Raw genomic sequence first — 68,144 nt, forward strand, 5'->3', positions numbered from 1 at the left:
GGAAGTGGACTTCTCTCGGATCGTGTATTTGTGAATGGAGATGGGCCGTGCATAAAAATCTTTTCGTCGCCTTTGAAAGAAGAGCTCTCGCTCTCCCACCTGTTGCCAGGTGGCTTTAAAACCGCGGATATCTACTATGATATTAGGTTTGGAAATCATGGAGGATATTGTTATCGACGTGGTGGGGGAAGGACTCAAAGACAGCGCAGAGGAGCAGCTTTTACCTTTGGATGAGTCGCGAAGCGAGCACGAAGACGGCACGGAGACGTCCAGCAGCCAGAGTAAAGACAGGGAGACCTTCAGCCCTGCGCCGGCGTGTCTCCCTGCTCCTAAAACCAAAGGTCCCGCGTCGGTGAAGCCCCCATACTCATACATCGCTCTGATAACCATGGCCATCCTTCAGAGCCCAAAAAAGCGGCTCACCCTCAGCGAGATATGTGACTTTATCAGCCACCGCTTCGTTTATTACCGGGAGAAATTCCCCGCCTGGCAAAACTCTATCAGACACAATCTTTCGCTCAATGACTGTTTTGTAAAGATGCCAAGAGAGCCCGGGAACCCCGGGAAGGGCAACTACTGGACGCTGGATCCCAACTCCTCCGACATGTTTGAGAACGGGAGCTTCCTGCGGCGGAGGAAACGCTTCAAGCGGCAGCATTTTCGCTTCGACCCGCTCAAAGAACAGCACCTGGAGCCCAGCGCGCTCCACGGCTTTCCACACAGCGCCTACGGGCTCGGCACGGCGGCCCTGCAGCTGCCAAGTCTGGAGATTTACCCCTACCTCCATCACCACGCGCCTTCGCAGTGCGGCCCCGCCACCATCCCACCTGTGAGCAGTATCCTGCCGGCTCTCTCCAGCTTCTTCTCGCGCAGCGCCCTGTCAGCCAAAGCTTTCCTTCAGTCTCAGCCGGGCATCGACGCTTTCTCGCCGGCACAGTGCACAGCGTATTCCTCTCCTCTGACCTCCAGCGCCGCATACGTCTCCCCCGCGCTCTTCCACCCGGCGGCTTCTCCGCACTTCCTCAGTTTACACCAGGAGTACCAGAAACTACAGACTCAGCGTGGCATCGGCGACCTGGCCAAACACATCCACACCAACGATGAATAATCCCCCCCACTCCCCTCTCCTTAAAGCGGACTTTAATTTGTATTTTCTCAGGTAAACGGAGACATTTGGAGCAGATGCTTGCAGTGGAAATTGGATGGATCTGTTTTTGTTTTTTTACAAGAATGTTGCAGAAATGCTCAAAACTTTTCCTCGATCTCCCCAACTTCATGGCAAAAACAACAGACGCCCTTTAAAAAAAAAAACCTGATCATGAATTATCATCTTTTGTTTAAATATTTAAATGACGAGTTTCCTTTACGTCTTTTTTCTGTAAAGAAATAAAGCTGAGTATTTAAACCTTGCGTTAATTTGTATTTTGCACACATGCATGTCAGGAATCATGCTTTTTGAAATCATTTAAATGTGCGTGCACGGTTTTGTTTGCTAACAGCTGTTATACCTGTTATTATTTTTTATCTCTGGGTTTAAAGGGTTTTATATTCCTCGGTTTCATTTTTATCTAAATTCAAATTATTCATAGTAATGTTCAGAGGGGCAGAGAAAGTAAGCAGTCAAATTGACCTACATTAAATCAGTGCGCAGTCTTTTTTAGCCTTATGTCTTACACGCTCTCATTTTAAACACGTGACTCTCTTCTGCTTTAAATAACTGATCAAATACAAGCGAAGGTAACACTCGTAATTTTGGGATTTTTTTTTCTAATTATGGGTCTCCAAGATCTTTTATTATTTATTTAATAATCTGATGTAATATTTAAAAGGAACAGTGGCTTGTTAAATAAGAAATGTCATTATTTTTCAAAGTAATGGAGAAAAGCAACATGATGTTAAAATAAATAACAGGCGGGTCGAGGTCAAAGGCACTTTGGATGGCCTCGTTTTTAATGCGCTTTAATAGAGAAATAAGAAAGGTTCTAATCACACCAAGCTTTGTGTGTGTGTGTGTGTGTGTGTGTGTCGTTTTTATAGCCATAACGCTGAAAACATACATGCCAATAATAATTGGCTTATTTTGCAGGACCACACACAGAAAATGTGTGCAACACATTTTCATGTCAGATATTCATAAAGGCTTTCTGCTCATTTACTGACCAGAGTTTCCACACAGGAGGTTTTCCCAAACATTCCTCAATTCAGTTTATGTTTTTTCCTTTTTATAATCATGGTTTTGTCGTCTTACTTAGAAACATTAAAGAAAAAAAACTTTTAAAAATCCGATTTGAGTATTAGACAGTTTTAAAGAAGTAACTTTATTTAAATTCTGTTTTAAAAATAACAGAAATAAATAAATTCTGCCTGCGTTTTAAGCAATGCCCCTAAAAACAATCCTCCACCTCACAGGTTTCACAATAAGAAAATATATCAATCAGATATCACTCTATTTTTAATGTTGTGTTTTTTTCCAATTATTTCTTTTCCATTCCCAATTTATCTTCCAATCTTTAAATCTCAGGTAAACCCAGTCTGATTAAATCAACCCCAATCTGAGGCTAAAATAAATATATCAGTCTTTCTGCTTGAGCAGAAACGCTGTGATTCAATCTGCGCGTACACAGAATAAATCTAAAAATATGTATTTCTGCTCATTTTCTGCTATTTCAAATTATCTGATTTATTTTCCCCTTTCCTTTTCATTTAAGTGCACGCGGCACTGCCTCGTAGTGAGAATGACAGTAGTAAAATAATTCGGGGGTTGCAGAGCATGGAAGTATTTATTTAATTCTATTCTGACTCTGCTTTAGATGGATTACCACGCTGAAGCTCTTGGACGGGGCTGATGGATCGCACCACACACTTAGTCCTTTAGCAGGCTTTGGCACCCAGCGAGGGACTGAAACAAATAAAAAGATTGTTACCTGATGGCGAGCTGTTAAGCTGCCCACTCCTAAAGGAAGAGCACATGCTCGCGCTGCATGTCTTCCTCTTTCTCTGCACTCCATTCAGAAAATGTCTTACCATTTTGGGATGATCAGATTTAATTCAATCTGTACTGAGGTTTTGTTTTTAGCTTTTTCTTTCTGTCTTTTTTTCCTCTTATAACCAAATGTCTAATATTTCTGGTGCTAATCTTAAACAGTGTGGCAAGAGCTGTGGTTCAGCTAATCCGTCATAAGATTCCTATCATGCACCGGGGCCCTCTTTTGCTATTAGAACTTATCTGATTGGAAAGCTAAACGTGCAGCTGCACATATATACTTTTAGTCAGCATCTGTGCTTTGCTTCTAATAGTGCTGTGCTCTACTAGAGTGTGGTGACTCTTCAAAAGTGCTAACACAGGGTCTTTATTATGCACTTTTGTTTCGCACAGAAGGTACTGATGCAGCTTATAAACAGCCACACGCATGCTTAGTATGTTCACTGAACTCTATTGTTATATGACTACAAGGATAAGGGAACTAAAATGTAGTCTGAACCATAAGTAGATCCAGCATAATAATTGAATGCTTACACTGTTTTTGTAAAGGGAGCGCTTCATTCATAAAAGGATCTTCTTCAGGCTCCAGGGTGGATGTGCAAACCTTTTTACTCTTACTCTAGTTTTATTTATTTACTGCCCGAATGTGTGCGCACACTCATTCTTTTCCTGTAGGTATGACTAAGGCACAGAAACGCTAATAACCCCATGAAATCATTTTCTTATAACAAGCTTGTTCTGCTGGTGGGGAGCCAAACAGAAAAGTGAAGCAGACAAACGCTGTCACAGAGACTGATTGGCAGCCAGGAAGAAAGAGTCAGGGTCTTTTACTTTCTTTTTTCTTTTTTTTTTTTTGGAGGGAGAGCACCAGTGCACCTGATAAAATAAGCAATTCAGACACCCCGGGCTCATACTCATGTGCACACACATCGGTTTTCCATACTGAGGGAGGTAAAAGTTGCCAGTGCAGTGCTTAAAGTCTTTTTTACTCTCCTTTTTTCCCCTTTGTGCGTCATTAAGTGTGACATGTTTTATTAAGTCTTCACTCGTGCTACGAGTAATACCTCATTTTTTTCAATCATTAACAGCAAGATTTTCCCACTTTCAGCCAGACCTTTCTCTCTCTCTTTTCTGTCTTTTTATAAGGTCACCTCAGAGTTAAATACAATCTGCAAAGTCATTCTGAGTTATGAAACAAGGGGATTGAGTTTCGCACCCTAAACGGGACCACAGAGAACTTAAATCAGTGTCATATTAAGATGATTCATCACATAAGTGGATGTGCAGCTATGTGACAGCGTGTCAGCGGTTGCGTGCCTTGTCGCACCAGCTGCGGAGGAGTTTCCGCTCAGTTCCACGCCGATGACCAGTCGGGAGCTATCTCGGCTCGTATCTGATGCGGAGCTCGCTTCTCTGGGAAAAGTGAGTCGATTCGGTCAGAACTCCATTCATGCCTGACAGCATGGCCGTACCCTGCTTTCATTCTCCGCTCTCAAACGCCAAGCCAAACAGGCAAGATAAACTCATTGGCGGAGCACCCCGCCTCGCTGCCTTCGCTTCTTCTCCTTCCACACAGCGAAAGCGGGGTGAGCGGTGCATTCTGGGACAGCCCCTGCGAGTTCAGCCAGGACAGGAAAAACAATGCGACTGTGTTGTTTGAAATGCGTAATTTGAAATAAATTCCCCTTGAATATTTTTCTTGCCCTACACTGTGCTGTTTCTTTTAATAAGCGTCTTTATTAAGAGGCTGCCTACGAGTCGTGGGTTAAGAAAGTGTCCGAATTTGGGCTGCAGTGGGTTAATTTCACTATGGATGAACACGTTGAACCGACGTTAGTGTTATATTTCATATTTCTGTCAGATCGCCGGATCAAAACGTGCCCTTCATCTTGTGCGAGTTCTTTCCAAGGGTCGCTTGTTTTAGTGTAAATATGAGCTCAAATTGACCTAATTTGGGAAATGTTACCCCCGTAGCCATGTAAACTCTGCGTCGGGTAGATCCACTGTTGCAGATAAAGTGGTCAGTGATTTGTGTTATTTCACTGGGGTGTTTTGAGTTTTGTTTTTTTCTTTCGTGCAGATTCAGAGTGGGGTGAACAGAATGGCTACTAGGTGCTGTGGTTTTTCAGTTATCATTAGTAAATCTCACACCTTTCTGCTGAAGCGGATCACAGCTGAGGTTTTCTCTCCTCTCACTTTAATGGCTGACTTCCACGGGCCTTGCTCGCTCCTTGGCGTTTGCTTTTCCTGGCAGGGCCAATCCCCGCTGCCCTGCTTCAGGGAGTTATTCAATTATAAATCTTCCACCCTTCTTTTGCTGCCTTTTCTCTCTCTCTCTCTTTCACCGGTCTTTGTGTTACCCAGCCAAGCCCAGTAAAACGCACTGCTCCGCTGGTACACCCCTCTCCAGTCTCGTGCCCAAGAATTTATTATGCTCAGGGTGGTGAAGCGGAGTGCGGTGTGTTTTTGGAAAAGGGACCCCCCCTCGAGCCTCAGTGCCAACAGATGACAGTGACATATAGCAGGAAAGCCACCCAGAAGGAGAATGATCTCACACCTCAGCCACGCGCTCACAGGGAGTGGGAGAAAATAAAGAGTAAAAGATCTACAGCTGGGGGTGGGTGAGTCGAGGGGGGTGGCGGGACAATAAAAATCAGAATGAGAAGAGGAAAGGATGGAGAAACACAGAGGTAGAAAAACAAACAGCAAGTGAACGATCCCTTGAAGCACAGACTTATTCAAATACTTTAGGTTACTTGCTAAACTCGGACGCTGTAGTTTAATAACTTCCAAATAAACCAAAGTATGTTAAACCTCTGAGATATTCTCTTCCTACCCTCAGACCTCGGCTTGTCTCCGTCAGCCAAAATCTGGAGGAAATGCACTGCCCCATTAGGCATCTTGAGAAAATCCACAGTTGCGTTCAGGATTATACAGTACATAGATCGTTCTTTTTCTTTTTTACCACATCTGTTCTCAAAAAAACCAAAAAAATCTGCAAAGCACTCGATCTGTGCTTCACTGGGTGGCACTCGGTCTTGGCCTTGCTCCCTCCTGTGCTGCTCTCAACCTTCCTGGTGCCCTTCTGTTCCCCAGCTGGCGGCCTCATGCCCTTGCCCTGCCCATGCAGCTTGGCATTACCCTCTCCAATGTTTTTTTTTTTTGGTGTGTGTCTGAAGCAACACGTGCCGGCTTGGCGTCAGCGTGTGAGGTATGCGCTGCAGGTAGAAGTCAGCTTACCACGAGAAACGCTCACCCTTTACAGGCCTCAGATCAGTGTGATGTCACCCACAACAGCCCCTGAACCACTTACTGCACTAAATGAGAGCCATTAGCCGTACAAACAAAGACTTAAAGACTCGGTGTCATTTAATCAAAAAAAGGGAGCAGGAAGCACAATTAACATCAGGGCTAAGGTGTGTCAGAGAGGGGTCAGGTTATAACCGTGCAGGCTCATGTTACAGTCGCGCAGTCAGAGTCCCGGTGGTCGGTGTAAACCTAATGAGAGTCAGTAACCCCAACCTGGCTGCAGCCCGCCCGCTCCGTCTGATCTCCGTGGAAGACAAAGTGGCCTGCCTTCCACACCAGGCATCGCTATGAAGAGCAGGGTACGCTAGCCAGTTAATAGTTGGAAACCTCTCTTTCTCCCTCTCCGTCTGCTCTTTTTCTCTATACCGCTCTCCCCCATTACATTTGGTTTTTCCTCCCTTCAATAACGTCTGCAGTGGCATATTACAACTTGGAAATGGATTTTAAAAGGGAGTAGAAAAGGGTGCCAGAATGGGAAAAACATGGATTGGCTCAAGGGAAGCAGATTAAGTGGGCATGCCAAACCTCACGCTTTGTAAGAAACAAGAAAAAGACCCCCTTTTTACATTAATGCCCTGAGTTGAGGACCAACCGCATAGTGGAGGGAAATCAAAAATCCCACCCTCTTCGAAAGGGAGAATGAAAATTCCAGGCGGTGAATTGTCACCTCATATGGATCCTTTCCCCTTCGGTGTCGCTGGAGTGAATAAGGCTGTAAGGTGCCGTAAGGTGCTGTGAGGCTGTCAGTGTCATTGCTGCAGGTCTCTGTGTGCTCAGGGAACTGTAAAGCCAATTCACAGGCCTGCAAACATCCTGTAACAGCAACATAAATCCACTAATTCAGGCCTTTGTGTTTGGTAATGGATGTTGTGCCGTACTATGTAGATGTGATATGATAGGATTGATTGCTCTGAAGATCACTGAGGCTGCTTTCTAGCACCGCCCTGCCACCCAAACTGTCGGCCGACGAGCCGCTCATCCCATGTTGCCTCTGTTGGTGGTCCCTGGTGTAAGCTATATTTTCCCCTCACTTCTCTCTCTCTCCCTCGCTTTTTTATAGCTAACACAAAATTGTTCCTAATTCGCTGCTGCTAGAGGGGGGTAATTTGCGGCTTTTGGCTGAGTGTCGCAAGCCCCAAATTTGAAAAAGCTGCTGAGTTGAAGGCATTCTGTGAAACGCGGTAGGAGCAACAGTAGGGAGAGGAGACAGAGAGGGCCTAAATTCAATCAGCTAAAAAGGGAAAAACAGCAAAAACATGATAATCCTCAAAAGGCTGAAGGCTGCTATGCAATAATAACTGTAGGGTTATGTAAGCTGTAGCCACCAATAATTATGGCTCTTTTAATGAAATGACGACTTTAATGTCTCCTCTTTTATTCCAAGTTAATGCGATTTCCTTTTTGCTCATATTTTTTTGTCGTACTATCTTGGCTAAAAAACTGTAGCTCGTACTTCACTTGTGTTTATTTTGTCTTGTCTTAAATTCCTTTCGATTAAAAACAGCTACAGCTGATTCTCTGCTGCAAAAATGCTATCTATGAAAGCAGAAATGGTTGCTTCTTACTAATGGCAATTTAATGACGAGCCGTATTCTGGTTTAGCTCTGTATGATGGTCAGCAGGAAGCAGTTCAGTTTGGAGCACCTCAAGGACCTGTGATCAAGCCACTTTTATTTTCTCAGTAACAACAATTTTCTTCATTGCTATCCAAGCTCTCTGCAGCTGTGGCTCGTCTTACCAAGATGTACTTAATTAACTCAAAATCATTTTTAATATTTGGCAGTCTTAGGTTATTAAACTCTGACGAGCTTCCTCCAAGTTGACTTCTCTTCAGTCAGCCGAAGACAAGCCAACATAAATAGTTTCCTGTTATAATTAGACATTTAAATAGTTATTTGACTCAATAATTGTCTTTCTTTTATAAAATTTTGGCATGTTTGCTAGTATGTTTGTTAACATTTTTGTTCTTGGGTAAACGAAATGCACCATTCTCATTTGTCCAAGCTAAAGCTATCACCAGCAGCTAGCTAACTTAGCTTAAGGTAACGACTGCAAACAGTAAACTAAATCCCCAGTTTGTGTTTTAAATGTTTTTACATTCACTTAAGGAACACCATATGTAATATTTGGTGAGCTGACTTTTGTTACTATTGGATAAAGCAAACATATTTTCCCCTCTGTTTAAAATTGCTTTGCTAAGCTAATGTTGACATCTATTGTTTGTAAAAGCAACAGGGACTGTGATGATTTATTTGATTTGATTTGATTCCATCAGCACAGTACCAACACTTTTGGAATCCAGTTATTGCAAAGCACTGACATTTGTAACCAGTAAACTAATTAAGTGAATTAAGTGGCCGGCTTTATCAATATTTCATTTGGATCAATGGTACTTTTCAATATCAGAAGATGCTATAGTCGCATTTCTGCAAATGAGCAGCTTTGATAATTAAAAAAAAATAAATAGAAGTTATGATTTGAAAAAATTGTTTTGGTAAAGGTATTGATAAGCTAACAAAGATTTTGAGACAGCTAGCTAAAAATAATAACATAAAATAGCTTTTATCTCCAAGTTGTTCAATTTTAAAGCTGAAAGCAGATAAATGAAGAAAAAGCTAAAAGTAGTATATGGCTGAAAAAGATGCAAGTATTAAAATAAACAGCTGGGGGAAAAATATCCAGATTTGTCTAAACTGCTTAACAACTCTAAAAGAATAAATAAATAAAATATATTTTTTTATTCTGACCTACTGTCTACATGACGCTGGAAGGTCATGCAAACAGGAAGTACGAGTTTGGTTGGCCACTAGCTGTGTTGGTCACAGTGTCTGGATCTCTCTTTACACCCAGTGCTCTACTTTCCCAGAGCGAAGGGGGCTGAGAGCTCTTCCACGGCCTCGTCGACACAAGCGCCCTGAGAGGTGCTCATTCATTTTGATTAACAGGGCCTTCCTCGCTCTCATCCCGTCCTCGGTGGTTCGCGCTCTCCTTGGGGGAAAAAGCCCACATGGATGTTTTTCTTTTTTTATCCCACATGGTTTTTCACTTCCACAACAGCACGTCATTACCCGCGTGTTTAAACACTTAAGAACAGTTTAAAAAGGAAGGAGAGGAGGTGGCGGTAGAGGAGGAGGAGTGAAAAAACACTCACGAGCAATGAACAGTTCTACATTAACTCTGTATCACTCAAGGGAGCTGTAAAGGCTGCCCTGTAAGCGAAATGAAGTCAATAAATAAATGTGGCTGTTGTCAGATGTCTGGAACCGCTTGAGAGGGTTTCAGCAACAGGGCAGCCCACCATGTTGAAATGAAGGGTGATAAGTTTGGGCGGCCCCGCGGAATTAAACGCTACAACTTGCTGAGTGCCATTGACTAATGAGGGCGGGTTTGCCGCATGATAAATTCAAAACAAGAGGAATGTTTGATCTGCAAGAAACCACAGTTTGTTGAAAGTCACAATGCCTGCTCAGCTCCGGGTGGGAAGAGAACACCATCACAAGACAGAGGAGGTTTATTATTTTATGCAGATCCCACATGAGCAGCCTCTGATAATGAAACTACTCCCCCAGAGGCCTGCTTTCACTACAGTCAATCAAAGCACATGTGACAACAAACAGAAGAAAGAGACAGGAACTGTCAGTGGACCGCTCCAGTTCATGACTTCATTGGATTCAAATATCTGTCAAAACGCCAACTTGCTGTGATGCGACTGCAACTCTTACTTGGCAGGCCGGCCGCGTAAGAGAAAATATAAAAGATGTGGAAAAGCAGTAGCAGCTGGACGAGTGTTTTGCCAAGTTAAAGCAATTGATCGCGAGGGTCCAAGGAAGAATGGGTGGGTGAGTGGGTGGGAGCATGGTTCAGAGGAAGCGGCAGGTGTGGGGAAGAGAAAACACAATCACATCTCAAGTCAAACAAATCCGTCTCCACTGATGGAGATGGATAGAGGGTCAGCATTCCAATCCTTGCTGGAGATCCCCACCGCGTAGCCCCGGGTCCTCGCTCTCACTGCTGCTGCTGCTGCTGCTGCCACTGGGCCAAACATCTGGACGGATGGGGAGAAAGGAAGTAACAAAGAGGAGTGGAGGGGAGAACGTTTTCCAGAGATGAGTGAAAAAGGTGGGATGAACTGAGGTCAGGAGGAGAGGTGAAAGGTGTTAGAGGAACAGGCTTGTTTATCTTGGGTACTCCCCGTGGAGGAGGGAGCCCACAAAAGTGAGCTCGTGTTGGTGGGGGAAAGTTCACACCCTTCTTGTGGCTGCCTTTTATTTCTCTTCATCTTCATCTGGTTCGCTTTGTCTCTTTAGAGCATTTTTCTATCATCATCTGGCCAGCTGAAGGTCAGAGGCTGCGGTAAATGGGGGTAACATTGTGTTTAATCCTTCACCCAACACTTCAGCCTCTTCTATCAGTCATCCTTCACAGTGCAGAAGCCTCTAACTGCCTGCTAAAAACTTTGCTCTTTTATTTATTTATTTTTTCTTTGTGTATTCCCCAGGAGTCCTATAAAAGCCTGTGCAGCTCTTGTTTTCTCTGCAAGTCGAAGGATGAACTAGAGCTCATAAAGAGAAAACTCAGAGGGCACACTGAGGTCCTGGGCTCTGTAAAAGGCGGGGGCAGCAGCTCTGGTGCTGGTATAGTGGCAGTGGAGAGAAATGTAGAGTTATATAGACACACACACACTCCACACCTTGGGAGCATTTGATCCCCGTGAACACTGCACGGCCCGGAGAGGACACGCTCTGTAAATTTTCCTCGCTCCTGCGTGCTGTGTTCTCTGTAACAGCAGCCTGAGCTTGTAAAAATAAAAAATAAAAACCACACACATGACAGGTGCCAAAGTCAGGAATGTAAAAAAAAAAGTGAATGATGAAATATTATCATGGTGCTTGCTTGTTATTTTTCTTTATTTTTTCTTGGTGTCGTGTACTTTGAGAGAAAGCGTGTGCCAAAGTGTTAGCGTGTGTATTCCACGTGTATGCAGTGCTGGGATTTGTTACTTGTGACAGTTCTGGATAGAAAAATATATTTTTTATTTAGTATTATTAGCAAGAAATGGTTAAAATATCAACCTTATGATGAATTGTTATAAGTGATGGACACACTGTCCTATTGGATTATGAGTACTAATGCAGTATTTGGCATAATAATTGGTATGTTACTGTTTTATTTACCTCCGAGCTCATTTACCTATCCTGTTTTTCTTTCAGCTCTTTTATTAATTGTTCACATTTACACCAAAATCCAGTAATATTAGCTGTTTCAGTAGTTTATCTGTTACTTTTAGCCATTACCTTTTTATGTGCTAATGTCAGCTATTTAGCTATTGCTAATAGCTAACAGTTTTAACTTAGCTTAGCTGAACACTTTCAGCAGTTCCCCTGTTTACTTGATATCAGTCTCTTAAGTTTTATATTCTGAAGTTTTATTAATTTCATGCTTTTGCAATATGTAACATTTTCTCTCATCCTCTCTTAATTTTTAGCTAGCTATTACCGTTTATCCATTAGGCTACTCTTAGCTAACAGTGTATTCCCTGTTGACTTGCTGACCTGTTTTCTTGTGTTCTGCTGATCATATAAATCAGCATTATGCATATGTTTTAAACTATATAGTCCAAAAAATATTTTTGTGGGACTGAAAGGTTGTTCAGAATAAGTTTTACTAAACCTCTCAATTACACACTGTTGTGGACAAGTAGCCTAGCATAAAATCACATTTCCACTGTCCAAAGCCACCAAGCAAATATGTGAACAAATATATTAACCAAAATGTGCTTGTATGCCTGAGATTTCTTCTTCTAAATGTGCTTAGTTACATTCTGCTGCAGCTTGCATGTGTGTGTTTTTACTGCTGATGGCACAGTGGAGGATTTATTTGAACAGATGTGAACTCTCAGTACCAGAGTGACCTCAGGTCCTACTTGGCTACACTGCAGCTGATCTCTCTGCCCTGGAATAATAACACTCAGTTTAACAGACTGACCTGTGGAGGAAAAAGCTCGCAAACACACTGTCTAATAAGTCGAGGAATAAGTCTACATTTCCTCTCACAAGTTAACTGAATCTCTCTGTAACCTTATCAGAGCGTGCCTTGCTGCAATGTGGAGTGCATATGTCAGGGCATGTCCTTGTCTTCTGTGAAATATCTCAGTTACAGTAACCAGACAGTACAGTAAAACCAGAAGTTATATTCCTTTCAAAGTCAGATATATGGCTCGGGATTTATACTCTCATTGACTGAAAATGGAGGGTTTTATACCAAATGCACTGCACATTAACAGCGTTGAGCATGAGTTAGAGGAGTCCAGAGGTTGCCGACAAGAGCCATAAAGGAAGTGAATTTATGTCTCAGAGTGATACAGGCGGGAGGTCAGAGGCAGAGTTAAGTGTGTAGGGTCGACAAGGATGAAGAGACAGCAATGTTTGGATAGAGGACAGGGGAGAGTGATTCTAATTTATACCCCACTAATTGGAAACAGCAGAGTCCTGCACCTGAATCGCATTCTCGGCCCTGTGGCCAGCGCTAGGCCTGGGGGACGTGGGAGGGCGATGAGGGCTTTGGGGGGGTGGAGGGATGGACTGGAGGTTAGGGTCAGTGTCAAAGGCAGCATTGTTGTTTCTATCCCTGCAGCCAGGACAGAGGTTTTGTGGTGTGTGCGTGCATGTGTGCAGATTTGGAAACGCAAGATGCCCGTGTCTGAGCAGAATTAGTGTGTGTATGTTTGAAATGTTCTGGGGGTCATGTTGTTGTGACAGTCTTGAAAACACACCACACACACACACACTAACGAGGCCGGAGCCAGAGTGAGGACCACCCTGGTGCAACAGAGCGAGAGGAAGGAGGGGGGAAAATCAGCTTAATGTGTCATGGTTTCAATCTGACACGATCTAACATATGACATGGCTGGACTTCAGCAGTCTTAGCTTCCTAGTTAAATAAATATGACAGCCTCCTGAGGTAATTACCATGCTGTGACCAAGTTGAGTCATAGCATCCGTTAATTATGAGATGGGCCGTGTGATTACAATCCCTTTTTTTTTGTTAAATCCATGCTGCGAGTGAGTTTCTGATGTCTGTAATATTTCAGTGAGTGATGGTGTATTCAGATATTGGCTGTGACTGGGGTCTGGCATTGTGCTTAAAAGTGAAGTAATCTTGGAATTTAGATTGAAAAAACACTGACTTTGCTCGATGGGCTTCATATCGGCACGATCTGTTTGCACTGCTAAGCCACAAGTCAAATTTGGGCCTATGCCAGAGATTCCCACCCAAGGGCACTGGCGCTGTCCCACAAGAAGGTAGTTAAGTGAGGTCCATGAACTGTATATGAAAGGTGACGCCACCTGTGTGTTTGTGGACTCGAGATGAGCAGTTTGTCTGTGACTATCTTATTTCATTTCATTTTTTTTCAGGGGGTGGATCTGCCTGAGAAAAAGTAAAGAAACAATCCCTCATACTGAAGTGAGCTGTCAATCAAAAAGTAGCCAAAACTTAAAGAATCCTCTGTTTTATTATTTATTTTACTCTGAATGGAACCATAATTGATAAAATGAAATTCATAGTCACTGAAACTTGTAATTATTGCTTAAGACTACAAATTAATTTAGAAGGGCCATAAATAAGGTGAAAATTTAATTTTCTAATAGTTTTCTACACAATCTGCCACCAGAGGAGTCGCCCCCTACTGACCACTAGCAACAATGCAGGTTTAAGAGACTTCCACATTAGCTTCACTTTCATCTGTCTTTTCTACACATTCTGAGTATCTCAACTAATTTGGAAAAAATACAAAGTATGTAATAGATATTGATTAAAATATTCAGAGAGTCGATACATTTGAAACATTTGCTACATTTGAATTGCATGAAAATATGACTGAATTTGAATGAATTTGGCTTGTAGTGTAAAAACATTTTGAAAGCCCAAAAATAGCAGAAGAGCTCTACATAAATGCCAGTCTATTTAACAATATATATAACAGAGTGAAATGGGGCAAAATAAATTTGTCTAAATGAGCCCATTAGAGTAAGGTAGCTTGCGGTCGGAAAGGAGCACTCAGGTTTTTCTGCTGAAAAAAAAAGGGGGTAACACGGGCTCTGAACTAGAGATTTATGCCTGTTTTTCTAACACTGCTGTGTGTCTTTGTGCGTGCGTGCTTATGTGAAAGCAACGCATCAATTCAGTGCTAAGTGACGAGCTGTCAGCTTTCACAAAAGGACAGACAAAGACCCCCTTAATACGAACGATGCACAGTGCAGATAAACACACATAAACCCCGAAAACCAAATTTCTTGAAAAAAAGGGGGAAGAAATGGCGGCTGGATTTAGACATATGGGGAACATATTGGTGGCGGAGATCTGATCACACGAGTTTCCTCTGAGGAGAAGAGAATACAACAGGATTTAGATGTGGTGGGGGCTGTTTTGTTTCCCTTTAAGTGTGTGTCAGTCGTCTGCCCTCCTTGAGGATGTGAGAGAAAACGTTTCTCTCTGCTTCATCGCTCCTCTTGATCGACAACTTTCTAGCCTGCGCACATGACTGAGTGTGCGCAGGCCAGAAAGACACACGCGCACTCGTCCCACTGTAGTGGTTTGCAGAGAGACAGTTGTCCTATGATACTGCTTTTTTTTGTTCTTTCCACCTAGCATGTATTCTGTTGACTGAGCTCTGAGCGCACATCAAAGCCACCACAATCTGTCTGTTTCTCTCACGATTTGCCCCCCCACCACACCACGTCGATCTATGACTGAGCACAAACCATGCACAAACTAAAACACATTTGTATATGTGTATGGTACGGGAGGGACTCTGCATTTTCTTTGATCACTGTTCATCTGACATTGAATTAGTTCCTTTGTAGCGTTCAGAAACACGATCGATTTGTTATTTGACGTTGAAATCCTTGATTTTAAAATAGCCGCTTGTATTCTTTCCCTTTGACAGATCATGTTACTTTTTTGTGTTGAAAAGACACAGAACCAAAGTTAGTGCGTGCGGGGTATCCCCAGTTTTTTCCTCGCTGTCTTATCATTTCCACATTGATTCCACTGCCCTCTCTGGGCTGAAGTAAAGCCACTGCAGCTGCACATCTTAATCTTACTTTTCCCTTCATCCTGCCTGTCATGTTTACTCCCTGTTTCTCTCCCTCCTCTCTTCTGCAGGATGCATGGTTTCAAAGGGACCACAGAACAAATCAGAGGCCCATCCCTGCGCACCAATGGCCTGTCTCTCATTTCAGATGGAGATTGAAGGGCACGTCTGCTCCGGGGGCGCCCACCGCCCTGAGGGCCTCTGCGTCTCCCCTGCGTGAGAGCTGGACCGCTACACGCACCAAAAAACCCGTCGACCCCCGCAATCGGCTGTCTGGTGAGCTCAGTCGCTGGAAAAGCCCTAAAAAGCCTCGCCTACATCCCTTGTTAGCTCAAGGCCGTGTGTGAGTGGAGTGTGTTTTGGGTTTGGCGTCACTTTGAAAAGATATGACAATAAACGGGCCCTTGAGCAGGAGTTATTATGTGTTTGGCTGAGAAGCGGGAGCTCGTGTTGCCTCGACGGAAGCTGGATCTTTCCCAGCGTTGTTTTGAGGTGCTTTGGGTTTGTTAGTCATAGCTTACTGTAAAGTGCCTCCTGAGACGCTCCTATTTAGAGATTGTTTTGTGCGCCTCGACTCTGAAGTGGTATCACGGGCCAGCTCCCCTGGCTTTTTCCTGGCGGAGGATGTGTCAGGCTTGTATGCATCTGCAAAAAAAACCCAACAAAAAACCTACAAAAAAAACCAACCGAGGCCACAGAAGATCAAATCCAGGTTTGGACGACGCATTGTATCAATGCGAGCTGTGGCTCCAATCTCCCAGAGTATCTGTCTCCAGCTCTGGTCTTTCTAGGCCTCCATTAAGCTCCTCTAGCTTTCATATGACACGCCGATACCCATCATAAGCTGCATGACAGCATATGGACCTGAGTGACATTTGATGTACGTGGCAGGAGCGAGTGCAGCTCCTCTTTGCGTCTCCCATTCATGTGGTGGAGGGAGGATTAAGACTTGATCCAATAGAGCAGAAGTGGAGGAGAACGAGCCGGGGTCAGATCTGCCTTGAATTAAGTCAGTGTTGCAGCAGGAATAATACAGTCACCTCCCCCAGAACCCAATAATACTACTGAAGGATAATGTGTGTGTGTGTGTGTGTGTGTGTGTGTGTGTGTGTGTGTGTGTGTGTGTGTGTGTGTGTGTGTGTGTGTGTGTGTGTGTGTGTGTGCTTGGCCTGTGCCGAGGCTGCGACCAAACCACAGGCTGGTGTCCTTTACAGAGAATAGGGGTCTCTGTTGACGGTTCAAACACAGCCCACGGCCCCAGCTTCAAAAAGGCCCCCAATCATCACACCCACTTACAGCCAACGGCGCATGTCACTTAATGTGGACCACACTATCCATCAATTATGGTGACGCTCAGGGGCCATCTAACACCCGCACCGCAGCTCCGCGTAGTGAGTTGTCTTCTTCTCTGACTGAAGCCCCCCTCCAACCCCTCCTGCAATCCTCAAAGCCCATCTGCTGCAGGAGGTGCAGCGTGAGGCCGCTAACTCCTCAGAGCTGTCACACCAGCAGAGCTCAGGCTTTTCTGCTTCTTTCATCCCGCGATGTTTCGCTCCCTAAAGCTCATCCTCCTGCAAACGTGGCCTCCTGCAGTGCGCTTTAATAGCTCACTTCACCCCTTTTCTCATTCTGATTGTCATCCTTTTTGCACCATTCCCGTCATGCCATAGATTCCCTTTGAAGTGTCCCAACAGTAGGCTTATCCGCACGCCTGTAAGACACACGAGCCCGTGACCTTACCCTCCTACTAGCTGTTTATCTGTCCCTTGGCAAGCGAACTGAGTCAAACTGGAACTCATTTATCGTCATCCGATTCTGACATGTTGCCACGGGGTATTAGTTAAGCCCCAGTGCCTTTTTGGCATCCAAGTGTCAGAACGTATGTTAAGGTTGTACGAGTGAAAATAAATGACTCAAATGTGGCGACCATATTGGGAAGTTCTCTTTTAACAGACGGATGCCGGCGGGGCGTACAAACCTGAACCAGACCGCACATCCGAGTCTCAGCCCTTTTCCTCTTTCTCCCGTCTCCAGTCGCTGTCCGCACAGGACATCTTCCTCTGTCACATCTGGAGGGGGGTGTGGGCGAAGAGGCTCGGGTCAGGCCGGAGGGGACGAGGGGTGGCTCTCGTTCCGGCCGATTCGCCGAGCTGTCCTCCCGCTCGAGTCAGCTGCTCGTACACGTGCAGAAGCTTTGGTGTGCATTCATGCGTGTGTGTGTGTCCATCAGAGCCCTAACCTCAGCAGCTGTGTGTGATTTTGTATTCATGTCATCTGGGGGGCTTCTTTCTTGTTGTAGTTTTTTTTCCCTTTCCTTCTTCTTCTTCTTCTTCTTCCTGTCTGTGCTGACACCTTGTTCTGTGCGCTGGAGGCCCTTTATGGTCAGATCATGGATGGGAGCTGCTTCGTGTCAGCTGCACTGCCTCTATTTCTGAGTTTCCACTTCATCTGGGAAATAGTGCACAGACGCTTTTCTATTTTCAGCAGTGTTTCAAATTTAGGAGAAAGGACATCCATGCTCTTTTTTTAATAGCTCATCTTTGTCTTCCATGTTATTTCTGCCATTTTAATTTCTTCTTCTTTTTTGGTTTTCAAAGCAGTTTTGGTATGAAGTGTTACTAATTGACATTCATGAAGGTTCTCTCATATTTAAGTGCACAGCCTTAATTCATGCATTTCAAAAAATAATTGGTGGGAAAAATTATCCCGTAGCTATTGGATATAAAATTTCAACTAGTTTAAAAAAATGTTTATAAGCCATATTTGAGATTTTCAGTAATGCCTATATTCATGTACTGCAGTTAGTAGAGCAGTCTGTAATGGCAGAGAGAGACATGGTACTCAGAGAGTTTAAAACTTTGAGAAATCCTTTTTAAACCTTATTTTTGAGAGACAATGATCAACCACTTTAGGCACCTTTGACAGCTGATCACATGAAATGTTTTAAGTCTGCTCTGACCATTTAAATTTGAATTAATTTAGGTAATACTCCAAAATAGCTCCCCAAATATGTGCCCACAGGCAGGGCCGAGTGGGAAGACTTTGATAATAGATTGCATAGCTGATGAGTATAGTGTCAGACGGCTCACTGTAACTACCTACAAAATACTAAGTTTGTAAGAGTTAGTAAAAAGTAATAAATCACAGCTTAAATGGTTTAAATACAAATGTGACTAAATGATTTTTAAAAAAGAAGCGTTTGGAAAATATGTAAAATGTTAGAAATCAGTCAAAAAACATCTGGTGAATTTTAAAGCTAACATAAGAAAAATAAAAAGTCTGGACTCACTGTTTAAAATTTTACATTTCATATTTAAACACTTTAAAATTAATTTCTAACACTGCAGTAATTACATTTTAAAATGTAGAAATAATTAAATGAAGCATCACATAACTTTTTCTTCTTCTTCTTCTTCTTTGTTTAATGATTATTTCCTATCATAGTCTGGACCCGCTGTCGAATACTCCCCGCTGGACACACACAGACACAGACGCACAGTCGGACGGGGCGAGCACTGCTTGGTAAACAATCGCAGCCACACATGCTCACGCTAGGAAGGAACATGAAAACAGCACTAATGGGAAAAAGATGAGAGGGCTCACAGCGAGCACACCCAGAGAGGAGGAGGAGAGCGAGCCGGCAGTCGGACACCGCTCGCTGCCTCAGCCCTGCATGCCGGCACACAAAAACAGCCCTCAGATAGAAAGATAGTTCCTGAGGTCACACTGTTTAAAAAAAAAAAAAAAGGAAAAAGATTGGTGGGTTAAAAAGCACTCAGCTGATTTACAGCCTCTGTGAACTCGTGTGATTATTTTATCCGAACGTTATATTATTATAATTTTGCTGTACTACTTTATTTCTTTCCAGCTATTAGAGCTAAATTACCTTAAATTATTTTTGCTTTTTTGTCAAATATATTTAGAATGTTTTATTTACCCACAAATTCTTCCAGTTACAATCTGGCAAACAGTCATATTTATTTGTAAATAAAAAAAAACTAAATAAAATTTTAAACATGTTTAACCACTTGCCATAATGGTCGTGCGCTGTTCCTGTAAAAAAAGAAGAAGAAGAAGGACGGCCTTGTGCTGTGAGGGGAAAGAGTGTGTCATCTTGTTTATTTTCCTTTGGTTTGCTGTCTTTTTCCAGGCCATGGGGCGCGATGATAACAAAAAAATATTGCGGGCGTCCGTGTCTTCACAGCGGACTGCCCTCCCCCACCACCACCACCATTACCACCACCAGACTGGATCCGACGGGGGACCGCAGGGCCCTCGCAGCAACATTTTTGCCGTGAGGGAGAGGAGCAGAGAAGTTACCGCCTGTGAGTCAATGACGGCTCGCTGCTGATTCCCCTCACATGTTTTGCTTGTTTTTTGGGGGCTTTTTGCTTTTTTCATACAGGCACAAATCAGCTCCCCTCTCTGTCCCAGTGAGGTCTCATCCTCCAGAGTTAATACTGGCCGCCGTCACAAGCTACGGAACTGGTCTTGATTAGTGCTACTGAACTGAGATACTTATGTACGCCACATCCTTCTGGAAAAAAAAAAAAAAAAAAAAAAAAAAATTACACTCCCAAAAAATTCTCATTAATTTTTCTCCAGACTTCCAACTCCGTCTCCGCGCTCTCTGCCTTATCCGTGGTGTGTATCCACTAAGACTGAATAATATTTGGACAGGTGTTCTTTCATATACATTAACTTGAAGGAGTCTAGCGTGCAGTTTCATAAAGCAGGGGGGAAAAGAAGCATATCCTGGTGAGTGGGTTCTGAAGTTGGTGCTGTATGCTGTAGTCTGTACTGTATGTGTAATCCCTAACAATAAAAAACTGTTTAGCACTAATTTTCCTGTACTTTTAAAACCTTTTTTTCCTCCCCGTTTCAGACAAGAGGAGGCCACATCTGGAAGACAGATGTAGTCCCAGAGCTTGTTCTCTCCCTTTGACTCTTGCTCTCTCTCTCACTGCTTCTCACTCACTCTCTCTTTCTCCTGTCCTTCCCTCCCTCTCCTCTCTTTTTGGGAAACATGAGAGCCGGGCTAATTCTCTCTCTCTCTCTCTCTCTCTCTCTCTCCCTTTTTCTCCCTGCCTTGCTCTCTCCCTCCCACCCTGGCCGGACCACCCACATTCGGAAACGCCTAGCTGCTCCTGAGGCAGAGCCGCCGGCAGCTTAGAGAGACCAAGAGGCAACAGCGAACAAGAGAGATGTAAGGACGGGCCATGATGGACGGTTTAAGCAAGAGTGTCAATTACTGCCGTGTCAAAGCCATTGTGTGCTGCTGAGAGAGTCTGAGGGACTCATCTGCTCCAGCGTGAACCCTGGGCTTTTGTTCCTCGCACCACAGCTATCTATATCCATTCATTTTAATCTGCAGTATGGTAGAAGCCATTGTAGAAAAGCATCTCAAGAGAACACATACATACTACAAGTAACCACAGCTCATCTCTGTGAAGAACAATCACTTCAGATTAAAAAAAAAAATCACACTGGAGTGTACTTAAAACAGCAGCTTTTATTTGCTTGGTAGGCAGTAAATGATTATCTTTCAGTTCACCTCAGAAAACTTCAAACTTCTATATAAAGGTCAATGTCACCACCTTGTGGATTCTTCTTGGTATTGCCTCCTAACAAAAGTGTTTCAAGCCTTCCCTGTGCCCTCTCTAAAAAGCATAAAACAGGTTCAGGAGTTGTTACTTAATGATAAATAATTTCTTTAGAGATCAGTAATAGTCCACTCATAAGGACGAGCTGCTTGCAAGGTTATGAATAATCGATTTGGCTGTTGTATGATATCCTTTTTATAGGAAAGTTAAAAGGATATTCAAAATTTTCACAGTAATGGGTTTAGATGCAGTTAGTTTGACGAGCTAGTGTAGCGCTAGCTCTGCACTCTAGGTCAACTCTTTTAAGCTTGTTGATTTTTACGTTTTCGCTGACTTTTTTCATTGACAGAGGAAGGGAGGGAAAAGGGAGGGGAAAACACAAACAAACACAGCAAAGTCAGAAACTAGCTTGTGAACACAGCAGCTTAAAAGTTTGACATTTTCCTCAGAAGCTGATGGAGATCAAAAATAGAGCTAAAAGGAAAGGCAAGTTGGACAGAACCAGCCACCCCCAAATAAATTTTATTATGTGTCTTTTCACTGTGTCAAGAACCAACTATTTGCCAACGTGAAAAAAAAAGAACACTGCTAGCAAGCTTGGTTAGAAAGCTGCATTCATCAGGACATCTCAGATGCTCTGTTAGGTCCCAGTCACAGAGGCCTCCACAACCAGCTGATAACTAACGGTCTTTAGGAAAAAAATGTGCATTCCCTGATCAATTGGCAAGTGGCTGCAGAAGGTTGCGTGCTATCACTAGTTGAAATAAGGTGTGTCCAGTGCTCCACTGAAAACCTCTGATTACTTTGGTTACAGCAAACTGCTGCAGTCTCCCACAGTTTGCATGGAAGACAAGTTTTCGCTACCACTCAGTGGTTTGTTTACAGACGAGATGGCGTCTTCATGTACTTGAAGTACAGAAAGAGGCAAAGATCTGAGTCATGCCGACAATATTGAATACTAAGCTAGCAAAAAAGACAGCGGCAGTTACATTTGAGAACATACCAGCCGAAAGATTTTTCAAATCCAGCAAACCCGTAAATAATTGTCCTTATTTACGGGTTAAAACTGATCTATAAAGCATTATTTGTAATCAGGGAAACATGTTATTTTGTGTTAGTGGGTAAGCCCACAGCCCAGTAATACAGTGGTTTGTGGTGCAACTTAAACATGAGATTGCTTCTCATTTAGTTTTCTCTGTTTTTCTTCGCCCCACTTCAGTAGCCACAGACCCCACAGTGGCCCCAACCATACCTCCATACGTCCCTCCCACAAACAGGCCGACCAGTGACCCCAGCAGCGACTCCCTTCTCACCAGAGAGGACAGCCACCTAATCCACCCAGTCAGCTTTTCCCACAAGCCCCCGAGGAAAGACGGAGCAGAGGTGGAAGGTGAAACATCAGTAGAGGGAAAAATGCTATCTACATCCACATTCAGGTCACCTATGCTCCTCTCTGCTTCTTCGCGGACCTCTTCCAATTCTTCCTCATTCTCCAGTTGGGAGTCTGTGGGAGACACCTGGTCATTCAGCTCCTCTCTTCTTTGTCTCACTATCTCTGCCTGCCTCTCTCTCACCCTTTCCTCAGCCTCCTGGTACAGAGGGCAGCTAAAGTGTAAACCCCCACTCTTCATAACTGCCTGCTCGACTTTCTCCAGCAGCTCCTCCACCGATGTCCTTCCATCTTGTTCTCCACTGCGGGCTTCCAGGGTGTGGTAGCGCTCTCCACATCTCTCCACCAGCTCCATTAGGTCCTTTCGCCATGTGACGAGGTATTCTTCCAGCTGCTCGTCCTCATCCAGCACATCTGTGTGGGTGAAGAGTATGATGGTATTTCTGCTTACAGCAGAGGAACCAAAGAGCTTCTTCAGGACATCCAGTGCCTTGGCCTCTTCATCAGCCGGCTGGTTTGCTGGGACACAGAGCAGAAAGGCGTGTGGTCCAGGGCTGGATGAGGCAATGAAGGAAGAAATGTAATTTCTTCTTTCCTCTGAGTTACAACCTGAACCGTACCAGGCTGGACTAGAGACTATCACCACCTGCAGAGACGTGACAGAAGCATAAAGAAAAAGCAATTACAATTGATTACAATGCACCTGTTTAAAAAAATGTCTTATTTACAAAGATTTTTTTTTTTACTTTGGTATTCTTAAACTGAACTCACTACGTGAATGAAGTTCAGTCTGTGTGTGCATGGCAATTCCAAAATTTCTTCACAAATTTCATGGATATTTACACTTTTATAAGGATTAAAGTCAGTAAATTCAGAGATTTACTGAACACATTTTTCATGTTGGAAACAAAAGCACTGAAAAAATATGAAAAGACTGAACTACATTGGACTGCACTGTTGAGATACCTTTGCATCTTTATCTATAAGTGTGTTTAGGACTTACTCTTGTCTTAATAATGCACTAACTCTATAGCAAACCCTAATATTACAGCCTTACAGAATCCACTACATGTTAGCATCAGTGGTTCTGCTGATCCACTGAAAGTTACTACAACCTGCAGTTTGCTAGCTCCCTTTGACCTGTAAATTGTTCTTGGATGTCAGAATTTGAATTGCAGAAGCCAGTTTAACACAGATTTATGGATCAATCTGTTACCAGTGAAAGCTATGGAACCAAGGAACAAATCTCAGGGCTCAAACACAACTAATTCAAATTACTACTTGAGGCTGGCTCCAAAAGCGAGTCGATCCTCTGCTGTTAAAATACTCGACTCAGAAATGAAAATAACACATTTACAGCTAAAACAGTTTTGGTCTCAAACATTTATTCACATCCTTATAACAATTGTATGTTTGTATAATCCACCTATTTGAATTTTTTAAGGCTAGTCAGTTGAGTTCTTGCTTGTGGCCCTTTGGCCTGTTTTTAATAGCTTATCTGACAAATAACAAAGCTTTCTGTGTGGCACAGCCCGTCCGAGAAGTGTGCACTCCAGTTTTGGTTAGTAAAACTTGAGTATTTTATTAGTTTATTACAAGGCATTAGCCAGTATCTCTGTTCATACAGTTTACAGATGCAGGTTGGCAAGCAAGCTTGTTAGCATTAGCTTATGATACAGAAATTCACAATCTTGACCTAATACGGGCACTTCTGACTCGGAAAAAAACAAAAACAAAAAACATTGGTGGAAGCCAAACCCTAATGTTAAAAAATTAAGATTAAAAAATGTGGGTCACAACCACAGTGGCTACATCCATCTTTTATTTACAGCCTGTGTATATCTTAATCTCCCTCCCCTTCATCCTCCTGTCCTTGTCCATTGTCAGCAGTTCCTTCACACTAATAAATGTATCTTGCCTTGTTTGCTTATATTAGAATTACACTAGGCAAGCATTTCACAGCAGTATCATCCACTTTGCCTTCCTTGGAGGCTGTAAAACAAATTTAACTGCATTGACCACCCAGCAGATTCAGGTGTTTGTTTTTGCTTTGGTGTGAAGGCTAATGGTAGAATTACTGAGCCTATTAACCACATTTGTTTGTTTTTTATATATATAGTTGACCACATGAGAGCAACAGCTGCAAAGTGATGAATATATTTAGTATCAGTGTGCATCAAGATTTCACACCATAGAGTACATATAACAAGGCTATGATTTTACAACTAACGCGTTAAAACAAACCCAGGTCTGTTGGCTCAGTTTCTTTTGGCTGGTGCGAGCGCTGTAAACCAAAGCCTTGAGCAGATACGCCCCGAGAGTTTCACAGTTGCTTATTGGTTTTTTTTGCAAAATTTTGAAACCCAGTCATGCTTAATTTTGTGGGTTTTCTTAATCATTTAAATGTGCCTGGTTGGTTAAGCACACATTTCTTTTTTCCTGTGAGGTAAGAAACTCAAATGAATACTGCAAACTGGCTTTTAAATGCATTCGTGCTCATTGTTGCGTCTGAGTACATCAGATTGCATTTCAGATGAGAGGATTCAGTGATGTCGACATGCAAGAAGGTGTTTACAGGAAATGCCACTGGACAAAATTCAGACCGCATCTATCATCTGCACGATTAAGCAGCAGCACGTTAACAAGAAGAGAGAGAGAGAGAATTTATTAGGAGTTACATTTTCTTTCACACAAACATGTTTCTGTTATTAACCATTGTAACCACAGGTGTCGCCAAAACAACCAGAAATGGATCCTTAATATTTATCATGTTTATATGTTTTTAAACATATATGTTTAAAATATTAACACAAGCCCTTAAATCCTTCATGTAAATATGCCACACAGACTAATTTTCATCTGCAGTCAATGGCAGGTTTATGGCAAACATTAAGACAAACATGAATTTGATGGTCAGTTTGTCGTCTTCACCACTGTAGCTGACAGTTCTTCAGCAACCTGCTACTTGATTTTAGCATGTAGCTGTAAACCAATCAGGCATAACATTTTAACCACTGTCAGGTGAAGTGAGTAACACTGATTATCCCTTGATCGTGGCAGTTTTTAGTGGGTCCTGACTCCTGCCCACCACCAAAAGCTTCAACAATGAGCACATGAGCACCAGAACTGGACCATGGAGCAATGGACGAAGGTAGCCTGGTCTGATAAACCACATTTTCTTGTACATCACATGGATGGTTGGCTGCGTGCGCATCCCTTAACTTAGGAACATCTAGGCTCATGATGCACTGTGGGAAGAAGGTGAGCTGGCAGAGGCAGTGTGACGCCTTGGCCAATGTTTTACACGCAAACCTGGGATCCTGCGAACCATGTGGTTACTTTGACATACCTACCTAAGCATTGTTACAGAACATGAACACCCTTTCATGGAAACAGTATTAACTATGGCTGTGGCCTCTTTCAGCCGGATAATGGACCCTGCTACCAACCAAAAATGGTTCAGGAATGGTTTCAGGAGCACAATGAGTTTGAGGTGCTGACTTGGCTTCAAAATCCCCAGATCTCAATCCAATCAAGCATCCGTGAGATGTGCTGGACAAAGAAGAACAATCAATAGAGCCCTCCCCCCCTTCACATTTTGATGCTAGATCAGGCCTTCAGGGGTCTAGTGGAGTCCGTGCCTCGATGGGTCAGGGCTCATTTTGGCAGCAAAAGGGGGACCAACACAATATTAAGCAGGTGGTGATAATGTTATGCCTGATTGTTGTATAATCATATTATGAACATACATCTGGCAGGTTACAGTAGGTGGACTAAATGTAGGTAAATTATTACTTTATAGACTAAACTTAAAACTAAATCATATTTAATCTAAATTGTAATAATTTTGTCTGAAACAGGCCTCTTATGTAATGAGACACTGAGTCTCAATGACCACCATTATAAAAAAAAGTTAACCAAAAAAAACAACAAAAACATAAAACAACAGAGGACCCAAAATTGAACCCTGGGGTACTCCGATATTAATGTTAACTGTTTAGGAAATTAACACATTAATAGATAATAAAGTTTTTGTTTTTTTATTGACATTTATACTCATATTTTAAGGTATTGTATTTTGTAAACATCTGGCTATAATGTTTCAAAAGCACAAAAGAGACATGCAGACTTCAGAAATAAGCAGGTGAACTTATAAAGGACCACAGTCCATACTCGTCAGTTATTGTTACCTGTCTGCCCGCGACTTCCCCTCTGTGTTTGCTGCACTCCTGGACAGCATCATCATCTGTGTCCTGCTGGTAGTCTTGCAGGCCGAGGATTTTGCATATTGCAGTCTTCTTCCCTGCCCCACTCCGGCCCAGCACCACCAGCCTCAGCTCTGCTCAACAAGAGAGAGAAAAAAACGTTTTCATGACACGCTGCACTTATTTCATACACTGAAGTGTGCTCACTTTAAAGGGACCGAGTTTTTAAATTCACTTATAGCCCAAAATAACTGCCATGTATAAGCTGTCTGCTCTTTATCGTGCGAGTTGTTTACAGAGATAAGGCCCACCCTGTTTGCCGGGTGTGCGTGTCGTAAGCTCGTCTGCTACATTGAGCTTTGAAGCGTTTCACCTCAGCTGGCTGCGCCCTTTGCAGCTGCTGCTTCCCGTAAACCGACCGTGGAGGAGCCGCGCCCCTAACTTTCCTTTCTTATTTCATGGTTTCTGCCCCCGAAACGCCACATGCGAGACAATTTATCAAACCTACCTGACTGTGTAGCAGATGCTGACATTTCTGTTCCTGCTCGCTGTCGTATGTAGCGTTGAATCAGGCGTAAACACACACTTCCTAATTCCTGCGGGCTGACTCAGCCCTGCCTCTGACACTGAAGTTCACTCCGCCAGAGGTGAACACAGCTCCATCTGTTGTGGGAAGTGTTGATGGCACCATGCGCACATCAGGGCATGGATGTCAGCACCGAAGTTTACAATTGTTAACTCAGGGGGAATAATTTACTCAGTTTAACTGGATGACTTTATTTATCAAATGACCAGTTGGTTTTTGAGCATAGACTTCTTACTCATAAGGTAAGACAGATAAGCCATTTATAACTGCACCAATCCATCTGCTGTTAATGCAAATATCTAACCAGCCAATACTCAGTGCATTTAGAAATGCAGACATGGTCAATATGACCTCCTGAAGTTCAAACTGAGCATCAGAATGGGAGAAGAAAAGTGATTAAAGTGACTTCGAACATGGTCTGGATGTTGGTACCAGACGGCCTGGTCTCAAACTGCTGATATACTGGGATTTTACCACACAAACACCTGTAGGGTTTATACAGTTGTCTGAATAAAAGAAAATATCCAATGACTTAGTTAACTGTAATTTAAATAATTACAGCCACAGTATGCACAAGATCTGACTAAACAACGCATCAAACCTTGAAGCTGATGGGCTCCAGCAGCAGAAAACCACACATGGTGCCAGTCCTGTCAGTTATGAAAAAGAAACTGAGGCTACAGTTCACCACAATCAGAGAGTAGTGGATGGTACCTGGTCTGACGAGTCTAAATTTCTACTGTGAAAACTGAATGGTAGGGTCAACATTTGACATAAACATGGAAGCATGGACACTCAGAATTCATTAAAAAATATTAGCTGAATCTGGGAAGTGATCATTTTAATGTTGCCACATGGTTCAAGTTTAAGCCGGCGGTGAATTGTTGGAACAGCTCTTCACGACAACAAAGTCACACCTAAAGGTGTATTCAATCAAGTTTTCACATGTTATATACACAGTAAAATATTACATGTATAAAATGAGTCATTTATACAGAATAAAAGAACAACTAAGCAGATGTGAAATATATTACATTATGTCAGTGATTAGCAGGGAACTTAAAGGTTTCTGTACACTTCTGTAAAAAAGAAAAAAGTTCAATATGTAGACATGTATTGAACTCTCATGCAATTAACGTGCCACTGAAGAGCTAAGCATACACAAACACACACATTCAGTCCACTACATCCATCCATAAAACAGACAGTTGTACAGTAACAGTAAAACCAAGCTGACGTGCCTTGTAAGATTAACATGTTCCATTCAAAAATACAGCAATTAGAAATCTAAGAGAAACAAGTTCTTAAAAAAATACACTTTAAAAACACATCGATGCTAAAAATATCCACATTTTTCAAATGCCAAGCCGAGGCTTAAATTAAAGTCCAAAGGATCTCCCTGGTCAAGTGTTTCTCCCAGATTTCCAGTCATCTTTTCCTCAAAGTCCAGGCATGATGTAGGCGATGTTGTCCAATGTATTTGACTGACAGAAGGAGACAAGAGCTTTGTTAGCAGTTAGCGATAAAAACCACATATTATACATTGAACGGTTATCAAAAACAAGCAGAAACGTTTAACAGCAGAATCTGTGAAGAATTGAATGAAGCTGATGGTACGATACCAGGACGTTTCGAGGACATCCATTTAACTGTGGTATCTGTGCTGTGAGACAGGTCAGCGGGCCCAGCGCGCACAAGATAGAGTCCAGAAGAACAGACAAACTCCCGGATACAGCCACCATCCCCTAGTGCGAGAAAACATGGCTTACTGGTTTCATTGCACATTAACAAATTCAATTTAAAACTTTGCATTTATGCTTTTATTTCTAGATAAAAGCTTTTATAGGTGTGCGCATTTAAAACTCACCTCTGTTTCCTGGAGCCGATGTCCAATTAGGGACAGAGACTCTCCCAGCAGCTGCAGGTGAGCCGCTGCATCGATGGGATCGACATCTGGGACTCGAGCCGGGGACAGGGACATGGTGCCAGGCGCTCTGGTTGGAGACACCACTCCTGTCGATGTCCCTGCAACTTTACAGAGAAAACGGCACTTACAGACGGCAGCAAAGATCCAACAGTGAGTGGACTAAAAAAAAAACACCGCGCTCACAGTCAAATATACCTTTGCTTTTGGTCTCGCTGGACGTCTTGTGTTTGACCGTCGTGGCTTCAGCTTTGTTTTGTTTGTGCTGCAAATACTGAGCTTTCTGCCTCCAAACCTACAGAAAAACACACACATGAAGCACACCACCAGCACTTAAGTGTAAGCCACACTGGATTATAGCAAAAGACAAAAACCTACCAGCTTGTCCTTTTCAGGCATCGCCTTCCAAACCTCTGCCAACTTTTTACTCAGTTCGCCAAACACTGCAGATTATATGCAAACCCATTCAGTTTATATGTTTTTTTCTTACCGTTAGATTTAAAGTGCTTCATCACAAATTATACTGTATTTCAAAGTTTTTCTCACCTAGTCCCGGCTGTTCTGCATTTATGTTGACCCTGTACTCCTTACAGAACACCTGATACGCTGTTGTGTTTTTCTTCTTGGGCTTGATGACAGAAAAACAACAACAACAATTGAGCACATCATTAACATTTCCTTACAAAGAACGAGAAATGTAACTAAATACTATCTCACCTTATCTTTATCCTTCTCGTGCTTGTCTCGATCTTTGTCCTCCTTCTTCTTCTTCTCTGTCGTACCGTCGCTGCCTTGGTGGTGGTGCGGAGGGATAGGCGTGCCCATGGCATACATAGGGCCCACAGCACTGTGAGTGACCGTGAGATGGGAGTGACTGTGGCTCTTTGATGAGTCTGGTGACAGTCATACAAAGATAAATGGGCAGATGTAGAGTTAATTACACTGGCTTCAGAAAAGAAATGGGCCCTTTTGTGAAACATTGTTATGGATGGAGTCAGTATTAATACTCATCAATTCAACTGCCCAATAACTGCATTAATTCCCTTCTCCTCTAAGGAAGCAATGACACAATCCTGTGTTGGTCTCTGATGACAGTTTAGTACCTGAAACAGCCTCAAACAAAGCACAACGCTTTGCAGAATATGCAAGAAAACGGTTCCTGCTAAAAGTGGAAACCACAAAAACACGATCAAGTACAACCAGACTATGAAGGAGGAGATACTAGAAGTTGGTGTTATGCAGTCTAAAAGCAAACAAATTTACACCATATGACAGGAAGAGGAAATTACTGATTAGGTTAGACGGTGGGAACGCTGGGCTTTAAGCAGCTGGATAAAAAAGTTCAACCCAAGATCCAACATCCCAGGTGGATTTTTTTTTTTAAATCACTAACAATATTGTGCAGCTGCTGACTGCCACTAATGGCAGTAGCTAACTGGAAAAGGAGGATGGCAAATAACCTTTATTTACTTAAACTTATAAATGCTGCTGAATACAAGTAGCATTTTTCTATATCATCAGAAATATTGTTATTGAGAATCTGGAGCCTATAGCACCCTCCTCCCAGTGGTTTTTAGCTCACACTTAGTTCAAAGTGCTTCAAAGTGACTAACTCAGAGAGGGCCCTCATGACTAACCCCACCCGTTAAACATGCCTCCAGGCCGGTATCACTACTAGAAAAAGAGGTGGTGGCTGCTGTTTAACCTACATCATTTTAAGCTATAAAGCTTCAGCAGTCACATCAATTCATTTCAGCTTAAGCGTGCTGTAAAATGTAGCAGCAGTGAATAGGAAAAGAATCACTGGCTTTTCCCCTGCCAACGTTACAGCTGTGTTTACATTACAAAGAGCTTTTAAAGACTTCAGCCTCTAAATGCCACCTCCTTCCTTGATATCATTTGCGAAAGCTCTCGGTGAGAACTAAAAGATAATGAAATGCTTCTGCTTCAAACCTAGCTAAATCCCACACTCGACGGTGTCCTCGAAAGCAGAGTTTCCTGGCAGAAACCTTCAAATGCCATTTCCCTTAGTCATCAAAAGCCACTGTGTTGACAGCATTAATCAGAAGACAAATCACATCATGAGACATTCAAACCGGTCAGGTCCCATTCATCAGTCTGCTCAGACTGTTTGTCATAATGTTGTTTGCCAACTTCACACACTAGTTTTTATCTTAATGTACTTGACATGACAACAATATACTCTTACCACAGTTGTTTATTCTTTTTTGTTGATCACATTTTTATGTTTATCTTTATTTTGAACACTATGCACAGTGTAGTTTGTTTTATCTTTATCATTGTTTATTCTATTACAGTTGCATTGTGTGATTACTGCTGATCCTTGTTTCATGCTGAACTGGGCTTTCATGAGGCAATCACTTACCTATGCCTCACTGACTTGAGGTGAACACTGAACCTGAACATAGGAAGCCGATTTTAAAAATGCTTTATGAAAACAGAGGATATCAGACACCTGAAACATTTAGTTTGCTAGCCCTAGAAATGTGTCTGTCACCCAGAGAGGAACAGCTCAGGCTCCACTTGCCCTCCTCACGCTGTCGAGCACTGAAATACTTTCCAAGTTAACTCATTATCGCCTTGCAGCTGTTTGTTTGTTTTTCTGTCTTTTTATCCAACACAATGACAGTGGATTTGATTTTGACATCTGACAGTATGTTACTATTTTTTTTTTTTTAAATGGAGCATAAACTGAAGCTAACTGTATCTCAAGTAACTACAGACTTATACAGACATACACTGTTACCTTCACTTGAGGTGGAAAAACGTTCATATTTAGCCAGTCCTCTTGGACACTTTGCTTAAGCAAACAGCCTAAACTATTTTTAGAGAATGCTGAGTTTTCTGGAGTTGCCCTGATGTTTAATTTATTTTTAACTTAGTGTATTGCATTTAGCTGCGTTTTCTGAAAGACTGATTGCACCACATTAATACCATGACTCAGGGTAGTTATACCAAAGCGCATGACTTTGGTATAACTACCCTGTAAAACACGAATTTAAGTATCACTGTATCAATGTTAGTGCATTTCCTAAGGTTCCTAACATTAGAAAAGTGTATTAGTATAGTAAATCAGCACGTGTTATGTTGTTAACAGTTATGGTTACAGTTATGCTGACACTTTTAACAACTAACAAAAACCATGGGGAGAGTTGAAGCTGACTAAAGCTAAATTTTCCAAGTGAAACCCTGATGCAGCAGGTTTCCTCTTGTCAGCCATAAGGAAACCAATTATTAAATGTTGGCATGAAACCACAATAACTGCTGGCAGCTAGACATGAGTCTGGCTAGCTGGCTAACTAGCAAAGACGGTCCCAAAAAGTGTAAACTGTGTTTTTATGATCATGTATAAACAATAGAGACGCCTCTGTTTCCACAGTTTGATTCCAATACCAAAAATGCAGGACAAAGTGTTTCCAAAAAAATGCTTCTGAGTGAACTCACCGCTAAATCCTTTGCTGTGCTTCTTGTCCTTCCCACTTTTCTCCTTGTCTCTGTCTTTTTCTTTGTCCTTTTTCTTTTTGCTTTTCTTGCTCTTCTTCTTCTTTTTTGACAAGTGCGTATATGAATCGTCTATAACCAGTTCACCTGCCTCCAGTTCTGCCCCAGAAGAAGAGCTTTCATCTCCCATGCCACCTCCATAATGTCCTTCATACCAGAGTAGAATAACAAATATTAATTTAAGAAAAAATAAAAACTGAGGAAATGGATAGTGTGCTGTGTATACAGAACTGTGCAAAAGTCTTAAGTCAGACTTTTTTTTGTAAGTGATTAATCCAAATTTGAACATTTTTTGATCGAATGTACAGATTCATCCTACCTTCCACTTCCACCTCTTTCCCCACCACAGGCAGCGGATCTCTATTCTGCTGCAGCTTCTTCTTGGGCGACTTTGAAGGTAGTGCCCCCTCCCGATCCTTCTCTTTCTTCACCCCTCCTTTGGAGGAGTGCGGCGTGCATGGGAAGCTCTCTCCCTCCTCTTTCTCTGGCGACATGATGAGCTTCATCTTCAGCCCATCCGCTTCACGTAATGTCAAGGGCTCTTCTTTGGGGACGCCGCCGTGGAACAGAGAGGATTTGGAGGAAGAGGAGCTGGAGGAGTGCTTCTTGGAGGAAGATGATGACGAAGAGGTGGGACGGGAGTGAGAGAAAGAAGAATGGCTCCCCGTGCTTCCACCGCCGCCGCTGCTCTCACGTTTGCGGTCCTTGGAAGAGTGCGAAGAGAAGGACGGGTAGGAGGGCTTCTTATGCAAGTGGGGGCTGGGATCTGAACCTGTGGCCAGGGGAGAGGTGATAGCCTGCAGGAGACCCATCGCCGTATCTGTGGGATGGGATGATGAGGGAGAAGAAAGGGGCGGGGAGCGGTCCGAAGACTTGTGCTTCTTCTTGTGGGGAGGAGGGCCTGAACCATCATGGTCTGTTGAGAGAATAAAAAGGAAGAAAAATACAAGCTCAATTACAAGAACACAACATGACAATATATCTTCCCAGTGTTAAATTAAAACACAACCACTCACCTCTGTAATGGTAGTCATCGCTATGCTTTTTCTTCTTTTTGTGTGATTCTCCTCCCAGCATGAAAAGTTCTGAATCCTGATTTGAAAAATATCAAAACCATAATAAATAGCTTCCATCATGAACACTGACGGTGAGCTACTGATGACAAATAACTTACCTTAGGCCTTTTCTTGGAAGACTTCCGTACTTCAGCAGCAATCTCCTCCTCTTCCCTCAACAGATCTTTGTACGACCTCCTCTTCTCCCTCTGGCTGCGACCAGCCACGAGCCCCCTGTCTCCCTCCATTCCCACATCTAAAATGCACAAAATCCACGTCATATTTCTGGCTTCCACAAGAAAAAAAAACCCCTAATTATTCTGGTCACATGTGCATCTCATTCAGAAGAGCAGCGATTAGACTAAAATGCAGTTTTGTTACAGTTCGTTTGTGTTTCTGGGGGTACTAAAGTCACACTTCATTACCAATGGCTTCTCTACCCTTGATCTCCTCAAAAGCCATGGTCTCCCCTTTGCCAACACTTGATATGAGATGTCAGACAACACACCGACCTGTTAAGTAAAAACACCAAGAGCAAAAATCAAAACACTAGTCCAGACATTAAATAACATATCAACACCAGGGGGAAAGAGAGTCAGAGCAGTTTCAGTAAATGTTACAAGTGAAAATAATAGTCAGGTATAATTTCCTTGCAAACAGATTATGTCTTGCTTTAACTATTCCCGGTTAATCCTACACTCAGCCCTCGAAGCAGCTTGGATGTACCTAAAAGTGCTCAATGAGTAGCAGTTACTTCAGGAAAAATGCTATTTGTGTTATACTGCATTTATAATATGGCCCCACTCCTATAAAAAGAGTTACAGAAAATTACAGCTAAAGAAAATTTCCCGCCTACTTTCGTAAAGATACACAAACACACCCCCCTCTCTATCCACTTTCACCCTGTCGCTTCCCAACATTTAAAGGCTCCCAATCAGTCATGCCGAGTGTGCCTTGAGCTAGCCGGCGAACAGCGCTAAGGAAAGCCCGAGGCTTTTCCCACAAGCTAGGCCGCGGTCAGCTCAAGTGGACAAAAGAAACCCGCGGGCATGCGTTTAACTCCGCTCCTGTCTCCATCTCCTATGCAGTGCAAGAATGTGTAGTTTGGAAACACCGGGAGGTGAAGAAAAATAATTTTTACTACCTCCAAGAGATCTCCAATTTACGCGGGTCCCGTCGCCATCTTTAGTATCGGCGAGACAATACGCGTCGGTGCGGGGGGAGGGGCTTAGGTAACGTAGCCAATCGGCGTAAAAGTAGCCATATTAGCAAGCCTTTGATTAAATCTCTGTATCCACTGAAACAAATGACAACTACAAAGGCCCTCTCATATAAAGACACAGACAAAAATACTATACATATATCCAAAGATAACAATTTATTGATTTACATCAGTTTCTAACAACCAAGTCAATCTTACAGTACAGTTCACACAGACATGCAACACAAGAGGAAAAGGCAACGATACAAAGAGGCTGTCCATAAGAACCAAAAATCACAACAGTGATAAATGTTAAATTATTTTGTCTCAAATAATCTTTACTGGTAACCTGCAAGAAATTAGCATGAGCACACAAACACAATCGCACGTTGACTCAAATGCTGTCACTCGCGCAGCACTTCCACTAGCTTCCTGTTCTCAGTGTGTTTTGTCCTGGTGAGGGGGGTTCTTATATGATTAGCATCTAATCATTTTAGCCAAGATAATAATGTTGTGTAGCACTGTTAGCACCCTGGACAAACTGCGAAACTCTCACCGTTGTTTAAGTTCAATCACCAAAACGCACAATTTTTGGCATTCATTAATTTAAAAATAAAAAACGTCAGCATAACATCAAAACAACACTCATTTAAACACACACACACACACACACACATATATGAAGCCACATGCAGTGGCTTTGTACCCCACCAGTGAGGTACAGCCCACAGTTTGAGAACAACCAAATAATTACCAAAACAAACATATATAACAAAAAGTACAACTGTTCCAAAGGGCAATTTATCTTAACGCTCAGTTTAAGAGATGACCACAGCGTGGTGGTTCAGCTCGTGCTGGCCAGGTCGAAGCTAGTAAAGCAGAAGCTTGTGCCCCCCCCCCCCCAAAAAAAAGAGGCGCTGAGTTTCACTTCTTCAGTGTTTTATCTTCTACCTGTCGCCCAAATTCTGTTTCTGTAGACTGAGTGATGTAAAACTGGCCAATAAGTCAGTCACTTCATCCACCTGTAAGAAAACCACAGAGCTGTGTAAGAGCTGGTGAGAAAAAAAACACAAATCTAAAATACATATTAAAGTTTTGTTGCGTTGTCCAAATATTATGCGTCCATCTGAATAGGAGAATTGAAGACTGAGTGATGAGGTCTCACCTGCTCTTTGGTGCGCGTGTGCTCCAACTGTGTCGAAATGTGCTCCAGCCTCTCTTTAGCTTCACTCTGGCCCATTAAATTCAGGTATTCTCTCAGCATCTGAATAATCTGACAGGCAGATAAAAAAAAAAACATAAAAATTCTCCATCAATGGGGAAGAGCGGCAGAGTCAGACTGCGTGTTTCCAAACTCAGTTTGCATCTACTATTCTAAGAAAGTAAAGCCATTTTCTACCTGTGTGACTTCCCCTCTCAGTGTTTCTAAGCTGCGTGAATCTCCCTCCTGCAAAATGTTCAGCTTAGAGCGTGCTAGATGCAGTGGGGTCCTGCCAGCTCGATCAAGGGCATCCACGCGGGCTCCTTAAGAAAAACAATAACAAACAAACCTCTCAATTACCCATTACCTTCAATTGCCTTTAAATTCCAATTAAGTTATCATCACATTTCCTCATTTATTAACTCAGATTAAAGATGGCAGCCATGAAGAAATCAATTATCAAGCTAACGAGTTTCCCGTCCAACATATGAGCTACATGGTTTGTTTTTTTCTAGTGAGGCCTTTCTGGTCAGATGGGAATATGGCACAATTTGGGGAAAAACAACAGACATCCACAGGGCATTTGAGTCAAGAGCCTCATTTGGTGTTGTAGATCAAAACCAGAGATTGTATATAAAAGATGGACAAAGTCACTGTGACATCACCAACTGTTTAGCGAAACCCTGTTACGAAGGTTTCTTGCAGTTCTGAAACCAGAACTGAAGAGTGAGGGGCAGTAAGGCCAAGAAACAAGAATACTGCAAGCTTAGAGGCTGATGGAGGCTCAATCACACAATAAAGTGAGCGTACTGATCAAGGGAGGTGGGAATATTATTTGATAGATTTCTATAAAACCAGATGCGTCGCCTCCTTGTGGCCATTAAAATGAGTCGGAGGTTCTGGGCACTTCCATATTTGCATAGTTTTTCAGATCTGGAAGCTATGTCCATCTTTTACATACTCAGTCCATGCTCAAAACCTGCCTCAAGCTGTCTTTCTTCAGGCTAATATTAGCTTGTGTACTTTATTAATTTATTAGCTAACACCATAAATTAGCCACCGCCAGAGTCAAGTATCATGTCTAATTTAAAGCTAGCTGGCTAACTACAACCCTACTAACACCACATTGTACTGCATGTTGTCTGGTGTATTACCATATCAGGACACTCTGTGGTGAATTATTAGCAGCTGATAGACAAATCTCTGATCGGCTGATGCATATGCACTGGATTTTAATTATCTGCCAGACTTGAGCGTTAAGTTTTTGGACAAACTACACTGGTAAAAAACAAATGTCATTGTAACTGGAGTACTCCACCCCCATTTCCACTGTTCCAAGTGCTTAAAAAGAAACATGCATGAATTCTTACACGTTTCCTTAGGGCGATACACCTCCTTATAATATCTAAAGCAATATAGTTCTGGTAATTGTTTCACAAAGATGGAGAATTTAGCTGCTGTACAAAAGTCTTACCTCCCCTTAGCAGTGTGGTGATTACAGGCACATGGTTGGTACAGGCCGCTGTAGGAACATGGGGTGAAAAAAGTGAATTGTGAAAGAAATACACGATCCGATGCAGAAATCTGACTTCAGTTTTAGTTTTGAGTTTTCTGGGTCATGGTCTCTTACCCAGATGGAGGGGGGTATTCCCCAGACTGTCTCGCTGGTTGGGGTCAGCACCGTGGCTCAGCAGCAACTGCACTATAAACATAAAACAGACATTGGGAAAGAACAATGATCAACTGATATTAAATCCAGGTAAAGGTAAGGACATTTATGAGCATCAGTCAGAGTTATATGAAGCGCAGTAAACAAAATCTGCCACTGACAACCTACCAATGCTCTCATTGCCATTGCACGAAGAGAAATGAAGAGCTGTCCTTCCTTTGTCATCTGCTGCACAGGGGTCTATATCATCTTGCAGGAGCTTTCGGACTGAGGAAGAAAATGTGAATTTCAAAAAAAGGAAATAGAAAAACACAACTTGAAGTCATCCCTCCCAGACAGTGCTCGCAAGGTGTTTTACTGTATTCGCCCATGCTTTTCTTTTGTTTAAGCAAGACCCCATGCAATTCTCTCCTTCTGGGTATAAATGAAAAGTCACTCACTCACCTCCAACTACTTAAAAATGCAGCAGCTAGGCTTTCTGATGTTTTAGCAAATGTCATCACATCACCTCAATCCTGACCTTTCTCCTTGTAGAGTTGATCTTTAGGCCTGATTTTAACTTGTGGGGTGAAACTTTGTGAAGGCTATGATGTAACCTACACTGAAGTGGTCAATGTCGTTGGTGGCATTTGTGCTGGTGCATTAATTACAATGTGGTCACGTCGCAGTGTTTTACTGGCTATTCCAAGAGTAAAAATTACATTTAAAAGCCCAAGGCTCACAAAAAGCACATTTTTGTTAGTATTACTAATTATGTTGGCAATTTGTCTTTCATGTATGTCTATGCCGTGTTTTCCATGTAATCTCTAATGTTACCCTGTTCTGTTTTTGGCTTTAATGTCAGCCTTTCTTTTTAAATTTAATATTCTGGCTTTTGCCTGTCTGTCAACCCTGTTTTAATCTGCTACATAAAAAAAACATTGTTCATACCTGTGTCAATATCATTGCTGTTTGCTGCTTCCCTCAGTCTTTTGGCAGCTGTTAAAAGAAAACATTCAATGACAGGGACATTAGTATTTCTTCCGGATTTCATGGAAAGAAGCAAACTGCACTGCATTAGATGTGAGACCTTATACAGAGGAGCATTTTATCAATTAACAACACAGGAATAAGAACTTCAATACTGAGAATTATGTTCTTATTCACTGTGACACATCTTCTCAGCATGCATTACTTACTGACATGCATTTTCACTGTTACCATACCAGCTCTCAGTTTATGTGACATTAGCAGTATGAGTTAGTGCTGGTTAGTTAGTTTCAAAAGAATTTGCAAATTGATGATGATTCATCTCATGACATAACCTTTATAGGTTAAAAGCATCGGTATCGGCAACACTCGACCTGTTATTCACTTGGTATCGGATCGATACCAACATTTGCAGTCTTGCACAGCACTACTTAGTTTGTGCAGCGACATTTTCAAACACATAACTACAACTCCGCACACACTATTTCTTTTACCATACCGTTGCTTACCATAAACATCTTTACCGATGGGACCCAGGTTCCGCACGGCTCTGTGGTGCCGCCTGGCCCTGCTCCCCGTTATCTTCCCCAGTTTGCACGCCACATCACCCGCACCGAACTCTCCTCGCCCCGGCTCCCACAGCAAGTGCAGGTACCTCAGTTCTTTGTCGTCTCTCTGTCCGAGTCGACCCAGCACCACTTTGCCCTCCCCTGTCCCACTCATCCCAAACCCGACAGCACCGTTGCCCATGTCGTCCATCCCGTCCACGTTACCCCGCTGCTGCTCCCTGTCCGCCGCTCCCTCTACGGGTCCCTGCTCCACCATGTATTCCCCCTCCGAGCTGGACGGGTCATTATCCGAGGCAGGGATAGCGCTCCACCCATCCATACTTTATCTTGGCATAGAGAAGCTATTTTTGCGCTGTACTCGTTGCATAAGGTACCTTACAACTCCTGCTGAAGCTAAAGGGAAATAAAGCCGCGAGTAGCATCGGGAGTCCGCCTCGTCTGAAGCATGTTTATCTTGCACCGACTCTTCGGGCCGTTACACAGCGTCAGAAAACACAGTTACTCTCCCGGTGGCGTCACTGCATCCTGGAAAAATGTAAAGTGTTTAAACTGCGGACGCCTTTTTCCTTCACACATCAAAATGTCCCCTATTGCACATTTTCCACTTCATCGGGTAAAAGCCACGCCCATCATACAGCCAACAACCTCGAAGTATGAATCACCAATCAGATTAAGAGATGCTCACTCACTTCCGTCCAATGGCACGATCGCAATCGAGCAGCCAATCAAACTGTTCCAGTGCTGGGCCGACGATTGCGCTGGGCATGCGCACTGAGAAATGCACTAATGTTACCCAAAAGCCAATAATTTAAATAAAATAAAAAAAACAAAAATAACTAGAGTTTCCTTTTTGATGTTTGTTTAATCATTTACCATAATTTTTATGCATAAATATTTGTGATACCCACCCTCCACCTGTAGAGCTTTACATGATATATAGATCTGCATGATATGAAAATAACACACAACATCCTGTATACAAACACTTGTGAAAATAATTACTTGGGAGCTTTTATGGGACAGCGTACCTCTCCCTAAAGTGATGAGCAGTGGTTTCCAATCTGCAGGTCTTGACTCCCAATGATGGTCACATGATATATCTAAAGCATCAGCAGTCAGCTTAGAGAATAGGAAATATATCAACGTGATATAATAAAGGATAATTGTAGTTCTTTGTTTTATTTAATACTTTGAATACTAATAACATAAAGAAGGGAGAATTAGTCTTTGGTTGAAACAATCAAGCAGCAGAACTCTCTAAGAAAAACTGCTTTGTTTCAAGCCGGTAAACAGGTTGTGAAACACAGATCTGTAGGATGGCATTCTGTCCAAAAAAGATTTGGCCTCGTGGAGGTAATGACTGCAAGTGCTGGAGGTAGCAATTCTGAAAAATCTTACAGGTGCATGCTGCACGCTTAGGTAAAACAATCATAAGTCAAGTTTCAGTCCTGAAGATACGGATGCTCCAGCTGGTGCCAGGTAATTTGGAAATGTCGAGTCAGCATCGGATGTGCCTACGTCTTGCTCGGTGTGCGTCAGTCCTGCGTCATGAACGCGCTGTCGCAGCTGGCTGTTGCGAGGGATCCCCTGCTGCTTCAGGTATCCCTGCTGGCAAAACAGTGGTGGCATGCGGTGGGTGAGGGATAAGTGGAAGCAGGATTCTGAAAAACCGGAGGACAGAAGGGAATGAGTCAATCCGCCAGCTGCTGAAAGAAGTCATGTTATTTGTCTGATCATTTCTTAATTCCATTTAAATTTAGAACAATGGATTACACAGGGAATACATTAAATTACAGTAGATGTCTTTCTGAAAGTGATTTTTACTATTATTACCTTCACTATTATCTTCTTCAATACCATTGCCAACACAGTGCAGAGGAGCTACCTAAACATAAACTGAAAGCATGCTTTATTCACAGGTGTACTTCTTTTCTTAGACGTGTTTCTCTGGAAAATTTAAAAACTGAAAAAGTAGGAACATACCATTCTTTTTTTCCAGATAAGCTGTTAATGTGTGCATTACCTGCATAGAAGGCCCTGAGGTCAGTCTGGAGACAGTGCTCCAGGAAGCGTCGCAGTGGCTGGATGTGAGATATTGGAGCGTCCCATTCTGTGAGGAAGTCCTCCACTATGTGATGAATGGCTTGGGGGCGCGGTAAAGGCCAGCCGTTGGGACGTAGCTTCATTTCTTCCACTGGGGGGAAAAAAAGATCACATTTTATTTTTTCCCTGTCAAGTATACAGCGAATCTTTTTTTGATGGTGACACCATTCCTACTCACCAGAAGGTAGTGTTTTATAGTAGTATAAAACAGGGTGAAGAAAGTTGGATTTCCAAGCATTAGTCCACTCTGTTTCTGCCCTGCTGCGCCCCAGATAGTCTATTTTCTTCTTCCCATATTGCATGACTACAACTATTAGTCCATGCATGGAGACATCGTGGCCAGAAAGAGAGGAGAGCTGAGGCAGGGCCTGGAGTGGAAACTCTTCCAAGTATTCACAGTGAGACCTTAGAGTCAAGTAGAAAGGAGAATAAAATATATAATGAATATCAACAACTGCAGCTTTGTTTCTTGTGATGATGTAAGGCGGTGTCATAGTTTGGAGACTTTACTCTTCTGGCAAAGAAGGACAATAACTGCCTAATATTGAAGGAACTGGACATCAATTTAGTTTGTTCGAAGATCAGAGTGAAATGAATGTATTTGATTAAACAGGTATTCTGTTCTAGTAGCTGCAGCTCCAGCAGTGTAAAACAGGCTAAACAGCAGATTAGAATCAAGGATAAAAACATTTTCTCAACAATACAAGCACATTTGTTTGACAATGCAACTTAGGCATGTAGACATGATCACTTTGAGCTCCCACAATTCAAACTGAGCAACAGAATGTGGAAGAAATGTGATTTAAGTGACTTTGAACATCGCATTGTTGCTGGTGTCAGAGTGTTTGAGACTGAGTGTTTGAGAAAGTATTGCTCTACTAGGATTTTCCCCACATTACCATCTCTAGGGTTTAAAGAAAATGTCCAGTGAGCAGCTGTTCTCTGGCTAAAAATGCCTTGTTGATGCTGCTTTAAGCCGATAGGATGACAACAGTAACTCAAATAACCACTTGTAACAACCAAGATATGTAGATGAGCATCTCTTAATGCACAGCATGTAAAAACTTGAAGCAAATGGGCTACAGCAGCAGAAGAAAAACGTTGCCACTCCTGAACAGGAAACTGAGGAAAAGATTACACAAGCTTACCAGAATTTGCCAACAGAAAACTGGAACAGTGCTGCAATTTTTGGAAGGTAAAATCAGATCATGGATACCCATGTTTTAGACTGCATACTTATTACTTGTAAAAGTGGCCTTTGACTACAAGGGATGCCCCAAAAAGTTAGCTGCTCCCCCCAAAAGTCAGTATGAATTCTGAGACTATCAGGACATGTAACCTAATAAGCATGAATGAGCAAGAGTGGAAAAAAGAGAACAGCTGGAACAAGCAAGCATGCAATAAATACTTACCCTCGAAGAAGTATGACATCTCCAAGCACCTCAAACATCTGGTATGGCCCCGAGGCCTCGTCGACCCGCTTCAGAATCCACGACTGCAAATGTGTTGCCAACAGTTGTGTTGATGGCCACGCGTTCCTGTGGTAACGGTGTTCAAGTAAACGATGTACAGCTCGTGCTGTGTTAGACAAAACACAGTTCATGTTAAAATCATCCTGATCACAGGTCGAACTGGCACAAAATTCACTTTTCTGTCGTACCAACTACATTTGCAATAGATCATCTGATGCCACGGTGCCTTTAACAAACGGTGACGGGAATTTCAAAATGTCACAAAACAACAGCAGTCTGTCACCTGTGTAACGGAATCCATGCACAAAGCCGCCAGCAGATGAGCGATAGTCTCTGGAGTGAGATGCAGTTCCCAGCACGAACAAACCCGGGGTGTTCTTCCCTTCGTACCAGGGCGTCAACTCAGGCAACCTCCCTTTGGCATTTTCACTGTTCGGTGGGCAGGCGGAGCTGAGGAGAATTTTTTAATACGATATGAGCAGGCTTATCTTACATATTGTGCTTAGATAGAATAAGAAGAGCACGTAACATCAGCCTTCACCTGTCAAATATGCTGAAGTTGAACCGGAATCCGAGGCATCGGATGACTCGATCATAGGGTTTTCGCATGGGGAAGTTGTCGATGTGATGCCCCGGCAGTTCTTCCTGTGTCGCATCAAAACTGTTCCTACTGTGCATGTACTTATTTAACGTGAGATACAGCTGTTTCCTTTTCTCTTTCTTCTTTCCACCCAGTCTCCTCTTGCCTTCCTCCTTTTGTTGAGCGATAACGATCTTCTCCAGACGGGCCTCCGCCAGCCCATCGAGGGACTTCAGCTGATACGTATCTATCAGCTCATTATTCACAGCTCTGGATAAGCAGGGGAGCAGGTTTAAGAAATAAAATGGGACATAATAAGTAATGATTGTTTTGAAACCATCCTTTATTTTACCTGAGATCTCCCACGTAATGCGTTTGCCACGCAAGGCGAACGGGGCTGGAACTGAGCATGTGCACCCGACTCGCTCTTCCTAAGATGCTCTGGGCTGTTTCAAAAGCAGAGTTTCCCTTTCCCAGAATGAGCACGGCCTGGTCCTTGTAGTCGTCGGGGTTAGTGGAGATGGACTCATAGCCCTCAACCAGGTCTGCACCGACAAAGTCCACCGTGTGAGGAACCCACAGGCCCGTGGCTACCAGGAGGACGCTGATGGAGAGAGGACAAGAGTGCAACAGAACAATCCAAACCAATGCAAATTTCTCCTCCGAGGATCATCAAGAGACAAAATACCTGCACGTGTAGTCTGACGCATGTTGGTCAGTCAGGATGTAGTGTCTTCCCGTTGCAGACTGCACTGCCCTGATCCTCCCAACATCAACACCATACTGTACCCTCAACCCTAGCTCCCCCACAAACAAGGACAGGTACTGAGGGAAGGCGTCAGCGGGCGGGTAAAAGTCATCGCTGACCCTCTTGAAGAGGAGGTCAGGTTTATCGCTCAGCAGCGAGTTCCAGTCGTGGCGCAGGTTGAACTCTCGGTTCCCCCTTCCGGTGTAGATCTTATTGATGCTGATGAGCTTCCTGTGCCTGGGATACCTTGCCATGCACAAAACAAAGCAGAGAAGACGTCCCTCAGAGTTTATACGGGAGGATAACGCGTGTGTTATGTTGAAAGCTCGCCCAAAGTTCCTTACTTGTTGAAGAAGCTGCCGGGTCCCGAGTTCCTCTCCAAGATGACATAGTTTCTCCTGGCCTTGGAGAGGAAATATCCCATCTGCAGTCCTGCGGGGCCGGCTCCAAGCACGCAGTAGTCGTACCGGCGGGTGACATTGTGGTGGCGGTTATCAAAAGAGCTTAAAACATAGCCAATCAGGATGAAAAGGATGACAGAAGGAAGGCTCGGATCCATAACCTGATGAATATGAGGCAATGATGGAAGTAAAAAAATATATATATATTAACACGATGAATATATAGGTAATAACAATGAAACATTCGACTTTTAAACCCTTTTGAGATTATTTGCGACATGATTTGTTATCCTGCGTTATCCTGCTGGAAGCAGCCGTCAGAAGATGGGTCATAAAGGAATGGACACGGACAGCAACATCAGTCAGGTAGGATATGACATTTAAGTAATGCTCAGCAGCTACTAAGGGGCCCAAAGACAATATCCATCACACCACAAAACCGTTAGCACTAGGCAGGAGGGATCATGTTGTTTATTTCCAATTCTCACCGCGCCTTCTGAATGCTGAGGCATAAACTGAGACCCATCAGTGCAGGCAACACTTTTCCAGTTTTCTTTAGCCAACTGTGGTGTATCATCAGTTCCAATACAAAGCTGTTTACAGGTTCTTGTGCAGTGCAGTCCCACTTGATGTAATCCATATGTATAAGGGCACGGCACTACATCTGAACCTAAAAATCGTACAAATTTTATCCAAACCAGTTTTCTACACTGTATTTTTTATCATCGAACATTTTGATTTATCATCTTCCTCTTGCGTCCTCCCTATGTGCCACCTGCCCACACAAAACCAACCTATTTCAATAAATGAACAATTTTCAATACTACCTGGATTGTTATAAACAGAACAAGTCTGGATTTTATGATAAAACGTATTTGTCATGTAAAAATATCGAACAAGTTTGGTCAAGTTAACTGTGTCCGAGCCCAGCCTGCGTAGGTATTTGGAAGAACGGGCTCCATGCAGGAGCTCCACATGAAGCCACATAAACGTATTCGGTATAAAACCTAAAGGGAACCCAAGGCGATAATTAGTAGGGCTGAAGCGAGTAGAACCGTGCTAAGAGACACAGGTGTAGGGTCCGCAGGGGATCCCGGGCTCTCCGTGAACTCTCCAGCCGATGTTATATCACTCCGTCGAGGATGCAGCCACTGCCTTCGCCCGCTCAACCAGATGTGAGAACAGCTAACGTCGTCAAACACGGAGACCTCACACCTCACCTTTCAAATGGCTCGATCCTTCACGCGCAGCATCTGGAGTTCACCGCGTGTCGATCCGGTCACGGCTGCTACATGTTTACTGTCCTGCATCTTACACAGATTTCTCTGTGCGAGAGAGAGCAGCAGTCCTCCACAAATCCACTGGCACAGCCCAGTTCGCCCCCGGATGACAAACACCAATGGAGGGGAGCGTGCATCAGGGGGCGTGTTTACGACCGGAGCAGGCGAGAAAGGAAGGAAAGACTCGTTCTTATAATGGGGAATTACTCAACAGTTACATAAATACAGTTTGGAATAACAAAATGTGTCTGATATAACTTTATCTAAAAAAATAAATAATAAAACGTGCTTAGACAATTAGCTATAAGTCATAATCTGGAGTAAGTAAAAGTACAAACATTTTAGCATCATAATACACTTCCATACAGCAAAAGTACTCATGATGCAGTGTGCCCCCTATTTGGAATAATATACGCTAAATTATTGCATCATTATTATTCTTTAATGAATAAAGCACTTTAATTATACAGCTACACACTGCTGGGTAGCTTTATCTGTAACTGCTTTTCCAGCAGTGTGGGCCAGGGCCCCCTGGTGGACAGCGAACGTACTGCAGGCTTAAGTGATAACAAATTCAGTTTGAAAACGCTAACAAGTATGTACAGTTACATTTTTATATACATATATTTATCTATATAAACATTGTATTAAAACCGGTAGCAAGAACAGGTTAGTTTGTGATATTACTCATTACTCTGACCTAAATTTACTGCTCTGAGGTTGAAGTTGTGTCCCAGTGGCAGGTGGGTCACACATTGGCCGTAACAATGTCCACGTGACTGAGCAGCACTGGCATTTTATAGCCAACAAGACGTATTGAAAAAAACCTGGTAATTTAGGGCAGCTGTGGCATAAGCCTTACATTGGGTGGTCTTATAAATTTAAGCACTGCTTATCTGTTGATTTATATATTTTAAAATTTCAAAATAACATGTATAGTTTTTAGATAATTGATATGATTGTATATTTAAAAACAAGTTAATATAGAAATACTTAAAAAATTTCAGCTATGTGTAATCAATATTACCTCTGTGGCTGGTTTAATCAATATTACTGTATATAAACATTTTGGGAAACTATGTGTGCTGCCGTGCATAAAGACCAACAACCAAGCATCTACTGAAAGTGAGAAAACTTTATTTCAGAACACAAAATTAAAGAACGTGAGTTGTTTTTTAAGGGTAAAAAAGCAATCCAAGAAACAGAGAAATAACTGTTTACACTGATTTCACATAAGTCCTTCCTTCCTGCTTTTTTTTTTTAATCTCGACATTATTCGTGCCACGCCTCGAAGCAGTTCCTGTCTGCAATAAGACACAGGGCCACATCGCACTCCCTACACTTCCAGGGGGTAGACTGATATTCCTTCTTTATCAGCCTGCACTGCACGCAGGTCCTTCGTCCGTACGAGGCCCTCTTGCTTGCATCGGGTTGGTTGGAGATCGGCACGGGGAGGTGGCCACTCGGGCCTTTGGTAGGGGGGACGGCGACTGTTACGCCACACAGCTGGGCAGTCAGCTCCTCCAGGAAGGCCCTGTGAGTCATGGGTTCCTCGTGTTTCTCTCTGCAGAGCTCCTTGTGAAGCAGGAAGCTGTTGGTGGCTGCAATCTCCAGGAAGTGTAAGAACAGTAAACGGTACCAGCGTGATGTTTTGTGGTGTACAGAGTAGGATTGTGTCAACTGTTCTAACATATCAGCACCTCCCATGTACTTGTTATATTCCATGACAGGTGTCGGGCATGGAATGAATCCGACGGTCGACTTGCCATCCTCACTTTTCACTCTCCTCTCCACGGTGTGTCCAGAGAACGCCTGGTGGACTGTAGAGCAGATGCTGACCTCACAGAAGTCCTTCCACTTCACATAAACCACAGGAGGTTCGCGGATCCACCTCAGGGTGCCTTTGGGATCCTTTTTTGTCAGAGCATTTGAATGTGTGGTTGGGCAGCCTCTCCTGTTGTCTCTGTATGTTCCACACGCTCCAACATTGAGGCTCAGCAGGTCTCTAAAGAGTTTTGGACTGGTGTAGAAACTGTCCAGAAACAGGTTATAACCACTGCCCAGGTGTGCAGACTTTATCAGGGTCATAACAGAGTCGTATGCAAGCCCAGTGCCTGACTCAAACCGTGACTTTCCAGTGTACACAGCAAAGTCCAAGATGTAACCGTTGCTGCTGTCAGACAGAACAAAGAGTTTGAAACCCAACTTGTTTGGTTTTGCTGTCCCTTTCTGAATCATTCCAGCGTGGTTCTTCCTCACTATTGTCCTCTCATCAATCAGAAGCTTCTGCCTAGGGTGGTAAAACGTATTGCAGGCGTGTTTGATGGTGTCCATTAGGGGGTTTAATCGAAACAGATGGTCGTATTGCGGCGTTCCTTTCTGCCTGTCATTCTCAACATCTTCCTCGGGATCACTCATGTGGATGTTCCAAGATATCACCCGATACCTGTCCTGTGACATGACGTCAGCTGGAAACAGCACACTGAATATCGTGTTCTTTTTCCAGTAGTCACAGATGTTATCCAGTTTCACCAGTGAAAAGAAGAAAGTGAGTCCGACATAATTTAGGAACTCTGGGACGTCGAGGTCAGCCCATGAATACTTTTTGCCTTTTCCAATGTTTTTGGCTGCTTGTTTGTTTGTGTTCTCACAAAGAGTTGAAATGGCTTCATTGCTGAGAAACAGCTTGAAGAGGTCCAGCGGCATGTGTTTGTTGTTTGAATTCAATTGATGTCCGGGTGGTCGGGCTGGGACGAACCTGTTAGGCGGCGGACAAATGTCTGGATCGTTCTCTGTTTTCCAGGATTTGGCTGTTGAATGTGGAGATCTTTTTCTTTTATGGCCTCTCGTTACACTGAGTGAAGAACCGTCTTCTTCACAATAAGCAGAGTGGTTGGCATCTTCTTCACCAGAGGTGCAAGGCTCTGTGTGCCCATCCTGTTGATCATCATAACTGAAAGAAACAGAATAAGTATTATGGTCATTTATCTCAGGCCAGTGTTTTTGTGGTTCAAATGTTTCGCAGTATAAACTATAAAGAATGGTTGAAATTGCCTGATGCTGTTCCTCCAACCCATCCAGACTTAAACCTGTAGTGTAGGTTTGCTTATATCCTGTGCCTGGAAGGCCCCATCCCCCACAAGAATGTGTACTATGAAGACTATGGCTAAAACCCTAACCCCCACCGTCCCACCCACCCACAGACACACACACACAGTGTGACCAGATAAAGTCCAAAGGTGCAAGTAAAGAACATAGCACTCATTTCATCAGTTCATTTCACTGACCCAAACCCCTAAAATACACCTACACAATTAAGCATATGTTGATCTACTGCCATCAACTGTGTTATAACCACTTAAAAACTTCATTTTATTATTTATTCCTGCCACACGTCACGTGTCATACCATACTTACATATTATGCCATTTCTACTCCTCATTTATGTATTCATGAGTTTTCTCCAAGTGCAAAAATCTGTCCTGTGCATTATCATGCAATCACAGCTCTCTCTGAATATATTAACGTACTTTAAAAAATATATTTTTAAATATTTTATATGGCTGGCTTACGGTCTGCAGGTTTTTATACCTGCAGTCTTGCTCTAAACACCATCAAACTCTGCCCGTACTAAAGCTGCATTAGCTTGTAAATACAGTATACTTACTCTTCCGCTGGATCGAGCCCCTCGTCGTAAGCTAGTTCGTCCTCCGTGAGGAAACTTTCTGCGCCAGACTCTCCTTCGTCCTCGCTTTCAAGCAGTTCAGGAGCAGCTTCGTCGTCGGAAGCCATCGTAGCCATCCAGGATTTTTTTTTTTAAAAGACACAACTCCTCGCGTGAAGAGAGTCTTTGGCGTCACGAAAGTGAAGTAGTTATTGTTTCCTCTTCGTTTTTTCTCTTTTTTTCTTCTGCGCAGTTATTGGCGGTAAATTTTCAATTGGCAGGGACTGCTTTGTTCTGACATCACTTCCGGTAAAGTTCCCTAAAAAAACGGTACAGATGTTTTGTTCTCGGCTAAAACAGCTTTTAGTCAGCAGTTCACTACTTTATATGTCTGTGTGTAATACATCCAAATGGAAAGTTCTCCCTTTAAATTATTAAAACTAATTTATCTTTCTGAAATAACTTAATTTACTTTAAAATGTATTTTTAATTATTTCTAGGCAACGTTTTGCCAAATTTTGTTCATTGTCATTGAGTGGTCATATAGAGCGATGCAGTTCTGCTAGCTTTTGATTGGGTAGCGGACGTCATGGATAAGAAGATACTCATATGTGCGAAAGTTTGCTTGTTGTCTTTGCTTTCAGCCTTGAATTTTAATGTTTTAGAGCTACCAAATATCCACAGAGCTTAGTTTCCTGTTTAAATACAACCTCATCTGTATATATTGATGAAACATCGAAGCAAAGATTTAAAATTTATATTTCTCACGTCATAAGATATATTGCCACTCATTTTTTGCTTGTAACAAAGTGTCTACAGATACAATTTCAAAGCTGTCTGTGTTATGCAGATGCAAAAATGGTTCACAGTTTGAGCTAGATGCTCAAATCTTTAAGGTATCAGTGTTAAGTTGCTTACTTTAAAAAAAAGAAAATCCTCTGAATACAGTCAGGTAACAGGACTGGACTGAAAATAAGTGAAAAAGCAGACAATGTGTAAAGAAGAACAGCTTTTAAAGACCTGCAGAAAGCCTGGAGAACTACTGAAATAATACTAAGAAAGTCTGTCTCCTTGGAAGTAAAGTGGTTTTGCACAGTAGTGTATAAAGCTTGATTGTGCCTTTCAGTGTTGTAGCTATACAAGAGTTACTACACACTTTTTACATGAACAAATTACAAAAATGTACTTCTAAACTATTAGAAGTTATACAGCCAGCAGATTTTTTCAGGGGGCCCTTATATTGCGAGGCAAACTTGGAGCCAATAAGCTCCTCGTCTTTTTGGGGCTTCTTGGTGTAGCTTCTTGTGACATTAAGTTCAAAACCTCTTGTTCTGTCCCCTGTTAATAGATGTTTTTTTAAATGGAAAAAAAAAAAAACAACTACAAAAAAAATGCTAACAATTGACAGATAATAGCTACAGGTTTTGAGAATACATTACATGCTACTTTGTTTCTCCATAAGGACTCTGTAGCCACATGTAGCCAAAGCCAGCTCAAACATGATTCAAGAAAATAAGCTTTAATGCCTCGTCATGTTTTCTGATATTGCTGCTGTGTCCACATCTCCCCTGTCATGTGAAGCATGACTCAGCAATCACACTTCTCATTTGACTCAGCAGCTGGAGCTTCACAGCTGTATATAAGAGGAGGGAGGGAGCTGAGAGGCCATGCACTGAGGAGCAACCGTTCAGAGGAACTGACCGGACACGCTGACAGCCGCCAGCTCTAAGGATCGAAGACTCAACTACACTTTACTGAATGTGAGTGAAATGCATTATATATGTATACTCTTACATTTTGTGTACCTATACTAAACCAATGAAACCATTTGAACAGATGGACACGATGAAGAGTGCGAGAAAGAATGAGACAGGAGAAGTCGGCAGGTATGGGAGATCACTTTACTGGAAATTCGCAGCTTTTGCACTTAAAGACATTTTAGGACATGTTGAATGATTGCTCCCTTTCTGTGTTTCCCTTCTGGCCTCAGCGATTTATCAGAGCAGATTAAAGCAGCCACTAAGGACAACCACGTGAGGGCTGAAAACACACAGCTGATGCTGAGTTACCAAAAGGGAGAGATCACTCTGGTTCAGTATAAGGTGAAGTGTGCACAGTGGCTGGATACACAAACCACTTTCTGTTCCTTTTCTTTTTTTTCTTATAAGTGGATGTCTATCTTTATGCGTCTTTTAGGTCCTGCTGTGCTCCCTCTACGAGATCTACAGGGCTCTGGAAGATGAGATGGACAGGAATGCTTCCGATCCAGCCGTTGCACCAATTTACTTCCCTCAGGAGCTTTCCCGTGTGGAATCACTGGAAAGAGACCTGGAGCATTTCTTTGGATCAGAGTGGAGGAAGAGAGTGATCGTCCCTGCAGCCACACAGAGATACGGCCAGAGACTGCGACAGGTGAGCACCGCGTTTTGACGTGATTCATGATTCATAACTCAGAGTGCACAAGAACCAGCGCAACACTTCCCCCTTCTTACATTCTCAGATCGGCAGAGAGAACCCAGAGCTTCTAGTGGCCCACGCCTACACTCGCTACCTCGGTGATCTCTCAGGGGGACAAGTGCTGGGAAAGATTACCCAGAAATCTCTCGGTCTGAGCAGCAAAGAGGGGCTTTCCTTCTTCCACTTCCCCGGTGTGAGCAGCCCCAACCGTTTCAAGCAGCTGTACAGGAGCCGGATGAACAGCATCGAGCTGACGGAGAAGGAGAAGGCCGCGGTGCTGGAGGAGGCCGTGCAGGCCTTTGAGCTGAACATACAGGTGAGAGACCTCAGGACGAATTTTTCTGTGCAAGCCCTGACCAAAAATGACACCAAGAATTGCTCCACAGTTCTCAGTGAACTCAGCTGAAAGAGGAACTGAAGCTAATGCATGTAGAGCCAAAATGCTGCCAACACGCTAATCCCTTTTTTTTAACCCCTTGTTTCCTCGTAGGTTTTTGATGACTTGCAGAAAATGCTGAGTGTTGCAACAGAAACTGCGGACCAGCACAAAGACAGATCCCCAGCGGCCGTCCTCCCGTCGTCATCCATCGTACAGTTCACCGTGGGACTGTGTGTTGCGCTGGCCACTATTGGAGTGGGAATGTATGCTTTGTAGGCTCTACCTGTACTTATACTGGTTGTGAATCATAGATTGTACATAAGACATGGCTTTAGCTTCTGGGTTTGAAAAATGAAGGCAAACAGGAGAATACGTATGAATGATTTTAAAAGGAAGTCTTGAAGGTTCATGGTCTCAATCACCAGTTTAAGGCATACAGATAAAGATGAAAAGAGCTATTGTTACATCACCTAGTTGTTCCTCTTGGAATTCTCTTAATTTAAAAAAATGACTCAATTTTCTTCTGAATATGACCTCAAACCAGTGATCAGGACCACAGAAAAGTCCGGAAAGTGTTTAGCAAAGTCATGAAAGGTTGTTTGTGTCGCCCCCTGGTGGTGACTGAAGAGATTGTAGTTTTAAAAGGTGCTTCCACCTTGGCTTCACATTCCAAACCCAGAAGCTACAACCATATTTTGCACCGTCGATGGTTCTTGCAGAATATAAATTACATTTTGTGATGTTGCAAGACTTGAGGCGTCACTAACCAGTGAGTGGGATTACAAAGGCTCCATCCATCTTTTATATACAGTGTGTGACATGCACATTTTGCACTTTACTCAGTTTGGCTCTGAAAGAGAAATCGTGACTGACAATCTGTCAACTCCAAGCCAAAGCAGTGATTTTACTTGTCATTTGTGTATATTCATCAAATCGTGTCTCTGTTTATGATCTGTTTAATAAAAAAAAAAAGAAATACTCTCAACATTTTAATGTGAATTTCAATACTTTATTGTTATTTATTTTTTTAAACACGGTATGCAGACATTAAGTAACATCTTTAGCTTGATACAAAGCACTAGGACCATCTTAGCAGTGACTCTTCATCCACCCTGTTGGCATGCATCCTGCTGTACAGAGCTACAGCTGAGATGAGACACTATTCTGGCAAACATAACACCACAAATGAAAACTATTTACAACAACAACAATATGGTTATCTCATAGAGCACTTTTCTCTACTTGACTCTGTAGAGCACTTTTCTCTGCATGCGGTGCTGAAGCTCCCCCCTCCTTAACATCAGGTGGAGGACTTTGTAGATGGCGTGCTCTGGATATTTCTGCAGGAAGGACAGAAAGAGGTCACTAACAGGACCCAGACCAAAACTGATTCTTTTGTCAGGCATGTAAAAAATGTTTCTGAGGTCTGTTTTTACATGACTGGCAAAAGAGAAATGAACACTATTCCTGTAATCATCCCAATGGAACACGAAACACAAGCTGGGCACAGAGTCAAATCACTGTTGTGTCCCCAGGTTGATATTCTCACCTGTTTGGTGAAGTCCTGTATGATGCTGTGCTCTGACACTTGCGAGCCGATGGCGAAGCGTCTCTTCAGCTGCTTCTCGATGCGAGAGATCATTTCCTGGTCCTCCTGAGAAGTGAAGCCTTCCGCTCCTGGACACAAAATGTGGTTGGCATGCTTAGCTGAGGCTTAACACTTGGCTTCCAGCAAATTAAAAACAAAAACAAAAGATTCTTTAATGGGATAGCTAATATGGTTCAGTTTAATGAGGTAGATCTATCCACTAGACCCAAAAACATGACCAACGCCCACCTGAAAGGCTGCCAGACAGTGCAGCGTCCAGCGTGGAAACCTGGAAGAGCCTCAGGGCCTCATCCACCTCCTCTTCTCCAGCCACCGCCTGCAGCTTCATCTTAGCCAGCGACTCTGCGATGCGCACGACGGCCTCCAGCTGCCTGAAAACCCGAAACATCAGACAGACGATGAAGCGAGAAGATCCAAGTACTTAAGCTGGGGTAAAAAGACGCATTTACATGATCATTTATTAAAATAAATAAAAATCTACCTGACTGTGATGGGGATGGAGGCTCTTTTGTCGCTCTCCCTCTCGTGCTCTCGTGCTCCGCTCCTCATCACCACGTATCTGTTTTTTAGCTTCTCAGCAGCTGCAGCAGACAGCCGAGGACCACACTTACTGTAAATGGGCAAATTATTATTATTATTATTTATTTTTTAAACTAAGTACATGACAGTGTGTGCGATCAAACTAATATATGAACTCCAGGACACTTACGTTCTTGCATAAGCGATGTATTTCTTAAATGTGGTCAGCGGGATCTCGCCCTCGACACCCTCGGTCTGCGTCTGCGCGCTGAGGTGGACGTTCATCACGTGGCGAGCCAGCGTCTGTAAACAGACGCGTTCAAACAGTTACACTCTGTAACAGCTCCAACCACACGAGGGTTTAACGCCGCAGACCTTCGGCCTCCTTACCATGTCTCTCTGCTGGTCGTGCTGGTCCTTGATGATGAAGATCATATCGAAACGGGACAGGATGGTGGGCATGAAGTCGATGTTGTCTTCGCCCTTTGTGTCGTCCCAGCGGCCGTACACGGAGTTGGCTGCTGCCAGCACAGAGCAGCGAGAGTTCAGGGTGGTGGTGATGCCAGCCTGGGAGGAGAGCCCACGTGTTAGCTTGCCTTCAACACAGCGACTGCATTTTACTTTCCTTAAATGCACAAAGAGGCGATACCTTAGCGATGGAGATGGTCTGCTGCTCCATGGCCTCGTGGATCGCCACTCTGTCATCCTCTCTCATCTGGACAACAAACACAGTGTTATCTTTAATAATGAGGCCGGAGATCAACTGATAGTTTATTTTGTGCCAAGTTTGAATTCTTGTTTGCAACTTAGCAACTTGTGCTGCTTCGTTTTTACCTTGTCAAACTCGTCGATGCACACGACCCCGCCGTCGGCCAGCACCATGGCTCCCCCCTCCATGATGAATCCTCGGGTGCTGGGGTCCCTGAGCACGGAGGCAGTCAGACCGGCCGCGCTGCTGCCCTTACCGGAGGTGTAGACCTACAGGGGACAGAGTCGAGGTTCAGGATCAGTGTGAGGGGTTTACACCGGATTTGTCATAGTGACGACAATCCATTCAGGATTACTTACCCCGATGGGCGAGCATCTCTCAACAAACTTCAGCAGCTGAGACTTGGCTGTGCCGGGATCACCCAGCATCAGCAGGTTGATGTCACCTCTACGAGTGAGACCATCAGGCAGCCTGCAGAGGACAGAAAACGAAAGCACTGCTGGGTAAGTCAGGGACTTTTACAATAAAGGTGGGTATCTATGTATTGCGCTTAAAGCTCACCTCTTTCTTGAACCTCCAAACAGCAGACAGGTAATGGCCTTTTTCACATCATCGCTGCCATAGATGGATGGCGCTATAGACTGTGACAGAGAGTTGTAGACGTTAGGAGAAGCAGCCAGTGCCCTCAGTTCCTCCTCTTCCTGTGGGGAGACGGATCCAGTGGCACCACGGCCTAAAAAAGGAAAAAATATCCACACTTAAAGCCAGCTCTGCTCGCCTGAAACGCATCACACCCATGTCTTAATGCAAAACCTCTTCACCTGCGCCTTCTGTGTCCACCTGGATACCGACCACTCGCAGATAGGACGCACGAATACCCACGCCAACCCCTCTCTCTTTGCCTTTGGGTGCAGCCATCTTTTTGATGGAGTAAATACCCATGATGGTCACCCTGTTTCCTGGGACCACGCGGTCACACAGATACCTGAGAGACAGGTGGGAAAAAGCACGAGTGTAAAAGCAGCACAGCAGCAGAAAAAGCTCAGTGTCAGTCACACAGGTGCTTACCTGTCGCAGTAGAGCTGCAGGTGACGGGGCATCTCTCCGTGCGGTACAGCATCCGGGGACTCCTGCAGGCGAAGTGTCTGGAAGTCGACGCAAACGCAGCGGTCTGGGATGATGAAGTAAGGGTCCACAGGACACTTTACCCTGCCAGCACTCTCACTGAGAAAAGAGGGAGCCTCGTTAAAGGTGATTCTGGGTGAGGAACTCGAGCGGAGGGACGTTACCCCATCATAATACTCACGAGTTGCACTTGCGCGGCAGGGCATAACCCTGCAGCCCTGGAGGCAGGGGGATGTTGGGGATGACGGCGCGGCAGCCGCGACACTGCAGACACACCTTGGTGGCCTTGGCTTTGACCGCCGTGGCAGAGATGATGATGCCGTGCACCTTCACCAGACGAGACACCTGCTCAGACTGCAGTGGACAGAAAAAGAAAAAAACAAGAAAAAGTGTGATCAACCTGTCAGTAACTCCTACAGTATGACACACAAAGAGGCCTGAGAGTACCTTGAGGCTGCGGATGGATGCGTGATGAGCGTCGCTCTTCAACGTGACCTGGATGTCCTGCACAGCCTCTTCCCCGACAGGCCGGGGACGGGTCACCTCATCAGCCACCTCCTTTGCGGCTTCCTCCAGCTGTAAATTAAAAGCAGACCTTCAGACAAATGCGTCGGACAGATGGATCGCCCACCGGGACGGAGTTTGTGCGGTGTGACATGCTCACCAGAGGCAGGTTCTCAGTCGGCAGCTTGTAAAGACAGTCTGACAGATCCTCATCGAAGCTGGCGAGGTCCTCCATCTCCACCTCCAGCCAGTACTCTCCCAAGGTGTAGTGTCGCTTCAGCTCATCTCTAGTTGAATTTAGGTACAAGTGAAAATAATGCAAATTCATAGGCTGGGTGAGCCCAAAATTGGCACATTTAGAGCTTTAATGGCAAATGATTCAGATGCTTCACAAAAGGATCACAAATATAACTACTGTTGGTCTCTACATGTTATGAAGCTCAAGACGTGCTAGAGCAGGGATGTCAAACTCATCAGCCACATACATCCTACTTTAATCTTAAGTTGGCCAGAGCAGTTTCCCTTTTCCCCTTTTTTTATCATTGATCCACTGTAAAACAAAACCAGATAGTAGACAGAAAAGTTCAATTTAGTCATTTAACTGTTTAGCTATTACTTTGGTATAGAATGGATGACCATGGGGGAGGTCTTTATTCACAAGAAAAGCTGTAAAACTGATAAAAAAATATAGTTAAAAGTCCAACATTTACACACTCCTTCACATTTTCCAAAGCCTTTCCTTGGGCTACACTGGAGTCTTCGTCGGGCCGATTTTGGCCCTCGGGCCTTATGTTTAACACCTCTGTGCTAGAGTCTACATTTTCCACAAATTCAGCAGCCCCTGTATTTAGGCCTCCTGCCAGACTAATGAGCACTTTAAAAAAAATAATCTCAACAGTAACTTTGTAACAAAGACAGTTCTTATTAGCTATATTACCCATATTGAGATCAGATCCTGAACACTCAGGGTGCGGCTGTGTAACAAACAACAGCACGGTGCGATCGCTGTTACCGTACCTGTATTTATAGGTGAAGCCGGTGCGGTCGGTCCCCACTCTGAATTGTCGCAAGAACTCACGGAACCGCTTCTTGATCTGGATCCGCTTCTGTCCACCTTCGTCCCCGCCGGGGCCCTCTCCACCTCCGAAGCTGTCACTGTAGTACACTCCTGGGTCGTCAAAGCCAGACATGCTGAATGAACCAGGTCGCAAAAGACACGAAGAAAGCGGAGTGTAAGGAAGCAAACCCAGACAAAAACAACTTTTTCTTCTTAGTAAGAACTAAGCAGGACGTAAGGTGCCGCACACAAAGCCTCCTTGCGGCGTCTCTTTCGCGGGAAAAACTGAACTCCTTCCCTTCACTTTCCCGCGAGCCGCCTCTGCGTGGCGTCATCTCCGGCACTCTGATTGGCTGATAGGAAAGGCCGTGCATAGCTATTGGTCGGCGTGGCTCCTCGGAGGTGGGTTGTCAAAGTAAAGGTGGAGCTTGTGAGCACTGATGGCGCGAAAAAGACAGCAGGAGGAGGGTAGAGGGAAGCGTGGGGAGCAGGGGCGGAGCGTGGGGGTGGCTTACTGGGCTTAAGCCCGGGTTGTTTTGTCAGAAGCCCGGGGTCTTTTGGAGTGTAATTTTTTCATAGTTAGATGCCTGGCTGACAACTGTATAAAACAAAAAGTAAACACAATATTCGAAGCACGTAGTGCACACTGTGGGAATTTACGACTGTGCGTGAATCCCCCCTGATATTGGTATGATCCGAGCTCAGGCATTAAGCGACTGAGCGAGAGGGCGGGGCAGCAGAAATCGCGCTGTAATATCCAGTTAACTGTTCACATTTGTACTCTGTTTTTCCATTTATTATATTTTTTTTCATTAATTTGTCTGAAAAAAAGATCCACGTAGTAACCAAAGAGAGCCTAAATCAATGGTCTCTAATAGCAGCCAAATTATAAGAGCTTTCATTAGTGATGGTGAGATGAAGCCTTGTGATGAACTGAAGCTTTCCATCCAACTGGTCGACTCATGGTTCGAAGCACTGTGACGATTCATTGGCTCTACTGCGCCATCAAGTGGACGATTAAAGTCAGATAGGCTCAATGATTATAATGATGTGATGTGTAAACCTCTAAACTTAATAAATAAATTGTTTTCATGGTTATTTATCCCGAATATTGTCTCAGTATGTCTGATACAAAAGAGAAAGTGGAAACTATTAGGACAGAGTTTTGGTATGATTGTGTAACAACCATCATGGTTGTAAACCGCCATGAGTCTCCCATCAAAGTCAAACTTATAGACTTTGGCCTCGCATGTCCTGCGTCTGCAGTGATGCCTGGTGACTGTGTGGGAATGGTTGGTTATTGTGCACCGGAGGTTATGCTTGGCCTTCCTTATAACGAAGCAAGTGACATGTGGTCTCTGGGGCTGGTGGCTGTGGAGCTTGCTACAGGGGTGCCACTCTACCCTTCAGAGAATGACTATGATTATCTGAAATTCATCATAGAGACTCAGGGTCAGCCACCAGATCATGTGCTAGTCTCTGGCGTGTACACTGAAAACTATTTCATTGGAGACAAATACAAGCAACAGCGCTGGACATTTAAGACGGAAGAACAATTTAAAGGCTCTGTTCCAGGGACAGGACATGAATCCCTGGAGACAAGATACATAATACTTACACGTCTGGATGACCTCGAACAAATAATGATGTTTAGACGAGGACCAGAAGCTGGCCAACGCTTATTTGTCAGCCTAATTAAAGAGATGTTGGCCTTGGATGCACACCAGCGGATAACACCCTCTCAGGTTCTCCGGCATCCCTTTTTCAGCCCTGGCCTCTCTAACAGGTTCCCATGTATCAACATTGAAAGACCATACTGAATCAGTCTCCAGCATGGCATCTTCCACCCTGGACAAAAGTGATAAAAACACAAACTGGGGTTGGAAAATGACATTAACAGCAAATTATACTGCAAAAATTAATTAAGCTGCTGCAATAATGATCACTTTGGCTTTTTTTTTTAAATTTTCACTCCCCCCACCCCAACCAGTCGTGGCAGAGGGCTGTCCCTTCCTGAGCCTGGCTCTGTTGAAGGTTTCTTCCTTTTTAAAGGGAGTTTTTCCTTCCCACTGTTGCTAAATGCTTGCTCATAGGGAAATCTTCTGATTGTTGGAGTGGCTAAAACTCTAGGGGAAGTAGCAATTCTTGTGAAAATTAAAAAAAGAAAGCCTACCAATCTTCAAAGCGCAGCAGCGGACACCTTACCATCACATCAGTCCTTCAATCAGACCTAAAACACCACGTTTACAGAAATAAATTCCATACAAATTGGAAATAAATTGTGTAATAATTGTTGTTTTTGATTGTTTATAAATATATAGTGCTACCCTTCAGCCTCCTAGTAGACATACCTGTATTATAAATGTAAAACTCCTCTGATTTTCAGAAAGGTTGACCTCTGACCTTGAAGTCAAGGTCACTGAGATTTTCAGTAGATGCAACCATGGTATTGACTTGAAAATTCTACACTATCAAAGACTTAGGTGCCCACAGCATCTCGCCATATACAAAAGATTAAAAGGTGTTTTTTCTAGGCTTTTATAAAGATTACAAAACACAAATAACAAAAATGACAATGCTATTTTGATGTTTTCTAATGTAGCGCAAAAAATGAAACAAACCCTAAAATTAATAAATAAAGCAATTTTTTTTAATCTTAAACTACTGGATAACAGCTCTTTTCTAATAACATTGAAGATGCTGTTTAACTGCTTTTCAGCAGTAGTGCCCTACTAATTAAAGACTCAGCATCACGCCTCTGTGCTGGGTCAGGCCACAGGACTTCATCCACATTACATGCTATGGGCTCTCTTGCAAGGCAGCGAGGAAAGAATCGTTTAGCATGCCGAATCCAGCTCTGGCAAGATTCCACTGCTATCTCACCACAAGCTCCATTCAATGCTTGAAGTAGATTTTCCTGTAAGGGTTTCGGTCTTATACTTTCAATCTCCATGCTGAGAAAAACTCCTCAATAGGGTTCAAAAAGGGAGATTGCGGTGGAAGAAACACATTGATAAAATGCTGTTCATTGTGAAACCAATTGCATATTCTTGGACTTCGGTGAAAGCTCACATTGGCCCAAATGATATGGGATGCTCTGCCTGCTCGCGATCTCTCTAATCAAGCAAAGCATCCCGTAGACCATCTGGGAATGTTACTATAAGTTCATTGTTGTACAGCCCAACAGTAACATGACTGTGGAGAACCCCATAGCTGCTGATGGCAGCACAGATACCGTAGTTACAGTTCCACCACGCTGGCCAGGCAGTTCAATAATGGCACGTTGACCTACGACATTGCGACCTTTTCTTCTCCTTTTTGCTAGATTCAACATGTATGTTGTCTTTTACATTCTCTTGCTGCATTTCACGCAGTCAAATTGCATTATTCTGATGGACCATATCCACAATAAGTGTCTCCTGGTGTGAGCACCCTCATGTGGCCTTCCTTCAATTCTAAACAAAATACCAAAATACCATAAGTATACTTGTATACATAGCACATGTATACATTATACTATTTCATTTACAGAACTAAAATTAGTTTGTTGTGTAAAGAGAATCTTTGAGCTTGACTCAATGGTTAGGCCTCATGAATACATCTTCATGGATGAAGCTGTATTCAGTCTAGCAAAAAGCAGAAGAAGAGGTTGCAACATGTGTTTTAAATTTTGAGTGGTAGTGTGTTAATGATGAAAACAGTGTGTTAGTTCTGTAGCCTGTGTGCACCATTCTGGGTACAAGTGTTAGGCTGCCAGGGTCGTCGACCCAGTGTTTTGTGTTTTTGGTTCTTTGATTTTGTTTATTTCATTATATTCTAGCTTTGCCTTATAGGTCATAGGATTATTCTTAGTTTAGGTTATTTGTGTGGGTTTTGTTAGAGTTTTAGTGTTCTGGTTTTCTGTCTGTGATCCATAGTTGCTGTCTCCCCTGTCTGCTGTATCCCTGTGTCAAGTCTGCATTTCTGTGTTATGTTTCCTGTTTTACTTTGAAGGTCCATGTCTTATGTTAATGTGTCTGGTTTTGCTTCCCCTGTCTCGTTAGGCCTGATTTGCCCCAGCTGTGTTTCCGTCCTGTTTCCCATTCCCTGATTGCTCCTCTGTGTATTTAAGCCCTGTGTTTCTCTGTGTCCATGTTGTGATCTACCATCATGTATGCGGTGTGGCCTGCCTGCGGCTACTTTCACACTGCAGGTGAGAACGCTCAAAGCGGTCCGCATGCGCTGTTACGTTCCCCTGGGGGGGGGGGGGGGTCTAGGCGGTGAGGGGGAAGTAACAAAAGTGACCGGGTCAGAAAAAGGAGTCAAGGAGGCGAAACAGTTTAAATAAAACAGTTTTATTGAAGTAAGTCAACTAAAAGAGACGGACAAGCCGTTATCACCATAAAACACAAACAAAACTCAGGCGTTGGTCAAATAAAGCAAAAAGTCAAAAGGAAAGCACAGCTCACTAGCTGGAAACCACAACACACAGCTCACTAGCTGGAAACACCACACAAAATGGCACTCTGGCCCAGAGCTCACCTTTCCCTGGGCTTAAATACTTTTAATTACTGATGTGAGTCAGCTGTGTTACAGGGAAAGGTGGCACCTCAGGCAGAAGAGGTGGTGGGACACGCCCACACAGGCACCTTCAGGAGGAGGCCCTGCTAGGGCCGTAACAGCGCAAAATCAGACGTCACACACAACGCGCTCTGTTTAGACCCAAACCAAACAGTATTGTTAGACTGATGGCTTTAATATAAAGACTTGTTTCGGACTTTACATTTCCCAATTTTGTTTTAAGTTATAAAGTTATTGTGCTATTTACATATGGCCTAATAATTATCCTTATTGCTGTTTTAGAGAGGAGCGGTGCTTCAAAGGATAGTTGCAGATTTCTGTCAGAATCTGCAGATTATACAGTACAAATAAAATGTTCACGTTTCTCCAACGCTGTCTTCCCAACAGTTTCACTAACATCTATACTGGATGGCCCGGAAGCGTTCGCGATGTCTTCTTGGGCGCTGATAATTGGCGTCTGTCTTGTGTCAGTGACGTAAAAGACAGATTTAATGCGAGATGACCATTCAAACAGCAGTCACTTTCTAAAACATCAGATTTGTATCGGATTCAGTACCACATACGAAAGTGACCCAGGTCGGATTTGAAAACATCGGATTTGTGCTGTTCACACTGTCACACCATGATCGGATATGGGTCGCACAGGGTCAAAGTCGATTTTTGATGCGCTTTCGCCTGCAGTGTGAACGCAGCCTAAGTTTTGTTCTGTTTGAGTTTAGCATTAAAGCTGTTTGAGTTCACGTTTGTCTCCACAGTCTGCACATTGGGTCCTCCATTTCACCACTCCTGCCTGCACACTAGTGATGTTGAGATGAAGCCTTGTGATGAACTGAAGCTTTCCATCCAACTGGTCGACTGTCAAGAGATACATCACTACAAACAGGACAGTGGTAACAACAGTAGGCTACGGACAATTTTAAGTTTTAGATTTTAAATAGGTTATACAAATTTCAATGGGAGCCGGAAGGTTGCCGGTTCGAGCCCCGGCTCGGACAGTCTCGGTCGTTGTGTCTTTGGGCAAGACACTTCACCTACCACCTACTGGTGTTGGCGAGAAGGGCCGATGGTGCGATATGGCAGCCTCGCTTCTGTCAGTGGCAACTGTGGCTACAACTGTAGCTTGCCTCCACCAGTGTGTGAATGGGTGGATGACTGGGTGTGTAAAGCGCTTTGGGGTCCCTGGGGGGGGGACTAGTAAAAGCGCTATACAAATACAGGCCATTTACCATAGTACGTCACGAGCTCCCTCGGTGGAGTGAAACGCTGCCGTCTGCTCCTTGCTATCTAAAATATAACCGGGCACTGACGTAAACTCTTCTGTTTAATCATTTTCTGTTTGACGTTTATTCAGCTGTGTGAAACCCCGGAGGAACCCTCCCGAGGGATTAATAAAGTTAAATTATAAAGTTTTATATATATATATATTAATTTATATATATATATATATATATTAATATTAATTTTTATATATATATATATATAAATTAATATATATATATATAAATTAATATATATATATATAAATTAATATATATATATAAATTAATATTAATTTATATATATATATATATAAATTAATATTAATATATATATTAACCCGAGTAGCGAAAGACCGCGGGGGTTTGAAAATGATGTGTCAATCGGCTCAGATATTTGAAGTTTACACAGCTACATTCTCACCTGAAAATATGTTAAGTTTTTTTTTTTTGCAACCCAGAAAGAGAAATAAGAGTAATATTAAAACTAAGTCGCTGCCGCCATTGTTGGAAACTGGAATTGGCTGGGCCGCGCTATGAATTCTGCAATATGGTTTTTCAATTTTGTTGTCTGGGTGGAAAATCGGGAAAAATTTGGGAGAATGGTGGCTCCGGGAGATTTTCGGGAGGGGCACTGAAATTCGGTATTCTCCCGGAAAAATCGGGAGGGTTGGCATGTATGGTTGTGGCAACATCACTAACCTTGTCAAACACCTCAGAGTAAATCATATCACAGAATATGACAAGCGTATGCTGAGGTGAACTGAAGAGGAGGACAGGGACAGGTGCTGCTAGGGCGAGACAGACGTCTCTCACGGAGCCCTTTAGTGCTGCTGGCAAGGTGTTCAAATAGCGCACAACTTCAGGTTTTTTATTTCTATATGATGAACTCTGCATTATTAAGTGATAAGAACAAGTAATCTGATGTCCTGTAATCATTATGATGCTATAATTTGAGATACAATAAATAAAATAAGCTTTTGTACAAAGTATCGGATCAGTATCGTCGATACCACCCTGAATATTACTTGGGATCGAAAAGGAAATCAGTGGTATCACACATCTAGCATTTAGCATCTCAACTTCAGAGGAGAATTATGGACTTTTCTTATGAATAAAACTCTTCTACTCTTTGAAGGATGTTTAATGTTTACCACACATGCTGATAATCTATGCACACTATGTGTCACCATTATCCTCACAGTCATCAGAATCACATTTGCGGGGTGGATAAATGCCCTTTCAGAAACATTTTCTCACTCATGAAAAGTGTTTAATCAACTGCCCTTTTTGTTCCAATGCAAACACTTTAGCAAAAGTGCTTTAATCAGTTAAGCAAGCACAAAAATAACATTCACCTCCAGTGACCTACAAATATAACTAAAATTTCCATCACCATCATTCATGGATCTTGAGTAACAGGCAGCGTGACCCTGCAATTTCAAGCAGTTTTCTGAATCCTTCTGATTCCAGCTCGTTTGTTCGATTCATGAGATGACGCCGTGCTTCCTGCCAGTCTGGATGAAAGCGTCAACACAGTGGTCGATGTCTTCGTCCGTGTGTGCTGCCGAAATCTGAACACGGATTCTGGCTTTTCCCTTTGGTACGACTGGGTAGGAGAATCCAATCACATACACTCCTGTGGAGGGAAGACACTACTGTGACACTGTATAAACACAGTGGCAGATTCACATACTCTCTGCTAAGTGAGTCAGTTTCATCTACATTAAAGAAAAAAATAAAGTTAACGTGGAAGTGCCAAAAAAACTGCAGTTCCTTGAGCGGCCACTTGAGGCTTTCTCCAAAAGTGAGTCAATCCTCAGACTCCCAGAAATGAACATGTTTTTTAGCTTGGTACAAAAAACTACTTTTGGTCTCTAGTTGTAGTTTCCCCCTTCACAACAACAGTGCAGGTGGTGAATTATTTTATTACTCACAATTTTAAACTGTAATAAGGTAAATTTAAGCTTGTGGCCACCTTGACTTACTGATAAATGGCTGTACGGGAAACAGGATGTTCTAGCTTGTCCAGCAAGTCAGTGTGGTCAGTTGATGAGTGTAAAAGCAGTATTTAATTTCTTTCTTACTTAGCACTAATTAGCTTGTGTAGCCATAGCACTTACTCAGGTTAGAGCTTGCTAACCAGCCTTGCTAGCATAATAAACCAATAACTTAGCAGTTGTCATTCATCAAAACACGGTCATGTCTGACTTAAAGAAAAAAACAAAAAAAACAACAACATGGCAGAGGCCAGAATTTGAACATTAATTCTTTGAAAATGAATGGCTAACATTCCATCTATTATATACAGTCTATGGTCTCACCAAGTTTTAGCATATCGTCAGCCATTAAAGAGGCCAAACGTGCATCGCCAAGCATCACAGGGCAGATGGGGTGAGCTGAGCCTGCAATGGTGAAGCCGGCTTGCGTCATCTTGTTCCTGAACCTGATTTGACAGCAAAGAGAAAACTATTATACTCACAAATTGGTAAAACCAGTTGTAAGCAGTATAAACCTTATCACTAAGTGCAGGACATCCTATATATGATATTAGTATTGCTACAGATAAATCGATTGGCGTTTATGATGTACACAACACTAAAAACATAGAAGACTTCCACTGTTTGTAAGAACAAAACATACCGCATCGTTTTGGCCGTCATGCTTTGGGCAATCTCGTTGGAGGCAAGCAGCAGTTCCACAGCCCGTGTGGCACTGCCCACCACAGGAGGGGGGAGCGCGTTGGAGAATAGGTAGGGCCGTGAGCGCTGCCTGAGTAGGTCAATGAGAGGCTTTGGGCCGACTGTGTAACCACCTGAGAGAAAACAAAACAACTACATCACACCTTGGATAAGTCTGTTAGTACCTGCTCGGATCACTTGGAACCTCGGTTAGAAGGAGTTTCAAAAACAGTACCTGGGTAACAGGTATTATTAGCTAATGGAAAACCCTGAAAATCGAGTAGGTACTAATGGAAAAGGGACTTTACACTCGCATTTATTACAGGAAAAACTTTGAGTAAATATCAAAAGTGGAATTGTCAGGTGGGCCGATGCACTACACTAAACAAATGCTTCTTTTCTATGTCTGTGTTAAATGTACAATGTTTTACTAATTTATACTTAATAAAAAGATGTTATGAGAGCCTTCATGTTAGAATGGAGTCATACCTGCTGCTCCTCCCAGCGCTTTGCCAAGAGTGGAGTTAATAATATGAACTCTATCCATCACTCCAAGGAGTTCATCAGTTCCTCTGCAAATCAGAGGGAAGTGGTAACATTAGTTCGTCACCTCTTGATAATAGAGATAGCTAAACTTTATCAAGAGCCCAGTCTCACGGTAGTTACTGTAAGACGGGGCTTTGGCGACACCTAGTGGTCATATTGAAAAAGACACTGAATAAAAAAAAAACTGCCCTAAAAGGCTGTTCATAACAATCCACTCTTCTCTTAGAAATTAAAAATGATATTTGGGCACTACACTTTTATGATTAGGGGTCTTTTGTATTTTATTTTGCAAAATAACCGATTTATGATTTTTCAGTTGAAGTCTTTTCTTACCCACCTTCCCCGAGGCCCTAGGAAACCTGTGGCGTGACATTCGTCTATAAACACCATGGCTCCGTACTGCTCAGCCAGGTCACAAATCCCTCGCAAGGGAGCCACATCTCCATCCATAGAGAAGACCCCATCTGTCACTACCAGACGCATACGAGACGACTGAGGACAACAGAGAGTGCAGGTGATCGGTGTGTGACCTCCTCTGAGTAAGCTGTCATTTTTCACTCTCTTCTAACACACTGCAAGGAGAGTTGGATCAAGAAGGAATGTTTTACTCCACGCACCTGATCTTCTTTGAGTTTGGTTTCCAGGTCACCGAGGTCCATGTGTTTGTACCGCAGCCTCTTTGCTCGACACAGGCGAATGCCATCGATGATTGAGGCGTGGTTTAGCTCGTCAGAGAGCACTGCGTCATCTGGGCCCAGCAGCACCTGTTGTGAGAATAATTCAGAGTTATACTGATCGTAACGGGGGAGGTCCTTAGCTTCAAATCCATTTGGACCTACCTCAAAAAGTCCCGCATTGGCATCGAAACAGCTGGCGTAGAGGATGCAGTCCTCTCTCTCGTGGAACTCAGCGAGCTTCTGCTCTAGCTTTTTGTGGAGATCCTGTAAATCACGCATTACGCAAAATTAACCTCATGAATTAGACAGCTTTGGGGTGATATGCGTGATCTTTAAGCACCAGACCTGCGTCCCACAGATGAACCTGACAGAGCTCAGTCCAGCACCGTGTGTCTTCAGAGCATCGATTCCTGCCTGGACCACTTCTGGATGACTGGACAGCCCGAGGTAGTTGTTGGCGCAGAAGTTCAGTATACCTGAGAGAATTTTGGATGCACAAAAGGAAAATTAAGGTTAAAAAAGAGAGAGAGTCACTGT

General features: G+C 43.2%; 9 protein-coding genes across 9 annotated transcripts in view; 2 read left to right on the top strand and 7 right to left on the bottom strand.

Moving 5' to 3' along the window:
- The first annotated feature begins 136 nt into the window (after nucleotides 1-136).
- foxd7 (forkhead box D7) lies at nucleotides 137-1,108 on the top strand. Its single transcript, XM_085351403.1, has one exon. It carries the CDS (start codon nucleotides 137-139, stop codon nucleotides 1,106-1,108), a length of 972 nt encoding a protein of 323 aa, XP_085207529.1.
- A 19,789-nt stretch (nucleotides 1,109-20,897) lies between these two features.
- LOC146633227 (GTPase IMAP family member 7) lies at nucleotides 20,898-27,152 on the bottom strand. Its single transcript, XM_085351402.1, has 3 exons — nucleotides 27,093-27,152; nucleotides 26,570-26,718; nucleotides 20,898-23,025 (listed from the first exon to the last, which is right to left on the bottom strand). The coding sequence occupies exons 1-3, from the start codon at nucleotides 27,115-27,117 to the stop codon at nucleotides 22,171-22,173; spliced, it is 1,029 nt and encodes a 342-aa protein (XP_085207528.1). The 5' UTR covers nucleotides 27,118-27,152; the 3' UTR covers nucleotides 20,898-22,170.
- A 1,371-nt stretch (nucleotides 27,153-28,523) lies between these two features.
- hmgxb4a (HMG box domain containing 4a) lies at nucleotides 28,524-34,865 on the bottom strand. Its single transcript, XM_085351393.1, has 13 exons — nucleotides 34,816-34,865; nucleotides 34,097-34,183; nucleotides 33,791-33,927; nucleotides 33,633-33,708; nucleotides 32,936-33,532; nucleotides 32,560-32,763; nucleotides 29,812-29,987; nucleotides 29,641-29,722; nucleotides 29,473-29,537; nucleotides 29,293-29,389; nucleotides 29,038-29,201; nucleotides 28,793-28,915; nucleotides 28,524-28,654 (listed from the first exon to the last, which is right to left on the bottom strand). Exons 2-13 carry the CDS (start codon nucleotides 34,131-34,133, stop codon nucleotides 28,610-28,612), a joined length of 1,803 nt encoding a protein of 600 aa, XP_085207519.1. The 5' UTR covers nucleotides 34,134-34,183; nucleotides 34,816-34,865; the 3' UTR covers nucleotides 28,524-28,609.
- Nucleotides 34,866-35,224: 359 nt separating this feature from the next.
- On the bottom strand, nucleotides 35,225-39,855 carry ankrd54 (ankyrin repeat domain 54). Its single transcript, XM_085351404.1, has 8 exons — nucleotides 39,221-39,855; nucleotides 38,673-38,720; nucleotides 37,911-38,009; nucleotides 37,704-37,775; nucleotides 37,548-37,595; nucleotides 36,272-36,396; nucleotides 36,038-36,145; nucleotides 35,225-35,894 (listed from the first exon to the last, which is right to left on the bottom strand). The coding sequence occupies exons 1-8, from the start codon at nucleotides 39,597-39,599 to the stop codon at nucleotides 35,820-35,822; spliced, it is 954 nt and encodes a 317-aa protein (XP_085207530.1). The 5' UTR covers nucleotides 39,600-39,855; the 3' UTR covers nucleotides 35,225-35,819.
- A 677-nt stretch (nucleotides 39,856-40,532) lies between these two features.
- foxred2 (FAD-dependent oxidoreductase domain containing 2) lies at nucleotides 40,533-45,926 on the bottom strand. The gene is made up of 10 exons (XM_085351391.1): nucleotides 45,805-45,926; nucleotides 44,528-44,745; nucleotides 44,124-44,429; nucleotides 43,788-44,039; nucleotides 43,397-43,705; nucleotides 43,139-43,305; nucleotides 42,796-42,961; nucleotides 41,562-41,788; nucleotides 41,304-41,474; nucleotides 40,533-40,941 (listed from the first exon to the last, which is right to left on the bottom strand). The coding sequence occupies exons 2-10, from the start codon at nucleotides 44,740-44,742 to the stop codon at nucleotides 40,709-40,711; spliced, it is 2,046 nt and encodes a 681-aa protein (XP_085207517.1). The 5' UTR covers nucleotides 44,743-44,745; nucleotides 45,805-45,926; the 3' UTR covers nucleotides 40,533-40,708.
- A 1,210-nt stretch (nucleotides 45,927-47,136) lies between these two features.
- Nucleotides 47,137-48,570, bottom strand: LOC146633231 (piggyBac transposable element-derived protein 4). The gene has a single exon (XM_085352918.1). The coding sequence runs from the start codon at nucleotides 48,568-48,570 to the stop codon at nucleotides 47,137-47,139; it is 1,434 nt and encodes a 477-aa protein (XP_085209044.1).
- Nucleotides 48,571-51,234: 2,664 nt separating this feature from the next.
- Nucleotides 51,235-52,719, top strand: hmox1a (heme oxygenase 1a). Its single transcript, XM_085351406.1, has 6 exons — nucleotides 51,235-51,288; nucleotides 51,365-51,414; nucleotides 51,519-51,630; nucleotides 51,725-51,940; nucleotides 52,029-52,301; nucleotides 52,476-52,719. Exons 2-6 carry the CDS (start codon nucleotides 51,365-51,367, stop codon nucleotides 52,638-52,640), a joined length of 816 nt encoding a protein of 271 aa, XP_085207532.1. The 5' UTR covers nucleotides 51,235-51,288; the 3' UTR covers nucleotides 52,641-52,719.
- An 883-nt stretch (nucleotides 52,720-53,602) lies between these two features.
- On the bottom strand, nucleotides 53,603-58,020 carry mcm5 (minichromosome maintenance complex component 5). Its single transcript, XM_085351392.1, has 16 exons — nucleotides 57,848-58,020; nucleotides 56,991-57,117; nucleotides 56,774-56,902; nucleotides 56,508-56,680; nucleotides 56,270-56,425; nucleotides 56,023-56,186; nucleotides 55,763-55,934; nucleotides 55,561-55,672; nucleotides 55,327-55,470; nucleotides 55,142-55,207; nucleotides 54,883-55,059; nucleotides 54,683-54,795; nucleotides 54,455-54,583; nucleotides 54,202-54,344; nucleotides 53,914-54,041; nucleotides 53,603-53,704 (listed from the first exon to the last, which is right to left on the bottom strand). Exons 1-16 carry the CDS (start codon nucleotides 58,018-58,020, stop codon nucleotides 53,603-53,605), a joined length of 2,208 nt encoding a protein of 735 aa, XP_085207518.1.
- A 6,685-nt stretch (nucleotides 58,021-64,705) lies between these two features.
- The window catches only part of gcat (glycine C-acetyltransferase), a 4,388-nt gene continuing 949 nt past the window's right edge, over nucleotides 64,706-68,144 (bottom strand). The window contains exons 2-9 of the mRNA XM_085351398.1: nucleotides 67,953-68,083; nucleotides 67,770-67,871; nucleotides 67,548-67,694; nucleotides 67,268-67,422; nucleotides 66,874-66,956; nucleotides 66,347-66,518; nucleotides 66,028-66,149; nucleotides 64,706-65,342 (exon numbers count right to left, since the gene is read on the bottom strand). Of these exons, the coding sequence (XP_085207524.1) occupies nucleotides 65,191-65,342; nucleotides 66,028-66,149; nucleotides 66,347-66,518; nucleotides 66,874-66,956; nucleotides 67,268-67,422; nucleotides 67,548-67,694; nucleotides 67,770-67,871; nucleotides 67,953-68,083 (1,064 nt within the window). The 3' untranslated portion in view covers nucleotides 64,706-65,190. The remainder of the gene's footprint in view (nucleotides 65,343-66,027; nucleotides 66,150-66,346; nucleotides 66,519-66,873; nucleotides 66,957-67,267; nucleotides 67,423-67,547; nucleotides 67,695-67,769; nucleotides 67,872-67,952; nucleotides 68,084-68,144) is intronic.

The sequence above is a fragment of the Diplotaxodon limnothrissa genome, linkage group LG4, assembly GCF_057381915.1.
Source record: "Diplotaxodon limnothrissa isolate DT_005_m linkage group LG4, D_limnothrissa_male_GT1.1, whole genome shotgun sequence".
In the NCBI taxonomy this organism is placed as follows: Eukaryota; Metazoa; Chordata; class Actinopteri; order Cichliformes; family Cichlidae; genus Diplotaxodon; species Diplotaxodon limnothrissa.

Bases quoted from the DNA above. Each gene is read 5' to 3' on its own strand.
- foxd7 (XM_085351403.1), top strand. From the start codon at position 137: ATGATATTAGGTTTGGAAATCATGGAGGATATTGTTATCGACGTGGTG.
- LOC146633227 (XM_085351402.1), bottom strand. From the start codon at position 27,117: ATGTCAGCATCTGCTACACAGTCAG. The intron at 26,719-27,092 runs GTAGGTTTGATA...CTTGTTGAGCAG, and splicing joins AGCATCTGCTACACAGTCAG to AGCTGAGGCTGGTGGTGCTG. The intron at 23,026-26,569 runs GTAACAATAACT...ACGTCTCTGCAG, and splicing joins GGGAAGTCGCGGGCAGACAG to GTGGTGATAGTCTCTAGTCC.
- hmgxb4a (XM_085351393.1), bottom strand. From the start codon at position 34,133: ATGGCTTTTGAGGAGATCAAGGGTAGAGAAGCCATTG. The intron at 33,533-33,632 runs GTGAGTGGTTGT...TTCTCTCAACAG, and splicing joins CGATGACTACCATTACAGAG to ACCATGATGGTTCAGGCCCT. The intron at 29,538-29,640 runs GTGAGAAAAACT...TATAATCTGCAG, and splicing joins TGCAGAACAGCCGGGACTAG to TGTTTGGCGAACTGAGTAAA.
- ankrd54 (XM_085351404.1), bottom strand. From the start codon at position 39,599: ATGGATGGGTGGAGCGCTATCCCTGCCTCGGATAATGACCCGTCCAGC. The intron at 38,010-38,672 runs GTATGAACAATG...TTTCTTCCTCAG, and splicing joins CAGCAATGATATTGACACAG to TCCGAAAGCTCCTGCAAGAT. The intron at 37,596-37,703 runs GTAAGAGACCAT...ATGTTCCTACAG, and splicing joins GAATACCCCCCTCCATCTGG to CGGCCTGTACCAACCATGTG.
- foxred2 (XM_085351391.1), bottom strand. From the start codon at position 44,742: ATGGATCCGAGCCTTCCTTCTGTCATCCTTTTCATCCTGATTGGCTAT. The intron at 44,040-44,123 runs GTATTTTGTCTC...TCTCTCCATCAG, and splicing joins GCGTCAGACTACACGTGCAG to CGTCCTCCTGGTAGCCACGG. The intron at 41,789-42,795 runs GTAAGTATTTAT...CTTGACTCTAAG, and splicing joins GATGTCATACTTCTTCGAGG to GTCTCACTGTGAATACTTGG.
- LOC146633231 (XM_085352918.1), bottom strand. From the start codon at position 48,570: ATGCCGCTGGACCTCTTCAAGCTGTTTCTCAGCAATGAAGCCATTTCA.
- hmox1a (XM_085351406.1), top strand. From the start codon at position 51,365: ATGGACACGATGAAGAGTGCGAGAAAGAATGAGACAGGAGAAGTCGGC. The intron at 51,631-51,724 runs GTGAAGTGTGCA...TGCGTCTTTTAG, and splicing joins TCACTCTGGTTCAGTATAAG to GTCCTGCTGTGCTCCCTCTA. The intron at 52,302-52,475 runs GTGAGAGACCTC...GTTTCCTCGTAG, and splicing joins CCTTTGAGCTGAACATACAG to GTTTTTGATGACTTGCAGAA.
- mcm5 (XM_085351392.1), bottom strand. From the start codon at position 58,020: ATGTCTGGCTTTGACGACCCAGGAGTGTACTACAGTGACAGCTTCGGA. The intron at 54,042-54,201 runs GTGGGCGTTGGT...TTTTGTGTCCAG, and splicing joins ACTGTCTGGCAGCCTTTCAG to GAGCGGAAGGCTTCACTTCT. The intron at 53,705-53,913 runs GTGAGAATATCA...TCCTTCCTGCAG, and splicing joins TACAGGACTTCACCAAACAG to AAATATCCAGAGCACGCCAT.